The 69,076-nt window shown below is 55.6% G+C and overlaps 25 non-coding genes across 25 annotated transcripts; all 25 read right to left on the reverse strand.

The window, feature by feature from the left end:
- Positions 1–380: 380 nt before the first annotated feature.
- LOC137757892 (small nucleolar RNA SNORD116) lies at positions 381–473 on the reverse strand. The gene has a single exon (XR_011072573.1). It is a non-coding gene; the product is annotated as a small nucleolar RNA SNORD116 (small nucleolar RNA).
- A 2,633-nt stretch (positions 474–3,106) lies between these two features.
- LOC137757868 (small nucleolar RNA SNORD116) lies at positions 3,107–3,199 on the reverse strand. The gene has a single exon (XR_011072550.1). It is a non-coding gene; the product is annotated as a small nucleolar RNA SNORD116 (small nucleolar RNA).
- Positions 3,200–5,884: 2,685 nt separating this feature from the next.
- On the reverse strand, positions 5,885–5,977 carry LOC137757946 (small nucleolar RNA SNORD116). The gene has a single exon (XR_011072622.1). It is a non-coding gene; the product is annotated as a small nucleolar RNA SNORD116 (small nucleolar RNA).
- Positions 5,978–8,627: 2,650 nt separating this feature from the next.
- On the reverse strand, positions 8,628–8,720 carry LOC137757887 (small nucleolar RNA SNORD116). The gene has a single exon (XR_011072568.1). It is a non-coding gene; the product is annotated as a small nucleolar RNA SNORD116 (small nucleolar RNA).
- Positions 8,721–11,352: 2,632 nt separating this feature from the next.
- Positions 11,353–11,445, reverse strand: LOC137757880 (small nucleolar RNA SNORD116). The gene has a single exon (XR_011072561.1). It is a non-coding gene; the product is annotated as a small nucleolar RNA SNORD116 (small nucleolar RNA).
- A 2,682-nt stretch (positions 11,446–14,127) lies between these two features.
- On the reverse strand, positions 14,128–14,220 carry LOC137757897 (small nucleolar RNA SNORD116). Its single transcript, XR_011072576.1, has one exon. It is a non-coding gene; the product is annotated as a small nucleolar RNA SNORD116 (small nucleolar RNA).
- Positions 14,221–16,854: 2,634 nt separating this feature from the next.
- On the reverse strand, positions 16,855–16,947 carry LOC137757891 (small nucleolar RNA SNORD116). The gene has a single exon (XR_011072572.1). It is a non-coding gene; the product is annotated as a small nucleolar RNA SNORD116 (small nucleolar RNA).
- Positions 16,948–19,632: 2,685 nt separating this feature from the next.
- On the reverse strand, positions 19,633–19,725 carry LOC137757947 (small nucleolar RNA SNORD116). Its single transcript, XR_011072623.1, has one exon. It is a non-coding gene; the product is annotated as a small nucleolar RNA SNORD116 (small nucleolar RNA).
- A 2,632-nt stretch (positions 19,726–22,357) lies between these two features.
- LOC137757900 (small nucleolar RNA SNORD116) lies at positions 22,358–22,450 on the reverse strand. Its single transcript, XR_011072579.1, has one exon. It is a non-coding gene; the product is annotated as a small nucleolar RNA SNORD116 (small nucleolar RNA).
- Positions 22,451–25,134: 2,684 nt separating this feature from the next.
- Positions 25,135–25,227, reverse strand: LOC137757878 (small nucleolar RNA SNORD116). The gene has a single exon (XR_011072560.1). It is a non-coding gene; the product is annotated as a small nucleolar RNA SNORD116 (small nucleolar RNA).
- Positions 25,228–27,859: 2,632 nt separating this feature from the next.
- Positions 27,860–27,952, reverse strand: LOC137757901 (small nucleolar RNA SNORD116). Its single transcript, XR_011072580.1, has one exon. It is a non-coding gene; the product is annotated as a small nucleolar RNA SNORD116 (small nucleolar RNA).
- A 2,684-nt stretch (positions 27,953–30,636) lies between these two features.
- On the reverse strand, positions 30,637–30,729 carry LOC137757881 (small nucleolar RNA SNORD116). The gene has a single exon (XR_011072562.1). It is a non-coding gene; the product is annotated as a small nucleolar RNA SNORD116 (small nucleolar RNA).
- Positions 30,730–33,362: 2,633 nt separating this feature from the next.
- On the reverse strand, positions 33,363–33,455 carry LOC137757902 (small nucleolar RNA SNORD116). The gene has a single exon (XR_011072581.1). It is a non-coding gene; the product is annotated as a small nucleolar RNA SNORD116 (small nucleolar RNA).
- A 2,684-nt stretch (positions 33,456–36,139) lies between these two features.
- LOC137757882 (small nucleolar RNA SNORD116) lies at positions 36,140–36,232 on the reverse strand. Its single transcript, XR_011072563.1, has one exon. It is a non-coding gene; the product is annotated as a small nucleolar RNA SNORD116 (small nucleolar RNA).
- A 2,633-nt stretch (positions 36,233–38,865) lies between these two features.
- On the reverse strand, positions 38,866–38,958 carry LOC137757908 (small nucleolar RNA SNORD116). Its single transcript, XR_011072587.1, has one exon. It is a non-coding gene; the product is annotated as a small nucleolar RNA SNORD116 (small nucleolar RNA).
- A 2,684-nt stretch (positions 38,959–41,642) lies between these two features.
- Positions 41,643–41,735, reverse strand: LOC137757883 (small nucleolar RNA SNORD116). The gene has a single exon (XR_011072564.1). It is a non-coding gene; the product is annotated as a small nucleolar RNA SNORD116 (small nucleolar RNA).
- Positions 41,736–44,368: 2,633 nt separating this feature from the next.
- Positions 44,369–44,461, reverse strand: LOC137757938 (small nucleolar RNA SNORD116). The gene has a single exon (XR_011072615.1). It is a non-coding gene; the product is annotated as a small nucleolar RNA SNORD116 (small nucleolar RNA).
- A 2,684-nt stretch (positions 44,462–47,145) lies between these two features.
- LOC137757851 (small nucleolar RNA SNORD116) lies at positions 47,146–47,238 on the reverse strand. The gene has a single exon (XR_011072534.1). It is a non-coding gene; the product is annotated as a small nucleolar RNA SNORD116 (small nucleolar RNA).
- A 2,632-nt stretch (positions 47,239–49,870) lies between these two features.
- On the reverse strand, positions 49,871–49,963 carry LOC137757903 (small nucleolar RNA SNORD116). The gene has a single exon (XR_011072582.1). It is a non-coding gene; the product is annotated as a small nucleolar RNA SNORD116 (small nucleolar RNA).
- A 2,684-nt stretch (positions 49,964–52,647) lies between these two features.
- Positions 52,648–52,740, reverse strand: LOC137757884 (small nucleolar RNA SNORD116). The gene has a single exon (XR_011072565.1). It is a non-coding gene; the product is annotated as a small nucleolar RNA SNORD116 (small nucleolar RNA).
- A 2,632-nt stretch (positions 52,741–55,372) lies between these two features.
- LOC137757904 (small nucleolar RNA SNORD116) lies at positions 55,373–55,465 on the reverse strand. The gene has a single exon (XR_011072583.1). It is a non-coding gene; the product is annotated as a small nucleolar RNA SNORD116 (small nucleolar RNA).
- A 2,684-nt stretch (positions 55,466–58,149) lies between these two features.
- Positions 58,150–58,242, reverse strand: LOC137757852 (small nucleolar RNA SNORD116). The gene has a single exon (XR_011072535.1). It is a non-coding gene; the product is annotated as a small nucleolar RNA SNORD116 (small nucleolar RNA).
- Positions 58,243–60,874: 2,632 nt separating this feature from the next.
- Positions 60,875–60,967, reverse strand: LOC137757933 (small nucleolar RNA SNORD116). The gene has a single exon (XR_011072610.1). It is a non-coding gene; the product is annotated as a small nucleolar RNA SNORD116 (small nucleolar RNA).
- A 2,683-nt stretch (positions 60,968–63,650) lies between these two features.
- Positions 63,651–63,743, reverse strand: LOC137757853 (small nucleolar RNA SNORD116). Its single transcript, XR_011072536.1, has one exon. It is a non-coding gene; the product is annotated as a small nucleolar RNA SNORD116 (small nucleolar RNA).
- Positions 63,744–66,375: 2,632 nt separating this feature from the next.
- LOC137757925 (small nucleolar RNA SNORD116) lies at positions 66,376–66,468 on the reverse strand. Its single transcript, XR_011072603.1, has one exon. It is a non-coding gene; the product is annotated as a small nucleolar RNA SNORD116 (small nucleolar RNA).
- Between the last annotated feature and the right edge of the window lie 2,608 nt (positions 66,469–69,076).

Consider the following 69,076-nt stretch of genomic DNA (forward strand, 5'->3'; position numbering starts at 1 on the left):
CACAGACCTGGCCTCAGGCTCCAGCAACCAACCAGGGACGCTTGCTCCTTTTGGCTTCCAAAATCAACACACGAAACGGCATGCACGAAGCGTGATCCTGGCCAATACACACCTATCCAACTGCAAGCACACTGGGCCTAGACCGGCACACACCCCGACTCTTAAGACCAGCAAGAGAGCCTGCCCCCTTGCATTCCTTCCACCGCCTTTCAGCAGGGAACCGGGATACACAGATAAGCCAGCTTATGCGCAGACACGGTCGAACCTCAGACAGGAGCCCCTCCACTACTGGAGTCCTTGGTGGTGTTTGCGTGCATGTCGGCAGGGGACACTGGACTTCACTCCTAACAGTCCCCTATACCCGAGAGAGGAAACGTGCTGAACCTCAGTTTCGATAAGGAGACGATAGAGTGTTCTCACCCATTTTGTACAGAGTTTCCAAGGAATGCATACAAGAGTGTCATCCTCGATCCAAGCACATGCTGGGATGGTGCAGAACACAACCGGGCAGTGTGCGGGGCTCTGCAGGGGAGCCATGAGCCTGGGGTACCCCAAAAGCCTGGAGAATCCACAGCCCTCAGGCCACTCAACAAGACGAACAATCAAGCCACTCTTGCAGCCATTGGGCCCATCTGAGGGAAACCTAATATCTAATGGCATATCTTGCGGTGGTTGAATACCTACCGTCCTGAGTTATCAGCGACCGTGCTCGGGAACATGGCCCCGCCTCACTTTTTCCAGTTCTTCTTAGCACCTCCAGTCGTCAGAGCACACGATGATCTTCTTGTTTTTGCCGACCGCGAGGCTTGCCCAGCAACTGCACCTGGGAAGTGGACTGGTGTCCTCAGAGGACATGATCCATACAAACATTTACCTGGGCTTGAGCTCTGAAACTGCTTCCCAAGGACCTCTATCCCTTACCGAGAACTGACTGCATGTCTGATAGTACGACTGCAGGAAGTTAGGCACATACATTGGCCGGCTTGTGAGAGGCTGTATTTCTGTGTTCACGCGTGTGACTGTGACTGCGCACGCAGACGCTCTTGTGGGTTTCTCTGTGTACCGCTGACTACGCGTCTTGGTCTCTGTGTGTCCCTGTAGCCCTGTGAAGAGGCGTCCAACAATAAACGCCATAGTTTCTACACAACACCCTGTCTAGACCCACAACTGAAAGGAGAAAGCCCCCTGTCAGCTTCCAGAGGCCGCATGCAAACTTTAACCCCCAAGGGCTGTTGAAATGCTCCACGGGCTCCCGCTCTCCCACAGCCACAGCTTCTGACCAGAGCACAAACACTGGACGAGACCTGCTTCCGGGCCGTGGGTGTGACATCTACGTGCAACTCGAGAACCTGCCAGCTACCAGCACATCTGATGTGCACTTGGGGTCACTCCCAGCACTTTCGGAAGCAAGGGAACTCCCATGGGTGAGCCGACACCGACCTACAGCATTCTACTGGCAAGATGCAGCCTGAAACCCCTCAAGGGGCTAAAGAACATCGAACAAAGTGCAACTTCTTGCCAACTAGGCCTAATCACTTTCCTTTGACCCGTGGGAATGCCCACCACAGGAAGCAGTGGGCTTCAGCAGCCATGACCCATGTTGGAACCTCACAGCGGAAACTAGGCCACCTTCCCGGCCATGTCTCAGGCAGCTCCCATCCTGCAAGTTTCGCGGCCCTGATCCCTAAGGAACCGCTCAAACGCTCAACAGCCTCGTCCAACGTGCCTTACTCCAGCCAGCAGTGCGACGCGTCCGTAGTGGAAGCCACAGACATCTTCCGAACACGGGAACAAGGAACACCAGGGAAGACAGACCGCAAGCCTGTCTGCTTTGAAGATGCTGATCCCACCTGATGCATCCTGGAAATTCTCCACTGCCACAGTGACACCATTGAGGAACTCAGAGTGATCAGAGGCGTGGTCCCCGAGGACCACAGACAGACTTGCAACGGAAGACCTCTGCCATGTGAGGGGACTTGGAAGCCTGAAAGGGAAGAGTGGCTGGCCTTGGCAGCGCACCAGGGATGGCAACAGTGCCCCCTTCTCTGCCCCGCCAACGGACTGCTCTGGATAAAGCTCTGGCTATTCGAAAGGCCTGCATGCCACACGGGCCGGCCGCGTCATGCCCTCCGGCAGAAACACTATCGCGTTGCACATTCCCAAAAGTGGGAAAAGAGTGACCAAAGGGCTTGTTTGCATAACTCACCTACCCCCAAGAAGGCCGGCACAGATGCCTCAGCATGTCCGTCTTCTCTATGTCCCGCAAGACACCCGTGGGGAGTCACTCCTCTGGAAACGGGATTGCAACTCTTCACAGGTAACCTACCTCACTGCATCCTCATGAACTGCCAAAGCCATCCCCACCATAGGCAGCTGATGCCAGGCCATCACGAACAAGACACATCCTTGGGAAGCCGAGGCCAGCGCCTGAAACCCAATGATGACAGCCCATCCCACGACATCACACAGGACCTGTCCTCATCATACCTTAACTTTCTCTCCAGGGCAGCAGCCACTACGCAGGCTTAAATGCAGCACTCGATCCTCACCCCACTCCACGATGATCCACTTAGCGCCAACAGTGTGCTGGAAGCTTCAGGGGCAGCAGTGAGGCCTAATCCATCAGCCCCCTTCCGCCATCACCAAACTCCATCCCACCCCCTCCACCTGCTCCAGCCCCACCGGGCACTCAAGAACCTCACCGCACCAAACACAACAACAGAGAGGGCCACAGGCCTGGCCTGAGGCTCCAGGCTCCAACCAGGGAACCTTGCTCATTTTGGCTTCCAAAATCAACCACCGAAGCGGCATGCACAAAGCGTGATCCTGGTCAAAACACACTTCTCCAAGTGAAAGCTCACTGGGCCCACACCAGCACACACTCCGACTCTGAAGACTAGCAGGAGAGCCTGCCCCCTTGCATTCCCTCACGGCCTTTTAGCAGGGACCGCGGATTCATAGATGACCCAGCTTATTGGCAGACACGGTCGACCCTCAGACAGGAGCCCCTCCAATGCTAGAGCCCTTAGTGGTGTTGGCATGCATGTCAGCAGGGGATGTTGGCCCTCACTCCTAACTGTCCCCTACCCCCGAGAGGAAACCTGCTGGACCTCAGTTGCGATGAGGAGACCGTAGAGCTTTCTCACTCATTTTGTTCAGATTTTCCAAGGAATGCATACAAGGGTGTCATCATCGATCCAAGCACATGCTGGGACGCTGCAGAACACAAACGGGCAGGCCGTGGGGCTCTGCAGAGGAGCCATGAGCCAGAAGTACTCCAACAGCCTGGGGAATCCACAGTCCTCAGGCCACTCAGCAAGACCAACAATCAATCCACTCTTGCAGCCATTGGACCCACTTGAGGAAAACCTAATATCCAATGGCACATCTTAGTATGCGTGAATGCTACTGTCCTGAGTTATCCCCAGCCACGCTCAGCAACGTGCGCCTGCTCCACTTTTTCCAGTTCCCCTTAGCACATCCAGTCATCAGACAACACGAAGGTCTTCTTGTCTTTGCCGACGGCCAGACTTACCCTGCAACTGCACCTGAGAAGTGGACAGAAATCATGCAGGCTTCTGAATTGCACCACAGTCCTCAGAGCACGATTCTTGTGAAAACTTACCTGCGTGTGAGCCTGGAACCTGCTTCCCAAGTTCCACTATTCCTTACCGAAAACGGATTGCGTGTCTCACAGCACGACTGGAGGAAGTTAGGCATGTATGTTGGCCGGTGTGTGAGACGCTGTATGTGTGTACTCACGCGTGTGGGCGTGTGTGACTGTGACTGCGCACGAAGATGCACTCGTGGGTTCCGGTGTGTGCCGCTGAATACGCGTCTTGGTCTCTGGGTGTCCCTGTGGCCCTCTGCAGACGCCTCCAACAGTAAACGCCATAGTTTATACACACCATCCTGGATGGACCCCCAACTGAAAGGAGAAAGACCCCTGTCAGCTTCAAGAGGCCACATGCGAACTTTGACCCCCAGGGACTGTTGAAATAGCCCACAGACTCCCGCACTCTCACAGCCACGCCTTGTGAGCAAAGCACAAAGACTGGACGAGACCTGCCTCCCGGCCGTGTCTGTCACATCTATGTGGACCTGGAGACCCCGCCACCTACCAGCACATCTGATGTGCCCTTGGGGTCACTCCCAGCACTCCCGGAAGCAAGGGAACCTCCCATGGGCGGGCTGACTGCGACCTGCAGTTGCCTACAGGCAAGATGCAGCCCGGCACTTCTCAAGGGGCTAAGGAACAGCGGACCAAGTGCGTCTTCACACCAACTAGAACAAATCACTTTCCATGACCCCGTGGGAATGTCCACAATGGGAAGTGTTGGGCTTCAGCAACCATGACACAGGTTGGAACACCAGAGCAGAAATTAGGCCACCTCCTCGCCCACGTATCGGCAAGTTTCCAACTGGCAGGGTTGGTGGCCCTGACCACTGAGAAAACGCTCAAACGATACACAGCCTCTTCCTAAGTGCCCTCCTCCTGCATGCAGGGCGACTCGACCCTATTGGAATCCACAGACATTATGCGACACGGGGACACTGAACACCAGGGAAGACAGACGGCAAGCCTGTCTGCTTTGATGAGGCCCACACCACCCCATGCATCCTGGCAATTCTCCACTGCTACAGCGACACTACCGAGGAACTCACAGCGATCAAATGCACTGTTCCTGAGGACCACAGACAGACTTTCAACGGAAGACCTCTGCCACACGAGGGGACCTGGAAGCTTGAAAGGGCACAGTGGTTGTCCACGACAGCACACCTGGCTTTGCAACAGTGCCCCCATCTCTGCCCCGCCCACGGACTGCTGCAGATCAACCTCAGGCTGTTCGAAAGGCCTGCATGCAAAACTGGCTGGCGGTGTTATGCCCCCCCGGGAGAGACACTTTCGCTTTGCACATTCCCAAACAAGGGAAGAAAGCAGCCAATAGGGATGTTCCATAACTCAACTACCTCCAAGGAGGACGGGACAGACGCCTCACAATGTCAATCTTCTCTACGTCCCGCAAGACACCCTTTGGGTGTCATTCCTCCGGCAATGGGATCACAACTCTACACAGGTTACCTACCTCACCTCATGCACTTGAACTGCCAAAGCCAACACCTCCATAGGCAGCTGATGCCAGCCCATCACGAACATGACGCATCCTTGGGAAGCCGAGGCCAGCACCTGCAACCCAATTATGACAGCCTATTCCACGACCTCACAAAGGACATGTCCTCATCATCCCTCACCTTCCTGTCCAGGCCATCAGCCACCACGCAGGTTTAAATGCAGCACTCCATCCTCACCCCACTCCACGATGCCCCACTTGGCACCAACACTGTGCTGGGTGTTAAAGTAGAGGAGCAGCCATGGGCAGCAGTGTGGCCTAATCCATCAGCCCCTTCCGCCGACGCCCAACCCGAGCCCAACCCCGCCCACTTCTCCAGCCTCACTAGGGACTCAAAAACCTCACTGTGCAAAAAGAAAGGACAGGGAGGGCCACAGGCCTGGCCTCAGGCTCCAGCAACCAACCAGGGACGCTTGCTCATTTTGGCTTCCAAAATCAACACACGAAACGGCATGCATGAAGCGTGATCCTGGCCAAAACACACCTATCCAACTGCAAGCACACTGGGCCTAGAACGGCACACACCCCGACCCTTAAGACCAGCAAGAGAGCCTGCCCCCTTGCATTCCTTCAACCGCCTTTCAGCAGGGACCCGGGATACACAGATTAGCCAGCTTATGCGCCGACACGGTCGACACTCAGACAGGAGCCCCTCCACTACTGGAGTCCTTGGTGGTGTTTGCGTGCATGTCGGCAGGGGACACTGGCCTTCAGTCCTAACAGTCCCCTACACCCGAGAGAGGAAACGTGCTGAACCTCAGTTTCGATAAGGAGACGATAGAGTGTTCTCACCCATTTTGTTCAGAGTTTCCAAGGAATGCATACAAGGGTGTCATCATCGATCCAAGCACATGCTGGGATGGTGCAGAACACAACCGGTCAGTGTGCGGGGCTCTGCAGGGGAGCCATGAGCCTGGGGTACCCCAAAAGCCTGGAGAATCCACAGCCCTCAGGCCACTCAACAAGACGAACAATCAAGCCACTCTTGCAGCCATTGGGCCCATCTGAGGAAAACCTAATATCTAATGGCACATCTTGCGGTGGTTGAATACCTACCGTCCTGAGTTATCCGCGACCATGCTCGGGAACATGGCCCCGCCTCACTTTTTCCAGTTCTTCTTAGGACCTCCAGTCATCAGAGCACACGAAGATCTTCTTGTATTTGCCAACGGCGAGGCTTGCCCAGCAACTGCACCTGGGAAGTGGACTTGTTTCCTCAGAAGACATGATCCATACAAACATTTACCTGGGCTTGAGCTCTGAAACTGCTTCCCAAGGACCTCTATCCCTTACCGAGAACTGACTGCATGTCTGATAGTACGACTGCAGGAAGTTAGGCACATACATTGGCCGGCGTGTGAGAGGCTGTATTTCTGTGTTCACGCGTGTGACTGTGACTGCGCATGCAGACGCTCTTGTGGGTTTCTCTGTGTACCGCTGACTACGCGTCTTGGTCTCTGTGTGTCCCTGTTGCCCTGTGAAGAGGCGTCCAACAGCAAACGCCATAGTGTATACACAACACCCTGTCTAGACCCACAACTGAAAGGAGAAAGCCCCCTGTCAGCTTCCAGAGGCCGCATGCAAACTTTAACCCCCAGGGGCTGTTGAAATGCTCCACGGTCTCCCGCTCTCCCACAGCCACGACTTCTGACCAGAGCACAAAGACTGGACGAGACCTGCCTCCCGGCCGTGGGTGTGATATCTACGTGCAAATCGAGAACCTGCCAGCTACCAGCACATCTGATGTGCCCTTGGGGTCACTCCCAGCACTCCCGGAAGCAAGGGAACCTCTCATGGGCAGTCTGACAGCGACCTGCAGTTGCCTACAGGCAGGATGCAGCCCGGCACTTCTCAAGGGGCTAAGGAACTGCGGACCAAGTGCGTCTTCTCACCAACTAGACCAAATCACTTTCCATGACCCCGTGGGAATGTCCACAATGGGAAGTGTTGGGCTTCAGCAACCATGACACAGGTTGGAACGCCAGAGCAGAAATTAGGCCACCTCCTCGCCCACGTATCGGCAAGTTTCCAACTGGCAGGGTTGGTGGCCCTGACCACTGAGAAAACGCTCAAACGATACACAGCCTCTTCGTAAGTGCCCTCCTCCTGCATGCAGGGCGACTCGACCCTATTGGAAGCCACAGACATCATGAGACACGGGGACACTGAACACCAGGGAAGACAGACCGCAAGCCTGTCTGCTTTGATGAGTCCCACACCACCACATGCATCCTGGCAATTCTCCATTGCTACAGCGACACTACTGAGGAACTCACAGCGATCAAATGCACTGTTCCTGAGGACCACAGACAGACTTTCAACGGAAGACCTCTGCCACACGAGGGGACCTGGAAGCTTGAATGGGCACAGTGGTTGTCCACGACAGCACACCTGGCTTCGCAACAGTGCCCCCATCTCTGCCCTGCCCACGGACTGCTGCAGATCAACCTCAGGCTGTTCGAAAGGCCTGCATGCAAAACTGGCTGGCAGTGACATGCACCCCCGGGAGAGACACTTTCGCTTTGCACATTCCCAAACAAGGGAAGAAAGCAGCCAATAGGGATGTTCCATAACTCAACTACCTCCAAGGAGGACGGAACAGACGCCTCACAATGTCAATATTCTCTACGTCCCGCAAGACACCCTTTGGGTGTCATTCCTCCGGCAATGGGATCACAACTCTACACAGGTTACCTACCTCACCTTATGCACTTGAACTGCCAAAGACACCCCCTCCATAGGCAGCTGATGCCAGCCCATCACGAACATGACGCATCCTTGGGAAGCCGAGGCCAGCACCTGCAACCCAATTATGACAGCCTATTCCACGACCTCACAAAGGACATGTCCTCATCATCCCTCACCTTCCGGTCCAGGCCATCAGCGACCACGCAGGTTTAAATGCCCCACTCGATCCTCACCCCACTCCACGATGCCCCACTTGGCACCAACACTGTGCTGGGTGTTAAAGTAGAGGAGCAGACAAGGGCAGCAGTGTGGCCTAATCCATCAGCCCCTTTCTCCGACGCCCAACCCGAGCCCAACCCCGCCCACTTCTCCAGAATCGCTAGGGACTCAAAAACCTCTCTGTGCAAAACGCAAGGACAGGGAGTGCCACAGGCCTGGTCTCAGGCTCCAGCAACCAACCAGGGACGCTTGCTCATTTTGGCTTCCAAAATCAACACACGAAACGGCATGCACGAAGCGTGATCCTGGCCAAAACACACCTATCCAACTGCAAGCACACTGGGCCTAGACCGGCACACACCCCGACTCTTAAGACCAGCAAGATAGCCTGCCCCCTTGTATTCCTTCCACCGCCTTTCAGCAGGGACCCGGGATACACAGATAAGCCAGCTTATGCGCAGACACGGTCGATCCTCAGACAGGAGCCCCTCCACTACTGGAGTCCTTGGTGGTGTTTGCGTGCATGTCGGCAGGGGACACTGGACTTCACTCCTAACAGTCCCCTACACCCGAGAGAGGAAACGTGCTGAACCTCAGCTTCGATAAGGAGACGATAGAGTGTTCTCACCCATTTTGTTCAGAGTTTCCAAGGAATGCATACAAGGTTGTCATCCTCGATCCAAGCACATGCTGGGATGGTGCAGAACACAACCGGTCAGTGTGCGGGGCTCTGCAGGGGAGCCATGAGCCTGGGGTACCCCAAAAGCCTGGAGAATCCACAGCCCTCAGGCCACTCAACAAGACGAACAATCAAGCCACTCTTGCAGCCATTGGGCCCATCTGAGGGAAACCTAATATCTAATGGCATATCTTGCGGTGGTTGAATACCTACCGTCCTGAGTTATCAGCGACCATGCTCGGGAACATGGCGTCGCCTCACTTTTTCCAGTTCTTCTTAGCACCTCCAGTCATCAGAGCACACGAAGATCTTCTTGTTTTTGCCGACCGCGAGGCTTGCCCAGCAACTGCACCTGGGAAGTGGACTGGTGTCCTCAGAGGACATGATCCATACAAACATTTACCTGGGCTTGAGCTCTGAAACTGCTTCCCAAGGACCTCTATCCCTTACCGAGAACTGACTGCATGTCTGATAGTACGACTGCAGGAAGTTAGGCACATACATTGGCCGGCTTGTGAGAGGCTGTATTTCTGTGTTCACGCGTGTGACTGTGACTGCGCACGCAGTCGCTCTTGTGGGTTTCTCTGTGTACCGCTGACTACGCGTCTTGGTCTCTGTGTGTCCCTATTGCCCTGTGAAGAGGCGTCCAACAGCAAACGCCATAGTGTATACACAACACAATGTCTAGGCCCACAACTGAAAGGAGAAAGCCCCCTGTCAGCTTCCAGAGGCCGCATGCAAACTTTAACCCCCAGGGGCTGTAGAAATGCTCCACGGGCTCCCTCTCTCCCACAGCCACGCCTTCTGACCAGAGCACAAAGACTGGACGAGACCTGCCTCCCGGCCATGGATGTGACATCTACGTGCAACTCGAGAACCTGCCAGCTACCAGCACATCTGATGTGCACTTGGGGTCACTCCCAGCACTTTCGGAAGCAAGGGAACTCCCATGGGTGAGCCGACACCGACCTACAGCATTCTACTGGCAAGATGCAGCCTGAAACCCCTCAAGGGGCTAAAGAACATCGAACAAAGTGCAACTTCTTGCCAACTAGGCCTAATCACTTTCCTTTGACCGGTGGGAATGCCCACCACAGGAAGCAGTGGGCTTCAGAATCCATGACCCATGTTGGAACCCCACAGCGGAAACTAGGCCACCTTCCCGGCCATGTCTCAGGCAGCTCCCATCCTGCAAGGTTCGCGGCCCTGACCCCTAAGGAACCGTTCAAACGCTCAACAGCCTCGTCCAACGTGCCCTACTCCAGCCAGCAGGGCGACGCGTCCCTACTGGAAGCCACAGACATCTTCCGAACACGGGAACAAGGAACACCAGGGAAGACAGACCGCAAGCCTGTCTGCTTTGAAGATGCTGATCCCACCTGATGCATCCTGGAAATTCTCCACTGCCACAGTGACACCACTGAGGAACTCAGAGTGATCAAAGTCGTGGTCCCTTAGGACCACAGACAGACTTGCAACGGAAGACCTCTGCCATGTGAGGGGACTTGGAAGCCTGAAAGGGAAGAGTGGCTGGCCTTGGCAGCGCACCAGGGATGGCAACAGTGCCCCCTTCTCTGCCCCGCCAACGGACTGCTCTGGATAAAGCTCTGGCTATTCGAAAGGCCTGCATGCCACACGGGCCGGCCGCATCATGCCCTCCGGCAGAAACACTATCGCGTTGCACATTCCCAAAAGTGGGAAAAGAGCGACCAAAGGGCTTGTTTGCATAACTCACCTACCCCCAAGAAGGCCGGCACAGATGCCTCAGCATGTTCGTCTTCTCTATGTCCCGCAAGACACCCGTGGGGAGTCACTCCTCTGGAAACGGGATTGCAAATCTTCACAGGTAACCTACCTCACTGCATCCTCATGAACTGCCAAAGCCATCCCCACCATAGGCAGCTGATGCCAGGCCATCACGAACAAGACACATCCTTGGGAAGCCGAGGCCAGCGCCTGCAACCCAATGATGACAGCCCATCCCACGACATCACACAGGACCTGTCCTCATGATACCTTACCTTTCTCTCCAGGGCAGCAGCAACTACGCAGGCTTAAATGCAGCACTCGATCCTCACCCCACTCCACGATGATCCACTTAGCGCCAACAGTGTGCTGGCAGCTTCAGGGGCAGCAGCGAGGCCTAATCCATCAGCCCCCTTCCGCCATCACCAAACTCCATCCCACCCCCGCCCACTGCTCCAGCCCCACCGGGCACTCAAGAACCTCACCGCACCAAACACAACAACAGAGAGGGCCACAGGCCTGGCCTGAGGCTCCAGGCTCCAACCAGGGAACCTTGCTCATTTTGGCTTCCAAAATCAACAACCGAAGCGGCATGCACAAAGCGTGATCCTGGTCAAAACACACTTCTCCAAGTGAAAGCTCACTGGGCCCACACCAGCACACACTCCGACTCTGAAGACTAGCAGGAGAGCCTGCCCCCTTGCATTCCCTCACGGCCTTTTAGCAGGGACCGCGGATTCATAGATGACCCAGCTTATGGGCAGACACGGTCGACCCTCAGACAGGAGCCCCTCCAATGCTAGAGCCCTTAGTGGTGTTGGCATGCATGTCAGCAGGGGATGTTGGCCCTCACTCCTAACTGTCCCCGACCCCCGAGAGAAACGTGCTGGACCTCAGTTGCGATGAGGAGACCGTAGAGCTTTCTCACTCATTTTGTTCAGATTTTCCAAGGAATGCATACAAGGGTGTCATCATCGATCCAAGCACATGCTGGGACGCTGCAGAACACAAACGGGCAGGCCGTGGGGCTCTGCAGAGGAGCCATGAGCCAGAAGTACTCCAACAGCCTGGGGAATCCACAGTCCTCAGGCCACTCAGCAAGACCAACAATCAATCCACTCTTTCAGCCATTGGACCCATCTGAGGAAAACCTAATATCCAATGGCACATCTTAGTATGCGTGAATGCTACTGTCCTGAGTTATCCCCAGCCACGCTCAGCAACGTGCGCCTGCTCTACTTTTTCCAGTTCCCCTTAGCATATCCAGTCATCAGACAACACGAAGGTCTTCTTGTTTTTGCCGACGGCCAGCCTTACCCTGCAACTGCACCTGAGAAGTTGACAGAAATCATGCGGCTTCTGAATTGCACCACAGTCCTCAGAGAACGATTCTTGTGAAAACTTACCTGCGTGTGAGCCCGGAACCTGCTTCCCAAGTACCACTATTCCTTACCGAAAACGGATTGCGTGTCTCACAGCACGACTGGAGGAAGTTAGGCATGTATGTTGGCCGGTGTGTGAGACGCTGTATGTGTGTACTCACGCGTGTGGGCGTGTGTGACTGTGACTGCGCACGAAGATGCACTCGTGGGTTCCGGTGTGTGCCGCTGAATACGCGTCTTGGTCTCTGGGTGTCCCTGTGGCCCTCTGCAGGCGCCTCCAACAGTAAACGCCATAGTTTATACACACCATCCTGGATGGACCCCCAACTGAAAGGAGAAAGTCCCCTGTCAGCTTCAAGAGGCTACATGCGAACTTTGACCCCAGGGACTGTTGAAATAGCCCACAGACTCCCGCACTCTCACAGCCACGCCTTGTGAGCAAAGCACAAAGACTGGACGAGACCTGCCTCCCGGCCGTGTCTGTCACATCTATGTGGACCTGGAGACCCTGCCACCTACCAGCACATCTGATGTGCCCTTGGGGTCACTCCCAGCACTCCCGGAAGCAAGGGAACCTCCCGTGGGTGGGCTGACTGCGACCTGCAGTTGCCTACAGGCAAGATGCAGCCCGGCACTTCTCAAGGGGCTAAGGAACAGCGGACCAAGTGCGTCTTCACACCAACTAGAACAAATCACTTTCCATGACCCCGTGGGAATGTCCACAATGGGAAGTGTTGGGCTTCAGCAACCATGACACAGGTTGGAACACCAGAGCAGAAATTAGGCCACCTCCCCGCCCACGTATCGGCAAGTTTCCAACTGGCAGGGTTGGTGGCCCTGACCACTGAGAAAACGCTCAAACGATACACAGCCTCTTCCTAAGTGCCCTCCTCCTGCATGCAGGGCGACTCGACCCTATCGGAAGCCACAGACATCATGCGACACGGGGACACTGAACACCAGGGAAGACAGACCGGAAGCCTGTCTGCTTTGATGAGGCCCACACCACCCCATGCATCCTGGCAATTCTCCACTGCTACAGCGACACTACTGAGGAACTCACAGCAATCACATGCACTGTTCCTGAGGACCACAGACAGACTTTCAACGGAAGACCTCTGCCACACGAGGGGACCTGGAAGCTTGAAAGGGCACAGTGGTTGTCCACGACAGCACACCTGGCTTTGCAACAGTGCCCCCATCTCTGCCCCGCCCATGGACTGCTGCAGATCAACCTCAGGCTGTTCGAAAGGCCTGCATGCCAAACTCGCTGGCATGACATGCACCCCCGGGAGAGACACTTTCGCTTTGCACATTCCCAAACAAGGGAAGAAAGCAGCCAATAGGGATGTTCCATAACTCAACTACCTCCAAGGAGGACGGCACAGACGCCTCACAATGTCAATCTTCTCTACGTCCCGCAAGACACCCTTTGGGTGTCATTCCTCCGGCAATGGGATCACAACTCTACACAGGTTACCTACCTCACCTCATGCACTTGAACTGCCAAAGGCACCCCCTCGATAGGCTGCTGATGCCAGACCATCACGAACATGACGCAGACTTGGAAAGCCGAGGCCAGCACCTGCAACCAAATTATGACAGCCTATTCCACGACCTCACAAAGGACATGTCCTCATCATCCCTTACCTTCCTATCCAGGCCATCAGCGACCATGCAGTTTTAAATGCAGCACTCGATCCTCACCACACTCCACGATGCCCCACTTGGCAGCAACACTGTGCTGGGTGTTAAAGTAGAGGAGCAGACAAGGGCAGCAGTGTGGCCTAATCCATCAGCCCCTTCAGCTGACGCCCACTCCGAGCCCAACCCCGCCCACTTCTCCAGGCTCACTAGGGACTCAAAAACCTCACTGTGCAAAACGCAAGGACAGGGAGGGCCACAGACCTGGCCTCAGGCTCCAGCAACCAACCAGGGACGCTTGCTCCTTTTGGCTTCCAAAATCAACACACGAAACGGCATGCACGAAGCGTGATCCTGGCCAAAACACACCTATCCAACTGCAAGCACACTGGGCCTAGACCGGCACACACCCCGACTCTTAAGACCAGCAAGAGAGCCTGCCCCCTTGCATTCCTTCCACCGCCTTTCAGCAGGGACCCGGGATACACAGATAAGCCAGCTTATGCGCAGACACGGTCGAACCTCAGACAGGAGCCCCTCCACTACTGGAGTCCTTGGTGGTGTTTGCGTGCATGTCGGCAGGGGACACTGGACTTCACTCCTAACAGTCCCCTACACCCGAGAGAGGAAACGTGCTGAACCTCAGCTTCGATAAGGAGACGATAGAGTGTTCTCACCCATTTTGTACAGAGTTTCCAAGGAATGCATACAAGAGTGTCATCCTCGATCCAAGCACATGCTGGGATGGTGCAGAACACAACCGGGCAGTGTGCGGGGCTCTGCAGGGGAGCCATGAGCCTGGGGTACCCCAAAAGCCTGGAGAATCCACAGCCCTCAGGCCACTCAACAAGACGAACAATCAAGCCACTCTTGCAGCCATTGGGCCCATCTGAGGGAAACCTAATATCTAATGGCATATCTTGCGGTGGTTGAATACCTACCGTCCTGAGTTATCAGCGACCATGCTCGGGAACATGGCGTCGCCTCACTTTTTCCAGTTCTTCTTAGCACCTCCAGTCATCAGAGCACACGAAGATCTTCTTGTTTTTGCCGACCGCGAGGCTTGCCCAGCAACTGCACCTGGGAAGTGGACTGGTGTCCTCAGAGGACATGATCCATACAAACATTTACCTGGGCTTGAGCTCTGAAACTGCTTCCCAAGGACCTCTATCCCTTACCGAGAACTGACTGCATGTCTGATAGTACGACTGCAGGAAGTTAGGCACATACATTGGCCGGCTTGTGAGAGGCTGTATTTCTGTGTTCACGCGTGTGACTGTGACTGCGCACGCAGACGCTCTTGTGGGTTTCTCTGTGTACCGCTGACTACGCGTCTTGGTCTCTGTGTGTCCCTGTAGCCCTGTGAAGAGGCGTCCAACAATAAACGCCATAGTTTCTACACAACACCCTGTCTAGACCCACAACTGAAAGGAGAAAGCCCCCTGTCAGCTTCCAGAGGCCGCATGCAAACTTTAACCCCCAAGGGCTGTTGAAATGCTCCACGGGCTCCCGCTCTCCCACAGCCACAGCTTCTGACCAGAGCACAAACACAGGACGAGACCTGCTTCCGGGCCGTGGGTGTGACATCTACGTGCAACTCGAGAACCTGCCAGCTACCAGCACATCTGATGTGCACTTGGGGTCACTCCCAGCACTTTCGGAAGCAAGGGAACTCCCATGGGTGAGCCGACACCGACCTACAGCATTCTACTGGCAAGATGCAGCCTGAAACCCCTCAAGGGGCTAAAGAACATCGAACAAAGTGCAACTTCTTGCCAACTAGGCCTAATCACTTTCCTTTGACCCGTGGGAATGCCCACCACAGGAAGCAGTGGGCTTCAGCAGCCATGACCCATGTTGGAACCTCACAGCGGAAACTAGGCCACCTTCCCGGCCATGTCTCAGGCAGCTCCCATCCTGCAAGTTTTGCGGCCCTGATCCCTAAGGAACCGCTCAAACGCTCAACAGCCTCGTCCAACGTGCCTTACTCCAGCCAGCAGTGCGATGCGTCCGTACTGGAAGCCACAGACATCTTCCGAACACGGGAACAAGGAACACCAGGGAAGACAGACCGCAAGCCTGTCTGCTTTGAAGATGCTGATCCCACCTGATGCATCCTGGAAATTCTCCACTGCCACAGTGACACCATTGAGGAACTCAGAGTGATCAGAGGCGTGGTCCCCGAGGACCACAGACAGACTTGCAACGGAAGACCTCTGCCATGTGAGGGGACATGGAAGCCTGAAAGGGAAGAGTGGCTGGCCTTGGCAGCGCACCAGGGATGGCAACAGTGCCCCCTTCTCTGCCCCGCCAACGGACTGCTCTGGATAAAGCTCTGGCTATTCGAAAGGCCTGCATGCCACACGGGCCGGCCGCGTCATGCCCTCCGGCAGAAACACTATCGCGTTGCACATTCCCAAAAGTGGGAAAAGAGTGACCAAAGGGCTTGTTTGCATAACTCACCTACCCCCAAGAAGGCCGGCACAGATGCCTCAGCATGTCCGTCTTCTCTATGTCCCGCAAGACACCCGTGGGGAGTCACTCCTCTGGAAACGGGATTGCAACTCTTCACAGGTAACCTACCTCACTGCATCCTCATGAACTGCCAAAACCATCCCCACCATAGGCAGCTGATGCCAGGCCATCACGAACAAGACACATCCTTGGGAAGCCGAGGCCAGCGCCTGAAACCCAATGATGACAGCCCATCCCACGACATCACACAGGACCTGTCCTCATCATACCTTAACTTTCTCTCCAGGGCAGCAGCCACTACGCAGGCTTAAATGCAGCACTCGATCCTCACCCCACTCCACGATGATCCACTTAGCGCCAACAGTGTGCTGGCAGCTTCAGGGGCAGCAGCGAGGCCTAATCCATCAGCCCCCTTCCGCCATCACCAAACTCCATCCCACCCCCGCCCACTGCTCCAGCCCCACCGGGCACTCAAGAACCTCACCGCACCAAACACAACAACAGAGAGGGCCACAGGCCTGGCCTGAGGCTCCAGGCTCCAACCAGGGAACCTTGCTCATTTTGGCTTCCAAAATCAACCACCGAAACGGCATGCACAAAGCGTGATCCTGGTCAAAACACACTTCTCCAAGCTGAAAGCTCACTGGGCCCACACCAGCACACACTCCGACTCTGAAGACTAGCAGGAGAGCCTGCCCCCTTGCATTCCGTCACGGCCTTTTAGTAGGGACCGCGGATTCATAGATGACCCAGCTTATGGGCAGACATGGTCGACCCTCTGACAGGAGCCCCTCCAATGCTAGAGCCCTTAGTGGTGTTGGCATGCATGTCAGCAGGGGATGTTGGCCCTCACTCCTAACTGTCCCCTACCCCCGAGAGGAAACCTGCTGGACCTCAGTTGCGATGAGGAGACCGTAGAGCTTTCTCACTCATTTTGTTCAGATTTTCCAAGGAATGCATACAAGGGTGTCATCATCGATCCAAGCACATGCTGGGACGCTGCAGAACACAAACGGGCAGGCCGTGGGGCTCTGCAGAGGAGCCATGAGCCAGAAGTACTCCAACAGCCTGGGGAATCCACAGTCCTCAGGCCACTCAGCAAGACCAAAAATCAATCCACTTTTGCAGCCATTGGACCCACTTGAGGAAAACCTAATATCCAATGGCACATCTTAGTATGCGTGAATGCTACTGTCCTGAGTTATCCCCAGCCACGCTCAGCAACGTGCGCCTGCTCCACTTTTTCCAGTTCCCCTTAGCACATCCAGTCATCAGACAACACGAAGGTCTTCTTGTTGTTGCCGACGGCCAGACTTACCCTGCAACTGCACCTGAGAAGTGGACAGAAATCATGCAGGCTTCTGAATTGCACCACAGTCCTCAGAGAACGATTCTTGTGAAAACTTACTTGCGTGTGAGCCCAGAACCTGCTTCCCAAGTACCACTATTCCTTACCGAAAACGGATTGCGTGTCTCACAGCACGACTGGAGGAAGTTAGGCATGTATGTTGGCCGGTGTGTGAGACGCTGTATGTGTGTACTCACGCGTGTGGGCGTGTGTGACTGTGACTGCGCACGAAGATGCACTCGTGGGTTCCGGTGTGTGCCGCTGAATACGCGTCTTGGTCTCTGGGTGTCCCTGTGGCCCTCTGCAGGCGCCTCCAACAGTAAACGCCATAGTTTATACACACCATCCTGGATGGACCCCCAACTGAAAGGAGAAAGACCCCTGTCAGCTTCAAGAGGCCACATGCGAACTTTGACCCCCAGGGACTGTTGAAATAGCCCACAGACTCCCGCACTCTCACAGCCACGCCTTGTGAGCAAAGCACAAAGACTGGACGAGACCTGCCTCCCGGCCGTGTCTGTCACATCTATGTGGACCTGGAGACCCTGCCACCTACCAGCACATCTGATGTGCCCTTGGGGTCACTCCCAGCACTCCCGGAAGCAAGGGAACCTCCCATGGGCGGGCTGACTGCGACCTGCAGTTGCCTACAGGCAAGATGCAGCCCGGCACTTCTCAAGGGGCTAAGGAACAGCGGACCAAGTGCGTCTTCACACCAACTAGAACAAATCACTTTCCATGACCCCGTGGGAATGTCCACAATGGGAAGTGTTGGGCTTCAGCAACCATGACACAGGTTGGAACACCAGAGCAGAAATTAGGCCACCTCCTCGCCCACGTATCGGCAAGTTTCCAACTGGCAGGGTTGGTGGCCCTGACCACTGAGAAAACGCTCAAACGATACACAGCCTCTTCCTAAGTGCCCTCCTCCTGCATGCAGGGCGACTCGACCCTATTGGAAGCCACAGACATTATGCGACACGGGGACACTGAACACCAGGGAAGACAGACCGCAAGCCTGTCTGCTTTGATGAGGCCCACACCACCCCATGCATCCTGGCAATTCTCCACTGCTACAGCGACACTACCGAGGAACTCACAGCGATCAAATGCACTGTTCCTGAGGACCACAGACAGACTTTCAACGGAAGACCTCTGCCACACGAGGGGACCTGGAAGCTTGAAAGGGCACAGTGGTTGTCCACGACAGCACACCTGGCTTCGCAACAGTGCCCCCATCTCTGCCCCGTCCACGGACTGCTGCAGATCAACCTCAGGCTGTTCGAAAGGCCTGCATGCAAAACTGGCTGGCGGTGTCATGCCCCCCCGGGAGAGACACTTTCGCTTTGCACATTCCCAAACAAGGGAAGAAAGCAGCCAATAGGGATGTTCCATAACTCAACTACCTCCAAGGAGGACGGGACAGACGCCTCACAATGTCAATCTTCTCTACGTCCCGCAAGACACCCTTTGGGTGTCATTCCTCCGGCAATGGGATCACAACTCTACACAGGTTACCTACCTCACCTCATGCACTTGAACTGCCAAAGCCACCCCCTCCATAGGCAGCTGATGCCAGCCCATCACGAACATGACGCATCCTTGGGAAGCCGAGGCCAGCACCTGCAACCCAATTATGACAGCCTATTCCACGACCTCACAAAGGACATGTCCTCATCATCCCTCACCTTCCTGTCCAGGCCATCAGCCACCACGCAGGTTTAAATGCAGCACTCCATCCTCACCCCACTCCACGATGCCCCACTTGGCACCAACACTGTGCTGGGTGTTAAAGTAGAGGAGCAGCCATGGGCAGCAGTGTGGCCTAATCCATCAGCCCCTTCCGCCGACGCCCAACCCGAGCCCAACCCCGCCCACTTCTCCAGCCTCACTAGGGACTCAAAAACCTCACTGTGCAAAAAGAAAGGACAGGGAGGGCCACAGGCCTGGCCTCAGGCTCCAGCAACCAACCAGGGACGCTTGCTCATTTTGGCTTCCAAAATCAACACAAGAAATGGCATGCACGAAGCGTGATCCTGGCCAAAACACACCTATCCAACTGCAAGCACACTGGGCCTAGACCGGCACACACCCCGACTCTTAAGACCAGCAAGAGAGCCTGCCCCCTTGCATTCCTTCAACCGCCTTTCAGCAGGGACCCGGGATACACAGATAAGCCAGCTTATGCGCAGACACGGTCGACACTCAGACAGGAGCCCCTCCACTACTGGAGTCCTTGGTGGTGTTTGCGTGCATGTCGGCAGGGGACACTGGACTTCACTCCTAACAGTCCCCTACACCTGAGAGAGGAAACGTGCTGAACCTCAGTTTCGATAAGGAGACGATAGAGTGTTCTCACCCATTTTGTTCAGAGTTTCCAAGGAATGCATACAAGGGTGTCATCATCGATCCAAGCACATGCTGGGATGGTGCAGAACACAACCGGGCAGTGTGCGGGGCTCTGCAGGGGAGCCATGAGCCTGGGGTGCCCCAAAAGCCTGGAGAATCCACAGCCCTCAGGCCACTCAACAAGACGAACAATCAAGCCACTCTTGCAGCCATTGGGCCCATCTGAGGAAAACCTAATATCTAATGGCACATCTTGCGGTGGTTGAATACCTACCGTCCTGAGTTATCCGCGACCATGCTCGGGAACATGGCCCCGCCTCACTTTTTCCAGTTCTTCTTAGCACCTCCAGTCGTCAGAGCACACGAAGATCTTCTTGTATTTGCCAACGGCGAGGCTTGCCCAGCAACTGCACCTGGGAAGTGGACTTGTTTCCTCAGAGGACATGATCCATACAAACATTTACCTGGGCTTGAGCTCTGAAACTGCTTCCCAAGGACCTCTATCCCTTACCGAGAACTGACTGCATGTCTGATAGTATGACTGCAGGAAGTTAGGCACATAAATTGGCCGGCGTTTGAGAGGCTGTATTTCTGTGTTCACGCGTGTGACCGTGACTGCGCACGCTGTCGCTCTTGTGGGTTTCTCTGTGTACCGCTGACTACGCGTCTTGGTCTCTGTGTGTCCCTGTTGCCCTCTGAAGAGGCGTCCAACAGCAAACGCCATAGTGTATACACAACACAATGTCTAGGCCCACAACTGAAAGGAGAAAGCCCCCTGTCAGCTTCCAGAGGCCGCATGCAAACTTTAACCCCCAGGGGCTGTAGAAATGCTCCAGGGGCTCCCTCTCTCCCACAGCCACGCCTTCTGACCAGAGCACAAAGACTGGACGAGACCTGCCTCCTGGCCGTGGGTGTGACATCTACGTGCAACTCGAGAACCTGCCAGCTACCAGCACATCTGATGTGCACTTGGGGTCACTCCCAGCACTTTTGGAAGCAAGGGAACTCCCATGGGTGAGCCGACACCGACCTACAGCATTCTACTGGCAAGATGCAGCCTGAAACCACTCAAGGGGCTAAAGAACATCGAACAAAGTGCAACTTCTTGCCAACTAGGCCTAATCACTTTCCTTTGACCCGTGGGAATGCCCACCACAGGAAGCAGAGGGCTTCAGCAGCCATGACCCATGTTGGAACCCCACAGCGGAAACTAGGCCACCTTCCCGGCCATGTCTCAGGCAGCTCCCATCCTGCAAGGTTCGCGGCCCTGACCCCTAAGGAACCGCTCAAACGCTCAACAGCCTCGTCCAACGTGCCCTACTCCAGCCAGCAGGGCGACGCGTCCCTACTGGAAGACACAGACATTTTCCGAACACGGGAACAAGGAACACCAGGGAAGACAGACCGCAAGCCTGTCTGCTTTGAAGATGCTGATCCCACCTGATGCATCCTGGAAATTCTCCACTGCCACAGTGACACCACTGAGGAACTCAGAGTGATCAAAGGCGTGGTCCCCGAGGACCACAGACAGACTTGCAGCGGAAGACCTCTGCCATGTGAGGGGACTTGGAAGCCTGAAAGGGAAGAGTGGCTGGCCTTGGCAGCGCACCAGGGATGGCAACAGTGCCCCCTTCTCTGCCCCGCCAACGGACTGCTCTGGATAAAGCTCTGGCTATTCGAAAGGCCTGCATGCCACACGGGCCGGCCGCATCATGCCCTCCGGCAGAAACACTATCGCGTTGCACATTCCCAAAAGTGGGAAAAGAGCGACCAAAGGGCTTGTTTGCATAACTCACCTACCCCCAAGAAGGCCGGCACAGATGCCTCAGCATGTCCGTCTTCTCTATGTCCCACAAGACACCCGTGGGGAGTCACTCCTCTGGAAACGGGATTGCAAATCTTCACAGGTAACCTACCTCATTGCATCCTCATGAACTGCCAAAGCCATCCCCACCATAGGCAGCTGATGCCAGGCCATCACGAACAAGACACATCCTTGGGAAGCCGAGGCCAGCGCCTGCAACCCAATGATGACAGCCCATCCCACGACATCACACAGGACCTGTCCTCATCATACCTTACCTTTCTCTCCAGGGCAGCAGCCACTACGCAGGCTTAAATGCAGCACTCGATCCTCACCCCACTCCACGATGATCCACTTAGCGCCAACAGTGTGCTGGCAGCTTCAGGGGCAGCAGCGAGGCCTAATCCATCAGCCCCCTTCCGCCATCACCAAACTCCATCCCACCCCCGCCCACTGCTCCAGCCCCACCGGGCACTCAAGAACCTCACCGCACCAAACACAACAACAGAGAGGGCCACAGGCCTGGCCTGAGGCTCCAGGCTCCAACCAGGGAACCTTGCTCATTTTGGCTTCCAAAATCAACCACTGAAGCGGCATGCACAAAGCGTGATCCTGGTCAAAACACACTTCTCCAAGTGAAAGCTCACTGGGCCCACACCAGCACACACTCCGACTCTGAAGACTAGCAGGAGAGCCTGCCCCCTTGCATTCCCTCACGGCCTTTTAGCAGGGATCGCGGATTCATAGATGACCCAGCTTATGGGCAGACACGGTCGACCCTCAGACAGGAGCCCCTCCAATGCTAGAGCCCTTAGTGGTGTTGGCATGCATGTCAGCAGGGGATGTTGGCCCTCACTCCTAACTGTCCCCTACCCCCGAGAGAAACGTGCTGGACCTCAGTTGCGATGAGGAGACCGTAGAGCTTTCTCACTCATTTTGTTCAGATTTTCCAAGGAATGCATACAAGGGTGTCATCATCGATCCAAGCACATGCTGGGACGCTGCAGAACACAAACGGGCAGGCCGTGGGGCTCTGCAGAGGAGCCATGAGCCAGAAGTACTCCAACAGCCTGGGGAATCCACAGTCCTCAGGCCACTCAGCAAGACCAACAATCAATCCACTCTTGCAGCCATTGGACCCATCTGAGGAAAACCTAATATCCAATGGCACATCTTAGTATGCGTGAATGCTACTGTCCTGAGTTATCCCCAGCCACGCTCAGCAACGTGCGCCTGCTCCACTTTTTCCAGTTCCCCTTAGCACATCCAGTCATCAGACAACACGAAGGTCTTCTTGTTTTTGCCGACAGCCAGCCTTACCCTGCAACTGCACCTGAGAAGTGGACAGAAATCATGCGGCTTCTGAATTGCACCACAGTCCTCAGAGAACGATTCTTGTGAAAACTTACCTGCGTGTGAGCCCGGAACCTGCTTCCCAAGTACCACTATTCCTTACCGAAAACGGATTGCGTGTCTCACAGCACGACTGGAGGAAGTTAGGCATGTATGTTGGCCGGTGTGTGAGACGCTGTATGTGTGTACTCACGCGTGTGGGCGTGTGTGACTGTGACTGCGCACGAAGATGCACTCGTGGGTTCCGGTGTGTGCCGCTGAATACGTGTCTTGGTCTCTGGGTGTCCCTGTGGCCCTCTGCAGGCGCCTCCAACAGTAAACGCCATAGTTTATACACACCATCCTGGATGGACCCCCAACTGAAAGGAGAAAGACCCCTGTCAGCTTCAAGAGGCCACATGCGAACTTTGACCCCCAGGGACTGTTGAAATAGCCCACAGACTCCCGCACTCTCACAGCCACGCCTTGTGAGCAAAGCACAAAGACTGGACGAGACCTGCCTCCCGGCCGTGTCTGTCACATCTATGTGGACCTGGAGACCCTGCCACCTACCAGCACATCTGATGTGCCCTTGGGGTCACTCCCAGCACTCCCGGAAGCAAGGGAACCTCCCATGGGCGGGCTGACTGCGACCTGCAGTTGCCTACAGGCAAGATGCAGCCCGGCACTTCTCAAGGGGCTAAGGAACAGCGGACCAAGTGCGTCTTCACACCAACTAGAACAAATCACTTTCCATGACCCCGTGGGAATGTCCACAATGGGAAGTGTTGGGCTTCAGCAACCATGACACAGGTTGGAACACCAGAGCAGAAATTAGGCCACCTCCTCGCCCACGTATCGGCAAGTTTCCAACTGGCAGGGTTGGTGGCCCTGACCACTGAGAAAACGCTCAAACGATACACAGCCTCTTCCTAAGTGCCCTCCTCCTGCATGCAGGGCGACTCGACCCTATTGGAAGCCACAGACATTATGCGACACGGGGACACTGAACACCAGGGAAGACAGACCGCAAGCCTGTCTGCTTTGATGAGGCCCACACCACCCCATGCATCCTGGCAATTCTCCACTGCTACAGCGACACTACCGAGGAACTCACAGCGATCAAATGCACTGTTCCTGAGGACCACAGACAGACTTTCAACGGAAGACCTCTGCCACACGAGGGGACCTGGAAGCTTGAAAGGGCACAGTGGTTGTCCACGACAGCACACCTGGCTTCGCAACAGTGCCCCCATCTCTGCCCCGTCCACGGACTGCTGCAGATCAACCTCAGGCTGTTCGAAAGGCCTGCATGCAAAACTGGCTGGCGGTGTCATGCCCCCCCGGGAGAGACACTTTCGCTTTGCACATTCCCAAACAAGGGAAGAAAGCAGCCAATAGGGATGTTCCATAACTCAACTACCTCCAAGGAGGACGGGACAGACGCCTCACAATGTCAATCTTCTCTACGTCCCGCAAGACACCCTTTGGGTGTCATTCCTCCGGCAATGGGATCACAACTCTACACAGGTTACCTACCTCACCTCATGCACTTGAACTGCCAAAGCCACCCCCTCCATAGGCAGCTGATGCCAGCCCATCACGAACATGACGCATCCTTGGGAAGCCGAGGCCAGCACCTGCAACCCAATTATGACAGCCTATTCCACGACCTCACAAAGGACATGTCCTCATCATCCCTCACCTTCCTGTCCAGGCCATCAGCCACCACGCAGGTTTAAATGCAGCACTCGATCCTCACCCCACTCCACGATGCCCCACTTGGCACCAACACTGTGCTGGGTGTTAAAGTAGAGGAGCAGCCATGGGCAGCAGTGTGGCCTAATCCATCAGCCCCTTCCGCCGACGCCCAACCCGAGCCCAACCCCGCCCACTTCTCCAGCCTCACTAGGGACTCAAAAACCTCACTGTGCAAAAAGAAAGGACAGGGAGGGCCACAGGCCTGGCCTCAGGCTCCAGCAACCAACCAGGGACGCTTGCTCATTTTGGCTTCCAAAATCAACACAAGAAATGGCATGCACGAAGCGTGATCCTGGCCAAAACACACCTATCCAACTGCAAGCACACTGGGCCTAGACCGGCACACACCCCGACTCTTAAGACCAGCAAGAGAGCCTGCCCCCTTGCATTCCTTCAACCGCCTTTCAGCAGGGACCCGGGATACACAGATAAGCCAGCTTATGGGCAGACACGGTCGACACTCAGACAGGAGCCCCTCCACTACTGGAGTCCTTGGTGGTGTTTGCGTGCATGTCGGCAGGGGACACTGGACTTCACTCCTAACAGTCCCCTACACCCGAGAGAGGAAACGTGCTGAACCTCAGTTTCGATAAGGAGACGATAGAGTGTTCTCACCCATTTTGTTCAGAGTTTCCAAGGAATGCATACAAGGGTGTCATCCTCGATCCAAGCACATGCTGGGATGGTGCAGAACACAACCGGGCAGTGTGCGGGGCTCTGCAGGGGAGCCATGAGCCTGGGGTGCCCCAAAAGCCTGGAGAATCCACAGCCCTCAGGCCACTCAACAAGACGAACAATCAAGCCACTCTTGCAGCCATTGGGCCCATCTGAGGAAAACCTAATATCTAATGGCACATCTTGCGGTGGTTGAATACCTACCGTCCTGAGTTATCCGCGACCATGCTCGGGAACATGGCCCCGCCTCACTTTTTCCAGTTCTTCTTAGCACCTCCAGTCGTCAGAGCACACGAAGATCTTCTTGTATTTGCCAACGGCGAGGCTTGCCCAGCAACTGCACCTGGGAAGTGGACTTGTTTCCTCAGAGGACATGATCCATACAAACATTTACCTGGGCTTGAGCTCTGAAACTGCTTCCCAAGGACCTCTATCCCTTACCGAGAACTGACTGCATGTCTGATAGTATGACTGCAGGAAGTTAGGCACATAAATTGGCCGGCGTTTGAGAGGCTGTATTTCTGTGTTCACGCGTGTGACCGTGACTGCGCACGCTGTCGCTCTTGTGGGTTTCTCTGTGTACCGCTGACTACGCGTCTTGGTCTCTGTGTGTCCCTGTTGCCCTCTGAAGAGGCGTCCAACAGCAAACGCCATAGTGTATACACAACACAATGTCTAGGCCCACAACTGAAAGGAGAAAGCCCCCTGTCAGCTTCCAGAGGCCGCATGCAAACTTTAACCCCCAGGGGCTGTAGAAATGCTCCAGGGGCTCCCTCTCTCCCACAGCCACGCCTTCTGACCAGAGCACAAAGACTGGACGAGACCTGCCTCCTGGCCGTGGGTGTGACATCTACGTGCAACTCGAGAACCTGCCAGCTACCAGCACATCTGATGTGCACTTGGGGTCACTCCCAGCACTTTTGGAAGCAAGGGAACTCCCATGGGTGAGCCGACACCGACCTACAGCATTCTACTGGCAAGATGCAGCCTGAAACCACTCAAGGGGCTAAAGAACATCGAACAAAGTGCAACTTCTTGCCAACTAGGCCTAATCACTTTCCTTTGACCCGTGGGAATGCCCACCACAGGAAGCAGAGGGCTTCAGCAGCCATGACCCATGTTGGAACCCCACAGCGGAAACTAGGCCACCTTCCCGGCCATGTCTCAGGCAGCTCCCATCCTGCAAGGTTCGCGGCCCTGACCCCTAAGGAACCGCTCAAACGCTCAACAGCCTCGTCCAACGTGCCCTACTCCAGCCAGCAGGGCGACGCGTCCCTACTGGAAGACACAGACATTTTCCGAACACGGGAACAAGGAACACCAGGGAAGACAGACCGCAAGCCTGTCTGCTTTGAAGATGCTGATCCCACCTGATGCATCCTGGAAATTCTCCACTGCCACAGTGACACCACTGAGGAACTCAGAGTGATCAAAGGCGTGGTCCCCGAGGACCACAGACAGACTTGCAGCGGAAGACCTCTGCCATGTGAGGGGACTTGGAAGCCTGAAAGGGAAGAGTGGCTGGCCTTGGCAGCGCACCAGGGATGGCAACAGTGCCCCCTTCTCTGCCCCGCCAACGGACTGCTCTGGATAAAGCTCTGGCTATTCGAAAGGCCTGCATGCCACACGGGCCGGCCGCATCATGCCCTCCGGCAGAAACACTATCGCGTTGCACATTCCCAAAAGTGGGAAAAGAGCGACCAAAGGGCTTGTTTGCATAACTCACCTACCCCCAAGAAGGCCGGCACAGATGCCTCAGCATGTCCGTCTTCTCTATGTCCCACAAGACACCCGTGGGGAGTCACTCCTCTGGAAACGGGATTGCAAATCTTCACAGGTAACCTACCTCATTGCATCCTCATGAACTGCCAAAGCCATCCCCACCATAGGCAGCTGATGCCAGGCCATCACGAACAAGACACATCCTTGGGAAGCCGAGGCCAGCGCCTGCAACCCAATGATGACAGCCCATCCCACGACATCACACAGGACCTGTCCTCATCATACCTTACCTTTCTCTCCAGGGCAGCAGCCACTACGCAGGCTTAAATGCAGCACTCGATCCTCACCCCACTCCACGATGATCCACTTAGCGCCAACAGTGTGCTGGCAGCTTCAGGGGCAGCAGCGAGGCCTAATCCATCAGCCCCCTTCCGCCATCACCAAACTCCATCCCACCCCCGCCCACTGCTCCAGCCCCACCGGGCACTCAAGAACCTCACCGCACCAAACACAACAACAGAGAGGGCCACAGGCCTGGCCTGAGGCTCCAGGCTCCAACCAGGGAACCTTGCTCATTTTGGCTTCCAAAATCAACCACTGAAGCGGCATGCACAAAGCGTGATCCTGGTCAAAACACACTTCTCCAAGTGAAAGCTCACTGGGCCCACACCAGCACACACTCCGACTCTGAAGACTAGCAGGAGAGCCTGCCCCCTTGCATTCCCTCACGGCCTTTTAGCAGGGACCGCGGATTCATAGATGACCCAGCTTATGGGCAGACACGGTCGACCCTCAGACAGGAGCCCCTCCAATGCTAGAGCCCTTAGTGGTGTTGGCATGCATGTCAGCAGGGGATGTTGGCCCTCACTCCTAACTGTCCCCTACCCCCGAGAGAAACGTGCTGGACCTCAGTTGCGATGAGGAGACCGTAGAGCTTTCTCACTCATTTTGTTCAGATTTTCCAAGGAATGCATACAAGGGTGTCATCATCGATCCAAGCACATGCTGGGACGCTGCAGAACACAAACGGGCAGGCCGTGGGGCTCTGCAGAGGAGCCATGAGCCAGAAGTACTCCAACAGCCTGGGGAATCCACAGTCCTCAGGCCACTCAGCAAGACCAACAATCAATCCACTCTTGCAGCCATTGGACCCATCTGAGGAAAACCTAATATCCAATGGCACATCTTAGTATGCGTGAATGCTACTGTCCTGAGTTATCCCCAGCCACGCTCAGCAACGTGCGCCTGCTCCACTTTTTCCAGTTCCCCTTAGCACATCCAGTCATCAGACAACACGAAGGTCTTCTTGTTTTTGCCGACAGCCAGCCTTACCCTGCAACTGCACCTGAGAAGTGGACAGAAATCATGCGGCTTCTGAATTGCACCACAGTCCTCAGAGAACGATTCTTGTGAAAACTTACCTGCGTGTGAGCCCGGAACCTGCTTCCCAAGTACCACTATTCCTTACCGAAAACGGATTGCGTGTCTCACAGCACGACTGGAGGAAGTTAGGCATGTATGTTGGCCGGTGTGTGAGACGCTGTATGTGTGTACTCACGCGTGTGGGCGTGTGTGACTGTGACTGCGCACGAAGATGCACTCGTGGGTTCCGGTGTGTGCCGCTGAATACGTGTCTTGGTCTCTGGGTGTCCCTGTGGCCCTCTGCAGGCGCCTCCAACAGTAAACGCCATAGTTTATACACACCATCCTGGATGGACCCCCAACTGAAAGGAGAAAGACCCCTGTCAGCTTCAAGAGGCCACATGCGAACTTTGACCCCCAGGGACTGTTGAAATAGCCCACAGACTCCCGCACTCTCACAGCCACGCCTTGTGAGCAAAGCACAAAGACTGGACGAGACCTGCCTCCCGGCCGTGTCTGTCACATCTATGTGGACCTGGAGACCCTGCCACCTACCAGCACATCTGATGTGCCCTTGGGGTCACTCCCAGCACTCCCGGAAGCAAGGGAACCTCCCATGGGCGGGCTGACTGCGACCTGCAGTTGCCTACAGGCAAGATGCAGCCCGGCACTTCTCAAGGGGCTAAGGAACAGCGGACCAAGTGCGTCTTCACACCAACTAGATCAAATCACTTTCCATGACCCCGTGGGAATGTCCACAATGGGAAGTGTTGGGCTTCAGCAACCATGACACAGGTTGGAACACCAGAGCAGAAATTAGGCCACCTCCTCGCCCACGTATCGGCAAGTTTCCAACTGGCAGGGTTGGTGGCCCTGACCACTGAGAAAACGCTCAAACGATACACAGCCTCTTCCTAAGTGCCCTCCTCCTGCATGCAGGGCGACTCGACCCTATTGGAAGCCACAGACATTATGCGACACGGGGACACTGAACACCAGGGAAGACAGACCGCAAGCCTGTCTGCTTTGATGAGGCCCACACCACCCCATGCATCCTGGCAATTCTCCACTGCTACAGCGACACTACCGAGGAACTCACAGCGATCAAATGCACTGTTCCTGAGGACCACAGACAGACTTTCAACGGAAGACCTCTGCCACACGAGGGGACCTGGAAGCTTGAAAGGGCACAGTGGTTGTCCACGACAGCACACCTGGCTTCGCAACAGTGCCCCCATCTCTGCCCCGCCCACGGACTGCTGCAGATCAACCTCAGGCTGTTCGAAAGGCCTGCATGCAAAACTGGCTGGCGGTGTCATGCCCCCCCGGGAGAGACACTTTCGCTTTGCACATTCCCAAACAAGGGAAGAAAGCAGCCAATAGGGATGTTCCATAACTCAACTACCTCCAAGGAGGACGGGACAGACGCCTCACAATGTCAATCTTCTCTACGTCCCGCAAGACACCCTTTGGGTGTCATTCCTCCGGCAATGGGATCACAACTCTACACAGGTTACCTACCTCACCTCATGCACTTGAACTGCCAAAGCCACCCCCTCCATAGGCAGCTGATGCCAGCCCATCACGAACATGACGCATCCTTGGGAAGCCGAGGCCAGCACCTGCAACCCAATTATGACAGCCTATTCCACGACCTCACAAAGGACATGTCCTCATCATCCCTCACCTTCCTGTCCAGGCCATCAGCGACCACGCAGGTTTAAATGCAGCACTCGATCCTCACCCCACTCCACGATGCCCCACTTGGCACCAACACTGTGCTGGGTGTTAAAGTAGAGGAGCAGCCATGGGCAGCAGTGTGGCCTAATCCATCAGCCCCTTCCGCCGACGCCCAACCCGAGCCCAACCCCGCCCACTTCTCCAGCCTCACTAGGGACTCAAAAACCTCACTGTGCAAAAAGAAAGGACAGGGAGGGCCACAGGCCTGGCCTCAGGCTCCAGCAACCAACCAGGGACGCTTGCTCATTTTGGCTTCCAAAATCAACACAAGAAATGGCATGCACGAAGCGTGATCCTGGCCAAAACACACCTATCCAACTGCAAGCACACTGGGCCTAGACCGGCACACACCCCGACTCTTAAGACCAGCAAGAGAGCCTGCCCCCTTGCATTCCTTCAACCGCCTTTCAGCAGGGACCCGGGATACACAGATAAGCCAGCTTATGGGCAGACACGGTCGACACTCAGACAGGAGCCCCTCCACTACTGGAGTCCTTGGTGGTGTTTGCGTGCATGTCGGCAGGGGACACTGGACTTCACTCCTAACAGTCCCCTATACCCGAGAGAGGAAACGTGCTGAACCTCAGTTTCGATAAGGAGACGATAGAGTGTTCTCACCCATTTTGTTCAGAGTTTCCAAGGAATGCATACAAGGGTGTCATCCTCGATCCAAGCACATGCTGGGATGGTGCAGAACACAACCGGGCAGTGTGCGGGGCTCTGCAGGGGAGCCATGAGCCTGGGGTGCCCCAAAAGCCTGGAGAATCCACAGCCCTCAGGCCACTCAACAAGACGAACAATCAAGCCACTCTTGCAGCCATTGGGCCCATCTGAGGAAAACCTAATATCTAATGGCACATCTTGCGGTGGTTGAATACCTACCGTCCTGAGTTATCCGCGACCATGCTCGGGAACATGGCCCCGCCTCACTTTTTCCAGTTCTTCTTAGCACCTCCAGTCGTCAGAGCACACGAAGATCTTCTTGTATTTGCCAACGGCGAGGCTTGCCCAGCAACTGCACCTGGGAAGTGGACTTGTTTCCTCAGAGGACATGATCCATACAAACATTTACCTGGGCTTGAGCTCTGAAACTGCTTCCCAAGGACCTCTATCCCTTACCGAGAACTGACTGCATGTCTGATAGTATGACTGCAGGAAGTTAGGCACATAAATTGGCCGGCGTGTGAGAGGCTGTATTTCTGTGTTCACGCGTGTGACTGTGACTGCGCACGCAGTCGCTCTTGTGGGTTTCTCTGTGTACCGCTGACTACGCGTCTTGGTCTCTGTGTGTCCCTGTTGCCCTGTGAAGAGGCGTCCAACAGCAAACGCCATAGTGTATACACAACACAATGTCTAGGCCCACAACTGAAAGGAGAAAGCCCCCTGTCAGCTTCCAGAGGCCGCATGCAAACTGTAACCCCCAGGGGCTGTAGAAATGCTCCACGGGCTCCCTCTCTCCCACAGCCACGCCTTCTGACCAGAGCACAAAGACTGGACGAGACCTGCCTCCCAGCCGTGGGTGTGACATCTACGTGCAACTCGAGAACCTGCCAGCTACCAGCACATCTGATGTGCACTTGGGGTCACTCCCAGCACTTTCGGAAGCAAGGGAACTCCCATGGGTGAGCCGACACCGACCTACAGCATTCTACTGGCAAGATGCAGCCTGAAACCACTCAAGGGGCTAAAGAACATCGAACAAAGTGCAACTTCTTGCCAACTAGGCCTAATCACTTTCCTTTGACCCGTGGGAATGCCCACCACAGAAAGCAGAGGGCTTCAGCAGCCATGACCCATGTTGGAACCCCACAGCGGAAACTAGGCCACCTTCCCGGCCATGTCTCAGGCAGCTCCCATCCTGCAAGGTTCGCGGCCCTGACCCCTAAGGAACCGCTCAAACGCTCAACAGCCTCGTCCAACGTGCCCTACTCCAGCCAGCAGGGCGACGCGTCCCTACTGGAAGCCACAGACATCTTCCGAACACGGGAACAAGGAACACCAGGGAAGACAGACCGCAAGCCTGTCTGCTTTGAAGATGCTGATCCCACCTGATGCATCCTGGAAATTCTCCACTGCCACAGTGACACCACTGAGGAACTCAGAGTGATCAAAGGCGTGGTCCCCGAGGACCACAGACAGACTTGCAACGGAAGACCTCTGCCATGTGAGGGGACTTGGAAGCCTGAAAGGGAAGAGTGGCTGGCCTTGGCAGCGCACCAGGGATGGCAACAGTGCCCCCTTCTATGCCCCGCCAACGGACTGCTCTGGATAAAGCTCTGGCTATTCGAAAGGCCTGCATGCCACACGGGCCGGCCGCATCATGCCCTCCGGCAGAAACACTATCGCGTTGCACATTCCCAAAAGTGGGAAAAGAGCGACCAAAGGGCTTGTTTGCATAACTCACCTACCCCCAAGAAGGCCGGCACAGATGCCTCAGCATGTCCGTCTTCTCTATGTCCCGCAAGACACCCGTGGGGAGTCACTCCTCTGGAAACGGGATTGCAAATCTTCACAGGTAACCTACCTCACTGCATCCTCATGAACTGCCAAAGCCATCCCCACCATAGGCAGCTGATGCCAGGCCATCACGAACAAGACACATCCTTGGGAAGCCGAGGCCAGCGCCTGCAACCCAATGATGACAGCCCATCCCACGACATCACACAGGACCTGTCCTCATGATACCTTACCTTTCTCTCCAGGGCAGCAGCCACTACGCAGGCTTAAATGCAGCACTCGATCCTCACCCCACTCCACGATGATCCACTTAGCGCCAACAGTGTGCTGGCAGCTTCAGGGGCAGCAGCGAGGCCTAATCCATCAGCCCCCTTCCGCCATCACCAAACTCCATCCCACCCCCGCCCACTGCTCCAGCCCCACCGGGCACTCAAGAACCTCACCGCACCAAACACAACAACAGAGAGGGCCACAGGCCTGGCCTGAGGCTCCAGGCTCCAACCAGGGAACCTTGCTCATTTTGGCTTCCAAAATCAACCACCGAAGCGGCATGCACAAAGCGTGATCCTGGTCAAAACACACTTCTCCAAGTGAAAGCTCACTGGGCCCACACCAGCACACACTCCGACTCTGAAGACTAGCAGGAGAGCCTGCCCCCTTGCATTCCCTCACGGCCTTTTAGCAGGGACCGCGGATTCATAGATGACCCAGCTTATGGGCAGACACGGTCGACCCTCAGACAGGAGCCCCTCCAATGCTAGAGCCCTTAGTGGTGTTGGCATGCATGTCAGCAGGGGATGTTGGCCCTCACTCCTAACTGTCCCCTACCCCCGAGAGGAAACCTGCTGGACCTCAGTTGCGATGAGGAGACCGTAGAGCTTTCTCACTCATTTTGTTCAGATTTTCCAAGGAATGCATACAAGGGTGTCATCATCGATCCAAGCACATGCTGGGACGCTGCAGAACACAAACGGGCAGGCCGTGGGGCTCTGCAGAGGAGCCCTGAGCCAGAAGTACTCCAACAGCCTGGGGAATCCACAGTCCTCAGGCCACTCAGCAAGACCAACAATCAATCCACTCTTGCAGCCATTGGACCCATCTGAGGAAAACCTAATATCCAATGGCACATCTTAGTATGCGTGAATGCTACTGTCCTGAGTTATCCCCAGCCACGCTCAGCAACGTGCGCCTGCTCCACTTTTTCCAGTTCCCCTTAGCACATCCAGTCATCAGACAACACGAAGGTCTTCTTGTTTTTGCCGACGGCCAGCCTTACCCTGCAACTGCACCTGAGAAGTGGACAGAAATCATGCGGCTTCTGAATTGCACCACAGTCCTCAGAGAACGATTCTTGTGAAAACTTACCTGCGTGTGAGCCCAGAACCTGCTTCCCAAGTACCACTATTCCTTACCGAAAACGGATTGCGTGTCTCACAGCACGACTGGAGGAAGTTAGGCATGTATGTCGGCCGGTGTGTGAGACGCTGTATGTGTGTACTCACGCGTGTGGGCGTGTGTGACTGTGACTGCGCACGAAGATGCACTCGTGGGTTCCGGTGTGTGCCGCTGAATACGCGTCTTGGTCTCTGGGTGTCCCTGTGGCCCTCTGCAGGCGCCTCCAACAGTAAACGCCATAGTTTAAACACACCATCCTGGATGGACCCCCAACTGAAAGGAGAAAGACCCCTGTCAGCTTCAAGAGGCCACATGCGAACTTTGACCCCCAGGGACTGTTGAAATAGCCCACACACTCCCGCACTCTCACAGCCACGCCTTGTGAGCAAAGCACAAAGACTGGACGAGACCTGCCTCCCGGCCGTGTCTGTCACATCTATGTGGACCTGGAGACCCTGCCACCTACCAGCACATCTGATGTGCCCTTGGGGTCACTCCCAGCACTCCCGGAAGCAAGGGAACCTCCCATGGGCGGGCTGACTGCGACCTGCAGTTGCCTACAGGCAAGATGCAGCCCGGCACTTCTCAAGGGGCTAAGGAACAGCGGACCAAGTGCGTCTTCACACCAACTAGAACAAATCACTTTCCATGACCCCGTGGGAATGTCCACAATGGGAAGTGTTGGGCTTCAGCAACCATGACACAGGTTGGAACACCAGAGCAGAAATTAGGCCACCTCCTCGCCCACGTATCGGCAAGTTCCCAACTGGCAGGGTTGGTGGCCCTGACCACTGAGAAAACGCTCAAACGATACACAGCCTCTTCCTAAGTGCCCTCCTCCTGCATGCAGGGCGACTCGACCCTATTGGAAGCCACAGACCTTATGCGACACGGGGACACTGAACACCAGGGAAGACAGACCGCAAGCCTGTCTGCTTTGATGAGGCCCACACCACCCCATGCATCCTGGCAATTCTCCACTGCTACAGCGACACTACCGAGGAACTCACAGCGATCAAATGCACTGTTCCTGAGGACCACAGACAGACTTTCAACGGAAGACCTCTGCCACACGAGGGGACCTGGAAGCTTGAAAGGGCACAGTGGTTGTCCACGACAGCACACCTGGCTTTGCAACAGTGCCCCCATCTCTGCCCCGCCCACGGACTGCTGCAGATCAACCTCAGGCTGTTCGAAAGGCCTGCATGGAAAACTGGCTGGCGGTGTCATGCCCCCCCGGGAGAGACACTTTCGCTTTGCACATTCCCAAACAAGGGAAGAAAGCAGCCAATAGGGATGTTCCATAACTCAACTACCTCCAAGGAGGACGGGACAGACGCCTCACAATGTCAATCTTCTCTACGTCCCGCAAGACACCCTTTGGGTGTCATTCCTCCGGCAATGGGATCACAACTCTACACAGGTTACCTACCTCACCTCATGCACTTGAACTGCCAAAGCCACCCCCTCCATAGGCAGCTGATGCCAGCCCATCACGAACATGACGCATCCTTGGGAAGCCGAGGCCAGCACCTGCAACCCAATTATGACAGCCTATTCCACGACCTCACAAAGGACATGTCCTCATCATCCCTCACCTTCCTGTCCAGGCCATCAGCGACCACGCAGGTTTAAATGCAGCACTCGATCCTCACCCCACTCCACGATGCCGCACTTGGCACCAACACTGTGCTGGGTGTTAAAGTAGAGGAGCAGCCATGGGCAGCAGTGTGGCCTAATCCATCAGCCCCTTCCGCCGACGCCCAACCCGAGCCCAACCCCGCCCACTTCTCCAGCCTCACTAGGGACTCAAAAACCTCACTGTGCAAAAAGAAAGGACAGGGAGGGCCACAGGCCTGGCCTCAGGCTCCAGCAACCAACCAGGGACGCTTGCTCATTTTGGCTTCCAAAATCAACACAAGAAATGGCATGCACGAAGCGTGATCCTGGCCAAAACACACCTATCCAACTGCAAGCACACTGGGCCTAGACCGGCACACACCCCGACTCTTAAGACCAGCAAGAGAGCCTGCCCCCTTGCATTCCTTCAACCGCCTTTCAGCAGGGACCCGGGATACACAGATAAGCCAGCTTATGCGCAGACACGGTCGACACTCAGACAGGAGCCCCTCCACTACTTGAGTCCTTGGTGGTGTTTGCGTGTATGTCGGCAGGGGACACTGGACTTCACTCCTAACAGTCCCCTACACCCGAGAGAGGAAACGTGCTGAACCTCAGTTTCGATAAGGAGACGATAGAGTGTTCTCACCCATTTTGTTCAGAGTTTCCAAGGAATGCATACAAGGGTGTCATCCTCGATCCAAGCACATGCTGGGATGGTGCAGAACACAACCGGGCAGTGTGCGGGGCTCTGCAGGGGAGCCATGAGCCTGGGGTGCCCCAAAAGCCTGGAGAATCCACAGCCCTCAGGCCACTCAACAAGACGAACAATCAAGCCACTCTTGCAGCCATTGGGCCCATCTGAGGAAAACCTAATATCTAATGGCACATCTTGCGGTGGTTGAATACCTACCGTCCTGAGTTATCCGCGACCATGCTCGGGAACATGGCCCCGCCTCACTTTTTCCAGTTCTTCTTAGCACCCCCAGTCGTCAGAGCACACGAAGATCTTCTTGTATTTGCCAACGGCGAGGCTTGCCCAGCAACTGCACCTGGGAAGTGGACTTGTTTCCTCAGAGGACATGATCCATACAAACATTTACCTGGGCTTGAGCTCTGAAACTGCTTCCCAAGGACCTCTATCCCTTACCGAGAACTGACTGCATGTCTGATAGTATGACTGCAGGAAGTTAGGCACATAAATTGGCCGGCGTGTGAGAGGCTGTATTTCTGTGTTCACGCGTGTGACTGTGACTGCGCACGCAGTCGCTCTTGTGGGTTTCTCTGTGTACCGCTGACTACGCGTCTTGGTCTCTGTGTGTCCCTGTTGCCCTGTGAAGAGGCGTCCAACAGCAAACGCCATAGTGTATACACAACACAATGTCTAGGCCCACAACTGAAAGGAGAAAGCCCCCTGTCAGCTTCCAGAGGCCGCATGCAAACTTTAACCCCCAGGGGCTGTAGAAATGCTCCACGGGCTCCCTCTCTCCCACAGCCACGCCTTCTGACCAGAGCACAAAGACTGGACGAGACCTGCCTCCCGGCCATGGATGTGACATCTACGTGCAACTCGAGAACCTGCCAGCTACCAGCACATCTGATGTGCACTTGGGGTCACTCCCAGCACTTTCGGAAGCAAGGGAACTCCCATGGGTGAGCCGACACTGACCTACAGCATTCTACTGGCAAGATGCAGCCTGAAACCACTCAAGGGGCTAAAGAACATCGAACAAAGTGCAACTTCTTGCCAACTAGGCCTAATCACTTTCCTTTGACCCGTGGGAATGCCCACCACAGGAAGCAGAGGGCTTCAGCAGCCATGACCCATGTTGGAACCCCACAGCGGAAACTAGGCCACCTTCCCGGCCATGTCTCAGGCAGCTCCCATCCTGCAAGGTTCGCGGCCCTGACCCCTAAGGAACCGCTCAAACGCTCAACAGCCTCGTCCAACGTGCCCTACTCCAGCCAGCAGGGCGACGCGTCCCTACTGGAAGCCACAGACATCTTCCGAACACGGGAACAAGGAACACCAGGGAAGACAGACCGCAAGCCTGTCTGCTTTGAAGATGCTGATCCCACCTGATGCATCCTGGAAATTCTCCACTGCCACAGTGACACCACTGAGGAACTCAGAGTGATCAAAGGCGTGGTCCCCGAGGACCACAGACAGACTTGCAACGGAAGACCTCTGCCATGTGAGGGGACTTGGAAGCCTGAAAGTGAAGAGTGGCTGGCCTTGGCAGCGCACCAGGGATGGCAACAGTGCCCCCTTCTCTGCCCCGCCAACGGACTGCTCTGGATAAAGCTCTGGCTATTCGAAAGGCCTGCATGCCACACGGGCCGGCCGCATCATGCCCTCCGGCAGAAACACTATCGCGTTGCACATTCCCAAAAGTGGGAAAAGAGCGACCAAAGGGCTTGTTTGCATAACTCACCTACCCCCAAGAAGGCCGTCACAGATGCCTCAGCATGTCCGTCTTCTCTATGTTCCGCAAGACACCCGTGGGGAGTCACTCCTCTGGAAACGGGATTGCAAATCTTCACAGGTAACCTACCTCACTGCATCCTCATGAACTGCCAAAGCCATCCCCACCATAGGCAGCTGATGCCAGGCCATCACGAACAAGACACATCCTTGGGAAGCCGAGGCCAGCGCCTGCAACCCAATGATGACAGCCCATCCCACGACATCACACAGGACCTGTCCTCATGATACCTTACCTTTCTCTCCAGGGCAGCAGCCACTACGCAGGCTTAAATGCAGCACTCGATCCTCACCCCACTCCACGATGATCCACTTAGCGCCAACAGTGTGCTGGCAGCTTCAGGGGCAGCAGCGAGGCCTAATCCATCAGCCCCCTTCCGCCATCACCAAACTCCATCCCACCCCCGCCCACTGCTCCAGCCCCACCGGGCACTCAAGAACCTCACCGCACCAGACACAACAACAGAGAGGGCCACAGGCCTGGCCTGAGGCTCCAGGCTCCAACCAGGGAACCTTGCTCATTTTGGCTTCCAAAATCAACCACCGAAGCGGCATGCACAAAGCGTGATCCTGGTCAAAACACACTTCTCCAAGTGAAAGCTCACTGGGCCCACACCAGCACACACTCCGACTCTGAAGACTAGCAGGAGAGCCTGCCCCCTTGCATTCCCTCACGGCCTTTTAGCAGGGACCGCGGATTCATAGATGACCCAGCTTATGGGCAGACACGGTCGACCCTCAGACAGGAGCCCCTCCAATGCTAGAGCCCTTAGTGGTGTTGGCATGCATGTCAGCAGGGGATGTTGGCCCTCACTCCTAACTGTCCCCTACCCCCGAGAGGAAACCTGCTGGACCTCAGTTGCGATGAGGAGACCGTAGAGCTTTCTCACTCATTTTGTTCAGATTTTCCAAGGAATGCATACAAGGGTTTCATCATCGATCCAAGCACATGCTGGGACGCTGCAGAACACAAACGGGCAGGCCGTGGGGCTCTGCAGAGGAGCCCTGAGCCAGAAGTACTCCAACAGCCTGGGGAATCCACAGTCCTCAGGCCACTCAGCAAGACCAACAATCAATCCACTCTTGCAGCCATTGGACCCATCTGAGGAAAACCTAATATCCAATGGCACATCTTAGTATGCGTGAATGCTACTGTCCTGAGTTATCCCCAGCCACGCTCAGCAACGTGCGCCTGCTCCACTTTTTCCAGTTCCCCTTAGCACATCCAGTCATCAGACAACACGAAGGTCTTCTTGTTTTTGCCGACGGCCAGCCTTACCCTGCAACTGCACCTGAGAAGTGGACAGAAATCATGCGGCTTCTGAATTGCACCACAGTCCTCAGAGAACGATTCTTGTGAAAACTTACCTGCGTGTGAGCCCAGAACCTGCTTCCCAAGTACCACTATTCCTTACCGAAAACGGATTGCGTGTCTCACAGCACGACTGGAGGAAGTTAGGCATGTATGTCGGCCGGTGTGTGAGACGCTGTATGTGTGTACTCACGCGTGTGGGCGTGTGTGACTGTGACTGCGCACGAAGATGCACTCGTGGGTTCCGGTGTGTGCCGCTGAATACGCGTCTTGGTCTCTGGGTGTCCCTGTGGCCCTCTGCAGGCGCCTCCAACAGTAAACGCCATAGTTTAAACACACCATCCTGGATGGACCCCCAACTGAAAGGAGAAAGACCCCTGTCAGCTTCAAGAGGCCACATGCGAACTTTGACCCCCAGGGACTGTTGAAATAGCCCACACACTCCCGCACTCTCACAGCCACGCCTTGTGAGCAAAGCACAAAGACTGGACGAGACCTGCCTCCCGGCCGTGTCTGTCACATCTATGTGGACCTGGAGACCCTGCCACCTACCAGCACATCTGATGTGCCCTTGGGGTCACTCCCAGCACTCCCGGAAGCAAGGGAACCTCCCATGGGCGGGCTGACTGCGACCTGCAGTTGCCTACAGGCAAGATGCAGCCCGGCACTTCTCAAGGGGCTAAGGAACAGCGGACCAAGTGCGTCTTCACACCAACTAGAACAAATCACTTTCCATGACCCCGTGGGAATGTCCACAATGGGAAGTGTTGGGCTTCAGCAACCATGACACAGGTTGGAACACCAGAGCAGAAATTAGGCCACCTCCTCGCCCACGTATCGGCAAGTTCCCAACTGGCAGGGTTGGTGGCCCTGACCACTGAGAAAACGCTCAAACGATACACAGCCTCTTCCTAAGTGCCCTCCTCCTGCATGCAGGGCGACTCGACCCTATTGGAAGCCACAGACCTTATGCGACACGGGGACACTGAACACCAGGGAAGACAGACCGCAAGCCTGTCTGCTTTGATGAGGCCCACACCACCCCATGCATCCTGGCAATTCTCCACTGCTACAGCGACACTACCGAGGAACTCACAGCGATCAAATGCACTGTTCCTGAGGACCACAGACAGACTTTCAACGGAAGACCTCTGCCACACGAGGGGACCTGGAAGCTTGAAAGGGCACAGTGGTTGTCCACGACAGCACACCTGGCTTTGCAACAGTGCCCCCATCTCTGCCCCGCCCACGGACTGCTGCAGATCAACCTCAGGCTGTTCGAAAGGCCTGCATGGAAAACTGGCTGGCGGTGTCATGCCCCCCCGGGAGAGACACTTTCGCTTTGCACATTCCCAAACAAGGGAAGAAAGCAGCCAATAGGGATGTTCCATAACTCAACTACCTCCAAGGAGGACGGGACAGACGCCTCACAATGTCAATCTTCTCTACGTCCCGCAAGACACCCTTTGGGTGTCATTCCTCCGGCAATGGGATCACAACTCTACACAGGTTACCTACCTCACCTCATGCACTTGAACTGCCAAAGCCACCCCCTCCATAGGCAGCTGATGCCAGCCCATCACGAACATGACGCATCCTTGGGAAGCCGAGGCCAGCACCTGCAACCCAATTATGACAGCCTATTCCACGACCTCACAAAGGACATGTCCTCATCATCCCTCACCTTCCTGTCCAGGCCATCAGCGACCACGCAGGTTTAAATGCAGCACTCGATCCTCACCCCACTCCACGATGCCGCACTTGGCACCAACACTGTGCTGGGTGTTAAAGTAGAGGAGCAGCCATGGGCAGCAGTGTGGCCTAATCCATCAGCCCCTTCCGCCGACGCCCAACCCGAGCCCAACCCCGCCCACTTCTCCAGCCTCACTAGGGACTCAAAAACCTCACTGTGCAAAAAGAAAGGACAGGGAGGGCCACAGGCCTGGCCTCAGGCTCCAGCAACCAACCAGGGACGCTTGCTCATTTTGGCTTCCAAAATCAACACAAGAAATGGCATGCACGAAGCGTGATCCTGGCCAAAACACACCTATCCAACTGCAAGCACACTGGGCCTAGACCGGCACACACCCCGACTCTTAAGACCAGCAAGAGAGCCTGCCCCCTTGCATTCCTTCAACCGCCTTTCAGCAGGGACCCGGGATACACAGATAAGCCAGCTTATGCGCAGACACGGTCGACACTCAGACAGGAGCCCCTCCACTACTTGAGTCCTTGGTGGTGTTTGCGTGTATGTCGGCAGGGGACACTGGACTTCACTCCTAACAGTCCCCTACACCCGAGAGAGGAAACGTGCTGAACCTCAGTTTCGATAAGGAGACGATAGAGTGTTCTCACCCATTTTGTTCAGAGTTTCCAAGGAATGCATACAAGGGTGTCATCCTCGATCCAAGCACATGCTGGGATGGTGCAGAACACAACCGGGCAGTGTGCGGGGCTCTGCAGGGGAGCCATGAGCCTGGGGTGCCCCAAAAGCCTGGAGAATCCACAGCCCTCAGGCCACTCAACAAGACGAACAATCAAGCCACTCTTGCAGCCATTGGGCCCATCTGAGGAAAACCTAATATCTAATGGCACATCTTGCGGTGGTTGAATACCTACCGTCCTGAGTTATCCGCGACCATGCTCGGGAACATGGCCCCGCCTCACTTTTTCCAGTTCTTCTTAGCACCCCCAGTCGTCAGAGCACACGAAGATCTTCTTGTATTTGCCAACGGCGAGGCTTGCCCAGCAACTGCACCTGGGAAGTGGACTTGTTTCCTCAGAGGACATGATCCATACAAACATTTACCTGGGCTTGAGCTCTGAAACTGCTTCCCAAGGACCTCTATCCCTTACCGAGAACTGACTGCATGTCTGATAGTATGACTGCAGGAAGTTAGGCACATAAATTGGCCGGCGTGTGAGAGGCTGTATTTCTGTGTTCACGCGTGTGACTGTGACTGCGCACGCAGTCGCTCTTGTGGGTTTCTCTGTGTACCGCTGACTACGCGTCTTGGTCTCTGTGTGTCCCTGTTGCCCTGTGAAGAGGCGTCCAACAGCAAACGCCAAAGTGTATACACAACACAATGTCTAGGCCCACAACTGAAAGGAGAAAGCCCCCTGTCAGCTTCCAGAGGCCGCATGCAAACTTTAACCCCCAGGGGCTGTAGAAATGCTCCACGGGCTCCCTCTCTCCCACAGCCACGCCTTCTGACCAGAGCACAAAGACTGGACGAGACCTGCCTCCCGGCCATGGATGTGACATCTACGTGCAACTCGAGAACCTGCCAGCTACCAGCACATCTGATGTGCACTTGGGGTCACTCCCAGCACTTTCGGAAGCAAGGGAACTCCCATGGGTGAGCCGACACTGACCTACAGCATTCTACTGGCAAGATGCAGCCTGAAACCACTCAAGGGGCTAAAGAACATCGAACAAAGTGCAACTTCTTGCCAACTAGGCCTAATCACTTTCCTTTGACCCGTGGGAATGCCCACCACAGGAAGCAGAGGGCTTCAGCAGCCATGACCCATGTTGGAACCCCACAGCGGAAACTAGGCCACCTTCCCGGCCATGTCTCAGGCAGCTCCCATCCTGCAAGGTTCGCGGCCCTGACCCCTAAGGAACCGCTCAAACGCTCAACAGCCTCGTCCAACGTGCCCTACTCCAGCCAGCAGGGCGACGCGTCCCTACTGGAAGCCACAGACATCTTCCGAACACGGGAACAAGGAACACCAGGGAACACAGACCGCAAGCCTGTCTGCTTTGAAGATGCTGATCCCACCTGATGCATCCTGGAAATTCTCCACTGCCACAGTGACACCACTGAGGAACTCAGAGTGATCAAAGGCGTGGTCCCCGAGGACCACAGACAGACTTGCAACGGAAGACCTCTGCCATGTGAGGGGACTTGGAAGCCTGAAAGTGAAGAGTGGCTGGCCTTGGCAGCGCACCAGGGATGGCAACAGTGCCCCCTTCTCTGCCCCGCCAACGGACTGCTCTGGATAAAGCTCTGGCTATTCGAAAGGCCTGCATGCCACACGGGCCGGCCGCATCATGCCCTCCGGCAGAAACACTATCGCGTTGCACATTCCCAAAAGTGGGAAAAGAGCGACCAAAGGGCTTGTTTGCATAACTCACCTACCCCCAAGAAGGCCGTCACAGATGCCTCAGCATGTCCGTCTTCTCTATGTCCCGCAAGACACCCGTGGGGAGTCACTCCTCTGGAAACGGGATTGCAAATCTTCACAGGTAACCTACCTCACTGCATCCTCATGAACTGCCAAAGCCATCCCCACCATAGGCAGCTGATGCCAGGCCATCACGAACAAGACACATCCTTGGGAAGCCGAGGCCAGCGCCTGCAACCCAATGATGACAGCCCATCCCACGACATCACACAGGACCTGTCCTCATCATACCTTACCTTTCTCTCCAGGGCAGCAGCCACTACGCAGGCTTAAATGCAGCACTCGATCCTCACCCCACTCCACGATGATCCACTTAGCGCCAACAGTGTGCTGGCAGCTTCAGGGGCAGCAGCGAGGCCTAATCCATCAGCCCCCTTCCGCCATCACCAAACTCCATCCCACCCCCGCCCACTGCTCCAGCCCCACCGGGCACTCAAGAACCTCACCGCACCAGACACAACAACAGAGAGGGCCACAGGCCTGGCCTGAGGCTCCAGGCTCCAACCAGGGAACCTTGCTCATTTTGGCTTCCAAAATCAACCACCGAAGCGGCATGCACAAAGCGTGATCCTGGTCAAAACACACTTCTCCAAGTGAAAGCTCACTGGGCCCACACCAGCACAAACTCCGACTCTGAAGACTAGCAGGAGAGCCTGCCCCCTTGCATTCCCTCACGGCCTTTTAGCAGGGACCGCGGATTCATAGATGACCCAGCTTATGGGCAGACACGGTCGACCCTCAGACAGGAGCCCCTCCAATGCTAGAGCCCTTAGTGGTGTTGGCATGCATGTCAGCAGGGGATGTTGGCCCTCACTCCTAACTGTCCCCTACCCCCGAGAGGAAACGTGCTGGACCTCAGTTGCGATGAGGAGACCGTAGAGCTTTCTCAATCATTTTGTTCAGATTTTCCAAGGAATGCATACAAGGGTGTCATCATCGATCCAAGCACATGCTGGGACGCTGCAGAACACAAACGGGCAGGCCGTGGGGCTCTGCAGAGGAGCCCTGAGCCAGAAGTACTCCAACAGCCTGGGGAATCCACAGTCCTCAGGCCACTCAGCAAGACCAACAATTAATCCACTCTTGCAGCCATTGGACCCATCTGAGCAAAACCTAATATCCAATGGCACATCTTAGTATGCGTGAATGCTACTTTCCTGAGTTATCCCCAGCCACGCTCAGCAACGTGCGCCTGCTCCACTTTTTCCAGTTCCCCTTAGCACATCCAGTCATCAGACAACACGAAGGTCTTCTTGTTTTTGCCGACGGCCAGCCTTACCCTGCAACTGCACCTGAGAAGTGGACAGAAATCATGCGGCTTCTGAATTGCACCACAGTCCTCAGAGAACGATTCTTGTGAAAACTTACCTGCGTGTGAGCCCGGAACCTGCTTCCCAAGTACCACTATTCCTTACCGAAAACGGATTGCGTGTCTCACAGCACGACTGGAGGAAGTTAGGCATGTATGTTGGCCGGTGTGTGAGACGCTGTATGTGTGTACTCACGCGTGTGGGCGTGTGTGACTGTGACTGCGCACGAAGATGCACTCGTGGGTTCCGGTGTGTGCCGCTGAATACGCGTCTTGGTCTCTGGGTGTCCCTGTGGCCCTCTGCAGGCGCCTCCAACAGTAAACGCCATAGTTTAAACACACCATCCTGGATGGACCCCCAACTGAAAGGAGAAAGACCCCTGTCAGCTTCAAGAGGCCACATGCGAACTTTGACCCCCAGGGACTGTTGAAATAGCCCACACACTCCCGCACTCTCACAGCCACGCCTTGTGAGCAAAGCACAAAGACTGGACGAGACCTGCCTCCCGGCCGTGTCTGTCACATCTATGTGGACCTGGAGACCCTGCCACCTACCAGCACATCTGATGTGCCCTTGGGGTCACTCCCAGCACTCCCGGAAGCAAGGGAACCTCCCATGGGCGGGCTGACTGCGACCTGCAGTTGCCTACAGGCAAGATGCAGCCCGGCACTTCTCAAGGGGCTAAGGAACAGCGGACCAAGTGCGTCTTCACACCAACTAGAACAAATCACTTTCCATGACCCCGTGGGAATGTCCACAATGGGAAGTGTTGGGCTTCAGCAACCATGACACAGGTTGGAACACCAGAGCAGAAATTAGGCCACCTCCTCGCCCACGTATCGGCAAGTTCCCAACTGGCAGGGTTGGTGGCCCTGACCACTGAGAAAACGCTCAAACGATACACAGCCTCTTCCTAAGTGCCCTCCTCCTGCAGGCAGGGCGACTCGACCCTATTGGAAGCCACAGACATTATGCGACACGGGGACACTGAACACCAGGGAAGACAGACCGCAAGCCTGTCTGCTTTGATGAGGCCCACACCACCCCATGCATCCTGGCAATTCTCCACTGCTACAGCGACACTACCGAGGAACTCACAGCGATCAAATGCACTGTTCCTGAGGACCACAGACAGACTTTCAACGGAAGACCTCTGCCACACGAGGGGACCTGGAAGCTTGAAAGGGCACAGTGGTTGTCCACGACAGCACACCTGGCTTCGCAATAGTGCCCCCATCTCTGCCCCGCCCACGGACTGCTGCAGATCAACCTCAGGCTGTTCGAAAGGCCTGCATGCAAAACTGGCTGGCGGTGTCATGCCCCCCCGGGAGAGACACTTTCGCTTTGCACATTCCCAAACAAGGGAAGAAAGCAGCCAATAGGGATGTTCCATAACTCAACTACCTCCAAGGAGGACGGGACAGACGCCTCACAATGTCAATCTTCTCTACGTCCCGCAAGACACCCTTTGGGTGTCATTCCTCCGGCAATGGGATCACAACTCTACGCAGGTTACCTACCTCACCTCATGCACTTGAACTGCCAAAGCCACACCCTCCATAGGCAGCTGATGCCAGCCCATCACGAACATGACGCATCCTTGGGAAGCCGAGGCCAGCACCTGCAACCCAATTATGACAGCCTATTCCACGACCTCACAAAGGACATGTCCTCATCATCCCTCACCTTCCTGTCCAGGCCATCAGCGACCACGCAGGTTTAAATGCAGCACTCGATCCTCACCCCACTCCACGATGCCCCACTTGGCACCAACACTGTGCTGGGTGTTAAAGTAGAGGAGCAGCCATGGGCAGCAGTGTGGCCTAATCCATCAGCCCCTTCCGCCGACGCCCAACCCGAGCCCAACCCCGCCCACTTCTCCAGCCTCACTAGGGACTCAAAAACCTCACTGTGCAAAAAGAAAGGACAGGGAGGGCCACAGGCCTGGCCTCAGGCTCCAGCAACCAACCAGGGACGCTTGCTCATTTTGGCTTCCAAAATCAACACAAGAAATGGCATGCACGAAGCGTGATCCTGGCCAAAACACACCTATCCAACTGCAAGCACACTGGGCCTAGACCGGCACACACCCCGACTCTTAAGACCAGCAAGAGAGCCTGCCCCCTTGCATTCCTTCAACCGCCTTTCAGCAGGGACCCGGGATACACAGATAAGCCAGCTTATGCGCAGACACGGTCGACACTCAGACAGGAGCCCCTCCACTACTGGAGTCCTTGGTGGTGTTTGCGTGCATGTCGGCAGGGGACACTGGACTTCACTCCTAACAGTCCCCTACACCCGAGAGAGGAAACGTGCTGAACCTCAGTTTCGATAAGGAGACGATAGAGTGTTCTCACCCATTTTGTTCAGAGTTTCCAAGGAATGCATACAAGGGTGTCATCATCGATCCAAGCACATGCTGGGATGGTGCAGAACACAACCGGGCAGTGTGCGGGGCTCTGCAGGGGAGCCATGAGCCTGGGGTGCCCCAAAAGCCTGGAGAATCCACAGCCCTCAGGTCACTCAACAAGAAGAACAATCAAGCCACTCTTGCAGCCATTGGGCCCATCTGAGGAAAACCTAATATCTAATGGCACATCTTGCGGTGGTTGAATACCTACCGTCCTGAGTTATCCGCGACCATGCTCGGGAACATGGCCCCGCCTCACTTTTTCCAGTTCTTCTTAGCACCTCCAGTCGTCAGAGCACACGAAGATCTTCTTGTATTTGCCAACGGCGAGGCTTGCCCAGCAACTGCACCTGGGAAGTGGACTTGTTTCCTCAGAGGACATGATCCATACAAACATTTACCTGGGCTTGAGCTCTGAAACTGCTTCCCAAGGACCTCTATCCCTTACCGAGAACTGACTGCATGTCTGATAGTATGACTGCAGGTAGTTAGGCACATAAATTGGCCGGCGTGTGAGAGGCTGTATTTCTGTGTTCACGCGTGTGACTGTGACTGCGCACGCAGTCGCTCTTGTGGGTTTCTCTGTGTACCGCTGACTACGCGTCTTGGTCTCTGTGTGTCCCTGTTGCCCTGTGAAGAGGCGTCCAACAGCAAACGCCATAGTGTATACACAACACAATGTCTAGGCCCACAACTGAAAGGAGAAAGCCCCCTGTCAGCTTCCAGAGGCCGCATGCAAACTTTAACCCCCAGGGGCTGTAGAAATGCTCCACGGGCTCCCTCTCTCCCACAGCCACGCCTTCTGACCAGAGCACAAAGACTGGACGAGACCTGCCTCCCGGCCGTGGGTGTGAAATCTACGTGCAACTCGAGAACCTGCCAGCTACCAGCACATCTGATGTGCACTTGGGGTCACTCCCAGCATTTTCGGAAGCAAGGGAACTCTCATGGGTGAGCCGACACCGACCTACAGCATTCTACTGGCAAGATGCAGCCTGAAACCACTCAAGGGGCTAAAGAACATCGAACAAAGTGCAACTTCTTGCCAACTAGGCCTAATCACTTTCCTTTGACCCGTGGGAATGCCCACCACAGGAAGCAGAGGGCTTCAGCAGCCATGACCCATGTTGGAACCCCACAGCGGAAACTAGGCCACCTTCCCGGCCATGTCTCAGGCAGCTCCCATCCTGCAAGGTTCGCGGCCCTGACCCCTAAGGAACCGCTCAAACGCTCAACAGCCTCGTCCAACGTGCCCTACTCCAGCCAGCAGGGCGACGCGTCCCTACTGGAAGACACAGACATCTTCCGAACACGGGAACAAGGAACACCAGGGAAGACAGACCACAAGCCTGTCTGCTTTGAAGATGCTGATCCCACCTGATGCATCCTGGAAATTCTCCACTGCCACAGTGACACCACTGAGGAACTCAGAGTGATCAAAGGCGTGGTCCCCGAGGACCACAGACAGACTTGCAACGGAAGACCTCTGCCATGTGAGGGCACTTGGAAGCCTGAAAGTGAAGAGTGGCTGGCCTTGGCAGCGCACCAGGGATGGCAACAGTGCCCCCTTCTCTGCCCCGCCAACGGACTGCTCTGGATAAAGCTCTGGCTATTCGAAAGGCCTGCATGCCACACGGGCCGGCCGCATCATGCCCTCCGGCAGAAACACTATCGCGTTGCACATTCCCAAAAGTGGGAAAAGAGCGACCAAAGGGCTTGTTTGCATAACTCACCTACCCCCAAGAAGGCCGGCACAGATGCCTCAGCATGTCCGTCTTCTCTATGTCCCGCAAGACACCCGTGGGGAGTCACTCCTCTGGAAACGGGATTGCAACTCTTCACAGGTAACCTACCTCACTGCATCTTCATGAACTGCCAAATACATCCCCACCATAGGCAGCTGATGCCAGACCATCACGAACAAGACACATCCTTGGGAAGCCGAGGCCAGCGCCTGCAACCCAATGATGACAGCCCATCCCACGACATCACACAGGACCTGTCCTCATCATACCTTACCTTTCTCTCCAGGGCAGCAGCCACTACACAGGCTTAAATGCAGCACTCGATCCTCACCCCACTCCACGATGATCCACTTAGCGCCAACAGTGTGCTGGCAGCTTCAGGGGCAGCAGCGAGGCCTAATCCATCAGCCCCCTTCCGCCATCACCAAACTCCATCCCACCCCCGCCCACTGCTCCAGCCCCACCGGGCACTCAAGAACCTCACCGCACCAAACACAACAACAGAGAGGGCCACAGGCCTGGCCTGAGGCTCCAGGCTCCAACCAGGGAACCTTGCTCATTTTGGCTTCCAAAATCAACCACCGAAGCGGCATGCACAAAGCGTGATCCTGGTCAAAACACACTTCTCCAAGTGAAAGCTCACTGGGCCCACACCAGCACACACTCCGACTCTGAAGACTAGCAGGAGAGCCTGCCCCCTTGCATTCCCTCACGGCCTTTTAGCAGGGATCGCGGATTCATAGATGACCCAGCTTATGGGCAGACACGGTCGACCCTCAGACAGGAGCCCCTCCAATGCTAGAGCCCTTAGTGGTGTTGGCATGCATGTCAGCAGGGGATGTTGGCCCTCACTCCTAACTGTCCCCTACCCCCGAGAGAAACGTGCTGGACCTCAGTTGCGATGAGGAGACCGTAGAGCTTTCTCACTCATTTTGTTCAGATTTTCCAAGGAATGCATACAAGGGTGTCATCATCGATCCAAGCACATGCTGGGACGCTGCAGAACACAAACGGGCAGGCCGTGGGGCTCTGCAGAGGAGCCATGAGCCAGAAGTACTCCAACTGCCTGGGGAATCCACAGTCCTCAGGCCACTCAGCAAGACCAACAATCAATCCACTCTTGCAGCCATTGGACCCATCTGAGGAAAACCTAATATCCAATGGCACATCTTAGTATGCGTGAATGCTACTGTCCTGAGTTATCCCCAGGCACGCTCAGCAACGTGCGCCTGCTCCACTTTTTCCAGTTCCCCTTAGCACATCCAGTCATCAGACAACACGAAGGTCTTCTTGTTTTTGCCGACGGCCAGCCTTACCCTGCAACTGCACCTGAGAAGTGGACAGAAATCATGCGGCTTCTGAATTGCACCACAGTCCTCAGAGAACGATTCTTGTGAAAACTTACCTGCGTGTGAGCCCGGAACCTGCTTCCCAAGTACCACTATTCCTTACCGAAAACGGATTGCGTGTCTCACAGCACGACTGGAGGAAGTTAGGCATGTATTTTGGCCGGTGTGTGAGACGCTGTATGTGTGTACTCACGCGTGTGGGCGTGTGTGACTGTGACTGTGCACGAAGATGCACTCGTGGGTTCCGGTGTGTGCCGCTGAATACGCGTCTTGGTCTCTGGGTGTCCCTGTGGCCCTCTGCAGGCGCCTCCAACAGTAAACGCCATAGTTTATACACACCATCCTGGATGGACCCCCAACTGAAAGGAGAAAGACCCCTGTCAGCTTCAAGAGGCCACATGCGAACTTTGACCCCCAGGGACTGTTGAAATAGCCCACAGACTCCCGCACTCTCACAGCCACGCCTTGTGAGCAAAGCACAAAGACTGGACGAGACCTGCCTCCCGGCCGTGTCTGTCACATCTATGTGGACCTGGAGACCCTGCCACCTACCAGCACATCTGATGTGCCCTTGGGGTCACTCCCAGCACTCCCGGAAGCAAGGGAACCTCCCATGGGCGGGCTGACTGCGACCTGCAGTTGCCTACAGGCAAGATGCAGCCCGGCACTTCTCAAGGGGCTAAGGAACAGCGGACCAAGTGCGTCTTCACACCAACTAGAACAAATCACTTTCCATGACCCCGTGGGAATGTCCACAATGGGAAGTGTTGGGCTTCAGCAACCATGACACAGGTTGGAACACCAGAGCAGAAATTAGGCCACCTCCCCGCCCACGTATCGGCAAGTTTCCAACTGGCAGAGTTGGTGGCCCTGACCACTGAGAAAACGCTCAAATGATACACAGCCTCTTCCTAAGTGCCCTCCTCCTGCATGCAGGGCGACTCGACCCTATTGGAAGCCACAAACATTATGCGACATGGGGACACTGAACACCAGGGAAGACAGACCGCAAGCCTGTCTGCTTTAATGAGGCCCACACCACCCCATGCATCCTGGCAATTCTCCACTGCTACAGCGACACTACCGAGGAACTCACAGCGATCAAATGCACTGTTCCTGAGGACCACAGACAGACTTTCAACAGAAGACCTCTGCCACACGAGGGGACCTGGAAGCTTGAAAGGGCACAGTGGTTGTCCACGACAGCACACCTGGCTTCGCAACAGTGCCCCCATCTCTGCCCCGCCCACGGACTGCTGCAGATCAACCTCAGGCTGTTCGAAAGGCCTGCATGCAAAACTGGCTGGCGGTGTCATGCCCCCCCGGGAGAGACACTTTCGCTTTGCACATTCCCAAACAAGGGAAGAAAGCAGCCAATAGGGATGTTCCATAACTCAACTACCTCCAAGGAGGACGGGACAGACGCCTCACAATGTCAATTTTCTCTACGTCCCGCAAGACACCCTTTGGGTGTCATTCCTCCGGCAATGGGATCACAACTCTACGCAGGTTACCTACCTCACCTCATGCACTTGAACTGCCAAAGCCACCCCCTCCATAGGCAGCTGATGCCAGCCCATCACGAACATGACGCATCCTTGGGAAGCCGAGGCCAGCACCTGCAACCCAATTATGACAGCCTATTCCACGACCTCACAAAGGACATGTCCTCATCATCCCTCACCTTCCTGTCCAGGCCATCAGCCACCACGCAGGTTTAAATGCAGCACTCCATCCTCACCCCACTCCACGATGCCCCACTTGGCACCAACACTGTGCTGGGTGTTAAAGTAGAGGAGCAGCCATGGGCAGCAGTGTGGCCTAATCCATCAGCCCCTTCCGCCGACGCCCAACCCGAGCCCAACCCCGCCCACTTCTCCAGCCTCACTAGGGACTCAAAAACCTCACTGTGCAAATAGAAAGGACAGGGAGGGCCACAGGCCTGGCCTCAGGCTCCAGCAACCAACCAGGGACGCTTGCTCATTTTGGCTTCCAAAATCAACACAAGAAATGGCATGCACGAAGCGTGATCCTGGCCAAAACACACCTATCCAACTGCAAGCACACTGGGCCTAGACCGGCACACACCCCGACTCTTAAGACCAGCAAGAGAGCCTGCCCCCTTGCATTCCTTCAACCGCCTTTCAGCAGGGACCCGGGATACACAGATAAGCCAGCTTATGCGCAGACACGGTCGACACTCAGACAGGAGCCCCTCCACTACTGGAGTCCTTGGTGGTGTTTGCGTGCATGTCGGCAGGGGACACTGGACTTCACTCCTAACAGTCCCCTATACCCGAGAGAGGAAACGTGCTGAACCTCAGTTTCGATAAGGAGACGATAGAGTGTTCTCACCCATTTTGTTCAGAGTTTCCAAGGAATGCATACAAGGGTGTCATCCTCGATCCAAGCACATGCTGGGATGGTGCAGAACACAACCGGGCAGTGTGCGGGGCTCTGCAGGGGAGCCATGAGCCTGGGGTGCCCCAAAAGCCTGGAGAATCCACAGCCCTCAGGCCACTCAACAAGACGAACAATCAAGCCACTCTTGCAGCCATTGGGCCCATCTGAGGAAAACCTAATATCTAATGGCACATCTTGCGGTGGTTGAATACCTACCGTCCTGAGTTATCTGCGACCATGCTCGGGAACATGGCCCCGCCTCACTTTTTCCAGTTCTTCTTAGCACCTCCAGTCGTCAGAGCACACGAAGATCTTCTTGTATTTGCCAACGGCGAGGCTTGCCCAGCAACTGCACCTGGGAAGTGGACTTGTTTCCTCAGAGGACATGATCCATACAAACATTTACCTGGGCTTGAGCTCTGAAACTGCTTCCCAAGGACCTCTATCCCTTACCGAGAACTGACTGCATGTCTGATAGTATGACTGCAGGAAGTTAGGCACATAAATTGGCCGGCGTGTGAGAGGCTGTATTTCTGTGTTCACGCGTGTGACTGTGACTGCGCACGCAGTCGCTCTTGTGGGTTTCTCTGTGTACCGCTGACTACGCGTCTTGGTCTCTGTGTGTCCCTGTTGCCCTGTGAAGAGGCGTCCAACAGCAAACGCCATAGTGTATACACAACACAATGTCTAGGCCCACAACTGAAAGGAGAAAGCCCCCTGTCAGCTTCCAGAGGCCGCATGCAAACTTTAACCCCCAGGGGCTGTAGAAATGCTCCACGGGCTCCCTCTCTCCCACAGCCACGCCTTCTGACCAGAGCACAAAGACTGGACGAGACCTGCCTCCCGGCCGTGGGTGTGACATCTACGTGCAACTCGAGAACCTGCCAGCTACCAGCACATCTGATGTGCACTTGCGGTCACTCCCAGCACTTTCGGAAGCAAGGGAACTCCCATGGGTGAGCCGACACCGACCTACAGCATTCTACTGGCAAGATGCAGCCTGAAACCACTCAAGGGGCTAAAGAACATCGAACAAAGTGCAACTTCTTGCCAACTAGGCCTAATCACTTTCCTTTGACCCGTGGGAATGCCCACCACAGGAAGCAGAGGGCTTCAGCAGCCATGACCCATGTTGGAACCCCACAGCGGAAACTAGGCCACCTTCCCGGCCATGTCTCAGGCAGCTCCCATCCTGCAAGGTTCGCGGCCCTGACCGCTAAGGAACCGCTCAAACGCTCAACAGCCTCGTCCAACGTGCCCTACTCCAGCCAGCAGGGCGACACGTCCCTACTGGAAGACACAGACATCTTCCGAACACGGGAACAAGGAACACCAGGGAAGACAGACCGCAAGCCTGTCTGCTTTGAAGATGCTGATCCCACCTGATGCATCCTGGAAATTCTCCACTGCCACAGTGACACCACTGAGGAACTCAGAGTGATCAAAGGCGTGGTCCCCGAGGACCACAGACAGACTTGCAACGGAAGACCTCTGCCATGTGAGGGGACTTGGAAGCCTGAAAGGGAAGAGTGGCTGGCCTTGGCAGCGCACCAGGGATGGCAACAGTGCCCCCTTCTCTGCCCCGCCAACGGACTGCTCTGGATAAAGTTCTGGCTATTCGAAAGGCCTGCATGCCACACGGGCCGGCCGCATCATGCCCTCCGGCAGAAACACTATCGCGTTGCACATTCCCAAAAGTGGGAAAAGAGCGACCAAAGGGCTTGTTTGCATAACTCACCTACCCCCAAGAAGGCCGGCACAGATGCCTCAGCATGTCCGTCTTCTCTATGTCCCGCAAGACACCCGTGGGGAGTCAATCCTCTGGAAACGGGATTGCAACTCTTCACAGGTAACCTACCTCACTGCATCCTCATGAACTGCCAAAGCCATCCCCACCATAGGCAGCTGATGCCAGACCATCACGAACAAGACACATCCTTGGGAAGCCGAGGCCAGCGCCTGCAACCCAATGATGACAGCCCATCCCACGACATCACACAGGACCTGTCCTCATGATACCTTACCTTTCTCTCCAGGGCAGCAGCCACTACGCAGGCTTAAATGCAGCACTCGATCCTCACCCCACTCCACGATGATCCACTTAGCGCCAACAGTGTGCTGGCAGCTTCAGGGGCAGCAGCGAGGCCTAATCCATCAGCCCCCTTCCGCCATCACCAAACTCCATCCCACCCCCGCCCACTGCTCCAGCCCCACCGGGCACTCAAGAACCTCACCGCACCAAACACAACAACAGAGAGGGCCACAGGCCTGGCCTGAGGCTCCAGGCTCCAACCAGGGAACCTTGCTCATTTTGGCTTCCAAAATCAACCACCGAAGCGGCATGCACAAAGCGTGATCCTGGTCAAAACACACTTCTCCAAGTGAAAGCTCACTGGGCCCACACCAGCACACACTCCGACTCTGAAGACTAGCAGGAGAGCCTGCCCCCTTGCATTCCCTCACGGCCTTTTAGCAGGGACCGCGGATTCATAGATGACCCAGCTTATGGGCAGACACGGTCGACCCTCAGACAGGAGCCCCTCCAATGCTAGAGCCCTTAGTGGTGTTGGCATGCATGTCAGCAGGGGATGTTGGCCCTCACTCCTAACTGTCCCCTACCCCCGAGAGAAACGTGCTGGACCTCAGTTGCGATGAGGAGACCGTAGAGCTTTCTCACTCATTTTGTTCAGATTTTCCAAGGAATGCATACAAGGGTGTCATCATCGATCCAAGCACATGCTGGGATGCTGCAGAACACAAACGGGCAGGCCGTGGGGCTCTGCAGAGGAGCCATGAGCCAGAAGTACTCCAACAGCCTGGGGAATCCACAGTCCTCAGGCCACTCAGCAAGACCAACAATCAATCCACTCTTGCAGCCATTGGACCCATCTGAGGAAAACCTAATATCCAATGGCACATCTTGGTATGCGTGAATGCTACTGTCCTGAGTTATCCCCAGCCACGCTCAGCAACGTGCGCCTGCTCCACTTTTTCCAGTTCCCCTTAGCACATCCAGTCATCAGACAACACGAAGGTCTTCTTGTTTTTGCCGACGGCCAGCCTTACCCTGCAACTGCACCTGAGAAGTGGACAGAAATCATGCGGCTTCTGAATTGCACCACAGTCCTCAGAGAACGATTCTTGTGAAAACTTACCTGCGTGTGAGCCCGGAACCTGCTTCCCAAGTACCACTATTCCTTACCGAAAATGGATTGCGTGTCTCACAGCACGACTGGAGGAAGTTAGGCATGTATGTTGGCCGGTGTGTGAGACGCTGTATGTGTGTACTCACGCGTGTGGGCGTGTGTGACTGTGACTACGCACGAAGATGCACTCGTGGGTTCCGGTGTGTGCCGCTGAATACGCCTCTTGGTCTCTGGGTGTCCCGGTGGCCCTCTGCAGGCGCCTCCAACACTAAACGCCATAGTTTATACACACCATCCTGGATGGACCCCCAACTGAAAGGAGAAAGACCCCTGTCAGCTTCAAGAGGCCACATGCGAACTTTGACCCCCAGGGACTGTTGAAATAGCCCACTGACTCCCGCACTCTCACAGCCACGCCTTGTGAGCAAAGCACAAAGACTGGACGAGACCTGCCTCCCGGCCGTGGCTGTCACATCTATGTGGACCTGGAGACCCTGCCACCTACCAGCACATCTGATGTGCCCTTGGGGTCACTCGCAGCACTCCCGGAAGCAAGGGAACCTCCCATGGGCGGGCTGACTGCGACCTGCAGTTGCCTACAGGCAAGATGCAGCCCGGCACTTCTCAAGGGGCTAAGGAACAGCGGACCAAGTGCGTCTTCACACCAACTAGAACAAATCACTTTCCATGACCCCGTGGGAATGTCCACAATGGGAAGTGTTGGGCTTCAGCAACCATGACACAGGTTGGAACACCAGAGCAGAAATTAGGCCACCTCCCCGCCCACGTATCGGCAAGTTTCCAACTGGCAGGGTTGGTGGCCCTGACCACTGAGAAAACGCTCAAACGATACACAGCCTCTTCCTAAGTGCCCTCCTCCTGCATGCAGGGCGACTCGACCCTATTGGAAGCCACAGACATTATGCGACACGGGGACACTGAACACCAGGGAAGACAGACCGCTAGCCTGTCTGCTTTGATGAGGCCCACACCACCCCATGCATCCTGGCAATTCTCCACTGCTACAGCGACACTACCGAGGAACTCACAGCGATCAAATGCACTGTTCCTGAGGACCACAGACAGACTTTCAACGGAAGACCTCTGCCACACGAGGGGACCTGGAAGCTTGAAAGGGCACAGTGGTTGTCCACGACAGCACACCTGGCTTCGCAACAGTGCCCCCATCTCTGCCCCGCCCACGGACTGCTGCAGATCAACCTCAGGCTGTTCGAAAGGCCTGCATGCAAAACTGGCTGGCGGTGTCATGCCCCCCCGGGAGAGACACTTTCGCTTTGCACATTCCCAAACAAGGGAAGAAAGCAGCCAATAGGGATGTTCCATAACTCAACTACCTCCAAGGAGGACGGGACAGACGCCTCACAATGTCAATCTTCTCTACGTCCCGCAAGACACCCTTTGGGTGTCATTCCTCCGGCAATGGGATCACAACTCTACACAGGTTACCTACCTCACCTCATGCACTTGAACTGCCAAAGCCACCCCCTCCATAGGCAGCTGATGCCAGCCCATCACGAACATGACGCATCCTTGGGAAGCCGAGGCCAGCACCTGCAACCCAATTATGACAGCCTATTCCACGACCTCACAAAGGACATGTCCTCATCATCCCTCACCTTCCTGTCCAGGCCATCAGCGACCACGCAGGTTTAAATGCAGCACTCGATCCTCACCCCACTCCACGATGCCCCACTTGGCACCAACACTGTGCTGGGTGTTAAAGTAGAGGAGCAGCCATGGGCAGCAGTGTGGCCTAATCCATCAGCCCCTTCCGCCGACGCCCAACCCGAGCCCAACCCCGCCCACTTCTCCAGCCTCACTAGGGACTCAAAAACCTCACTGTGCAAAAAGAAAGGACAGGGAGGGCCACAGGCCTGGCCTCAGGCTCCAGCAACCAACCAGGGACGCTTGCTCATTTTGGCTTCCAAAATCAACACAAGAAATGGCATGCACGAAGCGTGATCCTGGCCAAAACACACCTATCCAACTGCAAGCACACTGGGCCTAGACCGGCACACACCCCGACTCTTAAGACCAGCAAGAGAGCCTGCCCCCTTGCATTCCTTCAACTGCCTTTCAGCAGGGACCCGGGATACACAGATAAGCCAGCTTATGCGCACACACGGTCGACACTCAGACAGGAGCCCCTCCACTACTGGAGTCCTTGGTGGTGTTTGCGTGCATGTCGGCAGGGGACACTGGACTTCACTCCTAACAGTCCCCTACACCCGAGAGAGGAAACGTGCTGAACCTCAGTTTCGATAAGGAGACGATAGAGTGTTCTCACCCATTTTGTTCAGAGTTTCCAAGGAATGCATACAAGGGTGTCATCATCGATCCAAGCACATGCTGGGATGGTGCAGAACACAACCGGGCAGTGTGCGGGGCTCTGCAGGGGAGCCATGAGCCTGGGGTGCCCCAAAAGCCTGGAGAATCCACAGGCCTCAGGCCACTCAACAAGACGAACAATCAAGCCACTCGTGCAGCCATTGGGCCCATCTGAGGAAAACCTAATATCTAATGGCACATCTTGCGGTGGTTGAATACCTACCGTCCTGAGTTATCCGCGACCATGCTCGGGAACATGGCCCCGCCTCACTTTTTCCAGTTCTTCTTAGCACCTCCAGTCGTCAGAGCACACGAAGATCTTCTTGTATTTGCCAACGGCGAGGCTTGCCCAGCAACTGCACCTGGGAAGTGGACTTGTTTCCTCAGAGGACATGATCCATACAAACATTTACCTGGGCTTGAGCTCTGAAACTGCTTCCCAAGGACCTCTATCCCTTACCGAGAACTGACTGCATGTCTGATAGTATGACTGCAGGAAGTTAGGCACATAAATTGGCCGGCGTGTGAGAGGCTGTATTTCTGTGTTCACGCGTGTGACTGTGACTGCGCACGCAGTCGCTCTTGTGGGTTTCTCTGTGTACCGCTGACTACGCGTCTTGGTCTCTGTGTGTCCCTGTTGCCCTGTGAAGAGGCGTCCAACAGCAAACGCCATAGTGTATACACAACACAATGTCTAGGCCCACAACTGAAAGGAGAAAGCCCCCTGTCAGCTTCCAGAGGCCGCATGCAAACTTTAACCCCCAGGGGCTGTAGAAATGCTCCACGGGCTCCCTCTCTCCCACAGCCACGCCTTCTGACCAGAGCACAAAGACTGGACGAGACCTGCCTCCCGGCCATGGGTGTGACATCTACGTGCAACTCGAGAACCTGCCAGCTACCAGCACATCTGATGTGCACTTGGGGTCACTCCCAGCACTTTCGGAAGCAAGGGAACTCCCATGGGTGAGCCGACACCGACCTACAGCATTCTACTGGCAAGATGCAGCCTGAAACCACTCAAGGGGCTAAAGAACATCGAACAAAGTGCAACTTCTTGCCAACTAGGCCTAATCACTTTCCTTTGACCCGTGGGAATGCCCACCACAGGAAGCAGAGGGCTTCAGCAGCCATGACCCATGTTGGAACCCCACAGCGGAAACTAGGCCACCTTCCCGGCCATGTCTCAGGCAGCTCCCATCCTGCAAGGTTCGCGGCCCTGACCCCTAAGGAACCGCTCAAACGCTCAACAGCCTCGTCCAACGTGCCCTACTCCAGCCAGCAGGGCGACGCGTCCCTACTGGAAGACACAGACATCTTCCGAACACGGGAACAAGGAACACCAGGGAAGACAGACCGCAAGCCTGTCTGCTTTGAAGATGCTGATCCCACCTGATGCATCCTGGAAATTCTTCACTGCCACAGTGACACCACTGAGGAACTCAGAGTGATCAAAGGCGTGGTCCCCGAGGACCACAGACAGACTTGCAACGGAAGACCTCTGCCATGTGAGGGCACTTGGAAGCCTGAAAGGGAAGAGTGGCTGGCCTTGGCAGCGCACCAGGGATGGCAACAGTGCCCCCTTCTCTGCCCCGCCAACGGACTGCTCTGGATAAAGCTCTGGCTATTCGAAAGGCCTGCATGCCACACGGGCCGGCCGCATCATGCCCTCCGGCAGAAACACTATTGCGTTGCACATTCCCAAATGTGGGAAAAGAGCGACCAAAGGGCTTGTTTGCATAACTCACCTACCCCCAAGAAGGCCGGCACAGATGCCTCAGCATGTCCGTCTTCTCTATGTCCCGCAAGACACCCGTGGGGAGTCACTCCTCTGGAAACGGGATTGCAAATCTTCACAGGTAACCTACCTCACTGCATCCTCATGAACTGCCAAAGCCATCCCCACCATAGGCAGCTGATGCCAGGCCATCACGAACAAGACACATCCTTGGGAAGCCGAGGCCAGCGCCTGCAACCCAATGATGACAGCCCATCCCACGACATCAAACAGGACCTGTCCTCATGATACCTTACCTTTCTCTCCAGGGCAGCAGCCACTACGCAGGCTTAAATGCAGCACTCGATCCTCACCCCACTCCACGATGATCCACTTAGCGCCAACAGTGTGCTGGCAGCTTCAGGGGCAGCAGCGAGGCCTAATCCATCAGCCCCCTTCCGCCATCACCAAACTCCATCCCACGCCCGCCCACTGCTCCAGCCCCACCGGGCACTCAAGAACCTCACCGCACCAAACACAACAACAGAGAGGGCCACAGGCCTGGCCTGAGGCTCCAGGCTCCAACCAGGGAACCTTGCTCATTTTGGCTTCCAAAATCAACCACCGAAGCGGCATGCACAAAGCGTGATCCTGGTCAAAACACACTTCTCCAAGTGAAAGCTCACTGGGCCCACACCAGCACACACTCCGACTCTGAAGACTAGCAGGAGAGCCTGCCCCCTTGCATTCCCTCACGGCCTTTTAGCAGGGACCGCGGATTCATAGATGACCCAGCTTATGGGCAGACACGGTCGACCCTCAGACAGGAGCCCCTCCAATGCTAGAGCCCTTAGTGGTGTTGGCATGCATGTCAGCAGGGGATGTTGGCCCTCACTCCTAACTCTCCCCTACCCCCGAGAGAAACGTGCTGGACCTCAGTTGCGATGAGGAGACCGTAGAGCTTTCTCACTCATTTTGTTCAGATTTTTCAAGGAATGCATACAAGGGTGTCATCATCGATCCAAGCACATGCTGGGACGCTGCAGAACACAAACGGGTAGGCCGTGGGGCTCTGCAGAGGAGCCATGAGCCAGAAGTACTCCAACAGCCTGGGGAATCCACAGTCCTCAGGCCACTCAGCAAGACCAACAATCAATCCACTCTTGCAGCCATTGGACCCATCTGAGCAAAACCTAATATCCAATGGCACATCTTAGTATGCGTGAATGCTACTGTCCTGAGTTATCCCCAGCCACGCTCAGCAACGTGCGCCTGCTCCACTTTTTCCAGTTCCCCTTAGCACATCCAGTCATCAGACAACACGAAGGTCTTCTTGTTTTTGCCGACGGCCAGCCTTACCCTGCAACTGCACCTGAGAAGTGGACAGAAATCATGCGGCTTCTGAATTGCACCACAGTCCTCAGAGAACGATTCTTGTGAAAACTTACCTGCGTGTGAGCCCGGAACCTGCTTCCCAAGTACCACTATTCCTTACCGAAAACGGATTGCGTGTCTCACAGCACGACTGGAGGAAGTTAGGCATGTATGTTGGCCGGTGTGTGAGACGCTGTATGTGTGTACTCACGCGTGTGGGCGTGTGTGACTGTGACTGCGCACGAAGATGCACTCATGGGTTCCGGTGTGTGCCGCTGAATACGCGTCTTGGTCTCTGGGTGTCCCTGTGGCCCTCTGCAGGCGCCTCCAACAGTAAACGCCATAGTTTATACACACCATCCTGGATGGACCCCCAACTGAAAGGAGAAAGACCCTGTCAGCTTCAAGAGGCCACATGCGAACTTTGACCCCCAGGGACTGTTGAAATAGCCCACAGACTCCCGCACTCTCACAGCCACGCCTTGTGAGCAAAGCACAAAGACTGGACGAGACCTGCCTCCCGGCCGTGTCTGTCACATCTATGTGGACCTGGAGACCCTGCCACCTACCAGCACATCTGATGTGCCCTTGGGGTCACTCCCAGCACTCCCGGAAGCAAGGGAACCTCCCATGGGCGGGCTGACTGCGACCTGCAGTTGCCTACAGGCAAGATGCAGCCCGGCACTTCTCAAGGGGCTAAGGAACAGCGGACCAAGTGCGTCTTCACACCAACTAGAACAAATCACTTTCCATGACCCCGTGGGAATGTCCACAATGGGAAGTGTTGGGCTTCAGCAACCATGACACAGGTTGGAACACCAGAGCAGAAATTAGGCCACCTCCCCGCCCACGTATCGGCAAGTTTCCAACTGGCAGGGTTGGTGGCCCTGACCACTGAGAAAACGCTCAAACGATACACAGGCTCTTCCTAAGTGCCCTCCTCCTGCATGCAGGGCGACTCGACCCTATTGGAAGCCACAGACATTATGCGACATGGGGACACTGAACACCAGGGAAGACAGACCGCAAGCCTGTCTGCTTTGATGAGGCCCACACCACCCCATGCATCCTGGCAATTCTCCACTGCTACAGCGACACTACCGAGGAACTCACAGCGATCAAATGCACTGTTCCTGAGGACCACAGACAGACTTTCAACGGAAGACCTCTGCCACACGAGGGGACCTGGAAGCTTGAAAGGGCACAGTGGTTGTCCACGACAGCACACCTGGCTTCGCAACAGTGCCCCCATCTCTGCCCCGCCCACGGACTGCTGCAGATCAACCTCAGGCTGTTCGAAAGGCCTGCATGCAAAACTGGCTGGCGGTGTCATGCACCCCCGGGAGAGACACTTTCGCTTTGCACATTCCCAAACAAGGGAAGAAAGCGGCCAATAGGGATGTTCCATAACTCAACTACCTCCAAGGAGGACGGGACAGACGCCTCACAATGTCAATCTTCTCTACGTCCCGCAAGACACCCTTTGGGTGTCATTCCTCCGGCAATGGGATCACAACTCTACACAGGTTACCTACCTCACCTCATGCACTTGAACTGCCAAAGCCACCCCCTCCATAGGCAGCTGATGCCAGCCCATCACGAACATGACGCATCCTTGGGAAGCCGAGGCCAGCACCTGCAACCCAATTATGACAGCCTATTCCACGACCTCACAAAGGACATGTCCTCATCATCCCCCACCTTCCTGTCCAGGCCATCAGCGACCACGCAGGTTTAAATGCAGCACTCGATCCTCACCCCACTCCACGATGCCCCACTTGGCACCAACACTGTGCTGGGTGTTAAAGTAGAGGAGCAGCCATGGGCAGCAGTGTGGCCTAATCCATCAGCCCCTTCCGCCGACGCCCAACCCGAGCCCAACCCCGCCCACTTCTCCAGCCTCACTAGGGACTCAAAAACCTCACTGTGCAAAAAGAAAGGACAGGGAGGGCCACAGGCCTGGCCTCAGGCTCCAGCAACCAACCAGGGACGCTTGCTCATTTTGGCTTCCAAAATCAACACAAGAAATGGCATGCACGAAGCGTGATCCTGGCCAAAACACACCTATCCAACTGCAAGCACACTGGGCCTAGACCGGCACACACCCCGACTCTTAAGACCAGCAAGAGAGCCTGCCCCCTTGCATTCCTTCAACTGCCTTTCAGCAGGGACCCGGGATACACAGATAAGCCAGCTTATGCGCACACACGGTCGACACTCAGACAGGAGCCCCTCCACTACTGGAGTCCTTGGTGGTGTTTGCGTGCATGTCGGCAGGGGACACTGGACTTCACTCCTAACAGTCCCCTACACCCGAGAGAGGAAACGTGCTGAACCTCAGTTTCGATAAGGAGACGATAGAGTGTTCTCACCCATTTTGTTCAGAGTTTCCAAGGAATGCATACAAGGGTGTCATCATCGATCCAAGCACATGCTGGGATGGTGCAGAACACAACCGGGCAGTGTGCGGGGCTCTGCAGGGGAGCCATGAGCCTGGGGTGCCCCAAAAGCCTGGAGAATCCACAGGCCTCAGGCCACTCAACAAGACGAACAATCAAGCCACTCTTGCAGCCATTGGGCCCATCTGAGGAAAACCTAATATCTAATGGCACATCTTGCGGTGGTTGAATACCTACCGTCCTGAGTTATCCGCGACCATGCTCGGGAACATGGCCCCGCCTCACTTTTTCCAGTTCTTCTTAGCACCTCCAGTCGTCAGAGCACACGAAGATCTTCTTGTATTTGCCAACGGCGAGGCTTGCCCAGCAACTGCACCTGGGAAGTGGACTTGTTTCCTCAGAGGACATGATCCATACCAACATTTACCTGGGCATGAGCTCTGAAACTGCTTCCCAAGGACTTCTATCCCTTACCGAGAACTGACTGCATGTCTGATAGTATGACTGCAGGAAGTTAGGCACATAAATTGGCCGGCGTGTGAGAGGCTGTATTTCTGTGTTCACGCGTGTGACTGTGACTGCGCACGCAGTCGCTCTTGTGGGTTTCTCTGTGTACCGCTGACTACGCGTCTTGGTCTCTGTGTGTCCCTGTTGCCCTGTGAAGAGGCGTCCAACAGCAAACGCCATAGTGTATACACAACACAATGTCTATGCCCACAACTGAAAGGAGAAAGCCCCCTGTCAGCTTCCAGAGGCCGCATGCAAACTTTAACCCACAGGGGCTGTAGAAATGCTCCACGGGCTCCCTCTCTCCCACAGCCACGCCTTCTGACCAGAGCACAAAGACTGGACGAGACCTGCCTCCCGGCCATGGGTGTGACATCTACGTGCAACTCGAGAACCTGCCAGCTACCAGCACATCTGATGTGCACTTGGGGTCACTCCCAGCACTTTCGGAAGCAAGGGAACTCCCATGGGTGAGCCGACACCGACCTACAGCATTCTACTGGCAAGATGCAGCCTGAAACCACTCAAGGGGCTAAAGAACATCGAACAAAGTGCAACTTCTTGCCAACTAGGCCTAATCACTTTCCTTTGACCCGTGGGAATGCCCACCACAGGAAGCAGAGGGCTTCAGCAGCCATGACCCATGTTGGAACCCCACAGCGGAAACTAGGCCACCTTCCCGGCCATGTCTCAGGCAGCTCCCATCCTGCAAGGTTCGCGGCCCTGACCCCTAAGGAACCGCTCAAACGCTCAACAGCCTCGTCCAACGTGCCCTACTCCAGCCAGCAGGGCGACGCGTCCCTACTGGAAGACACAGACATTTTCCGAACACGGGAACAAGGAACACCAGGGAAGACAGACCACAAGCCTGTCTGCTTTGAAGATGCTGATCCCACCTGATGCATCCTGGAAATTCTCCACTGCCACAGTGACACCACTGAGGAACTCAGAGTGATCAAAGGCGTGGTCCCCGAGGACCACAGACAGACTTGCAACGGAAGACCTCTGCCATGTGAGGGCACTTGGAAGCCCGAAAGGGAAGAGTGGCTGGCCTTGGCAGCGCACCAGGGATGGCAACAGTGCCCCCTTCTCTGCCCCGCCAACGGACTGCTCTGGATAAAGCTCTGGCTATTCGAAAGGCCTGCATGCCACACGGGCCGGCCGCATCATGCCCTCCGGCAGAAACACTATCGCGTTGCACATTCCCAAAAGTGGGAAAAGAGCGACCAAAGGGCTTGTTTGCATAACTCACCTACCCCCAAGAAGGCCGGCACAGATGCCTCAGCATGTCCGTCTTCTCTATGTCCCGCAAGACACCCGTGGGGAGTCACTCCTCTGGAAACGGGATTGCAACTCTTCACAGGTAACCTACCTCACTGCATCCTCATGAACTGCCAAAGCCATCCCCACCATAGGCAGCTGATGCCAGACCATCACGAACAAGACACATCCTTGGGAAGCCGAGGCCAGCGCCTGCAACCCAATGATGACAGCCCATCCCACGACATCACACAGGACCTGTCCTCATGATACCTTACCTTTCTCTCCAGGGCAGCAGCCACTACGCAGGCTTAAATGCAGCACTCGATCCTCACCCCACTCCACGATGATCCACTTAGCGCCAACAGTGTGCTGGCAGCTTCAGGGGCAGCAGCGAGGCCTAATCCATCAGCCCCCTTCCGCCATCACCAAACTCCATCCCACCCCCGCCCACTGCTCCAGCCCCACCGGGCACTCAAGAACCTCACCGCACCAAACACAACAACAGAGAGGGCCACAGGCCTGGCCTGAGGCTCCAGGCTCCAACCAGGGAACCTTGCTCATTTTGGCTTCCAAAATCAACCACCGAAGCGGCATGCACAAAGCGTGATCCTGGTCAAAACACACTTCTCCAAGTGAAAGCTCACTGGGCCCACACCAGCACACACTCCGACTCTGAAGACTAGCAGGAGAGCCTGCCCCCTTGCATTCCCTCACGGCCTTTTAGCAGGGACCGCGGATTCATAGATGACCCAGCTTATGGGCAGACACGGTCGACCCTCAGACAGGAGCCCCTCCAATGCTAGAGCCCTTAGTGGTGTTGGCATGCATGTCAGCAGGGGATGTTGGCCCTCACTCCTAACTGTCCCCTACCCCCGAGAGAAACGTGCTGGACCTCAGTTGCGATGAGGAGACCGTAGAGCTTTCTCACTCATTTTGTTCAGATTTTCCAAGGAATGCATACAAGGGTGCCATCATCGATCCAAGCACATGCTGGGACGCTGCAGAACACAAACGGGCAGGCCGTGGGGCTCTGCAGAGGAGCCATGAGCCAGAAGTACTCCAACAGCCTGGGGAATCCACAGTCCTCAGGCCACTCAGCAAGACCAACAATCAATCCACTCTTGCAGCCATTGGACCCATCTGAGGAAAACCTAATATCCAATGGCACATCTTAGTATGCGTGAATGCTACTGTCCTGAGTTATCCCCAGCCACGCTCAGCAACGTGCGCCTGCTCCACTTTTTCCAGTTCCCCTTAGCACATCCAGTCATCAGACAACACGAAGGTCTTCTTGTTTTTGCCGACGGCCAGCCTTACCCTGCAACTGCACCTGAGAAGTGGACAGAAATCATGCGGCTTCTGAATTGCACCACAGTCCTCAGAGAACGATTCTTGTGAAAACTTACCTGCGTGTGAGCCCGGAACCTGCTTCCCAAGTACCACTATTCCTTACCGAAAACGGATTGCGTGTCTCACAGCACGACTGGAGGAAGTTAGGCATGTATGTTGGCCGGTGTGTGAGACGCTGTATGTGTGTACTCACGCGTGTGGGCGTGTGTGACTGTGACTGCGCACGAAGATGCACTCATGGGTTCCGGTGTGTGCCGCTGAATACGCGTCTTGGTCTCTGGGTGTCCCTGTGGCCCTCTGCAGGCGCCTCCAACAGTAAACGCCATAGTTTATACACACCATCCTGGATGGACCCCCAACTGAAAGGAGAAAGACCCCTGTCAGCTTCAAGAGGCCACATGCGAACTTTGACCCCCAGGGACTGTTGAAATAGCCCACAGACTCCCGCACTCTCACAGCCACGCCTTGTGAACAAAGCACAAAGACTGGACGAGACCTGCCTCCCGGCCGTGTCTGTCACATCTATGTGGACCTGGAGAGCCTGCCACCTACCAGCACATCTGATGTGCCCTTGGGGTCACTCCCAGCACTCCCGGAAGCAAGGGAACCTCCCATGGGCGGGCTGACTGCGACCTGCAGTTGCCTACAGGCAAGATGCAGCCCGGCACTTCTCAAGGGGCTAAGGAACAGCGGACCAAGTGCGTCTTCACAAAAACTAGAACAAATCACTTTCCATGACCCCGTGGGAATGTCCACAATGGGAAGTGTTGGGCTTCAGCAACCATGACACAGGTTGGAACACCAGAGCAGAAATTAGGCCACCTCCCCGCCCACGTATCGGCAAGTTTCCAACTAGCAGGGTTGGTGGCCCTGACCACTGAGAAAACGCTCAAACGATACACAGCCTCTTCCTAAGTGCCCTCCTCCTGCATGCAGGGCGACTCGACCCTATTGGAAGCCACAGACATTATGCGACATGGGGACACTGAACACCAGGGAAGACAGACCGCAAGCCTGTCTGCTTTGATGAGGCCCACACCACCCCATGCATCCTGGCAATTCTCCACTGCTACAGCGACACTACCGAGGAACTCACAGCGATCAAATGCACTGTTCCTGAGGACCACAGACAGACGTTCAACGGAAGACCTCTGCCACACGAGGGGACCTGGAAGCTTGAAAGGGCACAGTGGTTGTCCACGACAGCACACCTGGCTTCGCAACAGTGCCCCCATCTCTGCCCCGCCCACGGACTGCTGCAGATCAACCTCAGGCTGTTCGAAAGGCCTGCATGCAAAACTGGCTGGCGGTGTCATGCCCCCCCGGGAGAGACACTTTCGCTTTGCACATTCCCAAACAAGGGAAGAAAGCAGCCAATAGGGATGTTCCATAACTCAACTACCTCCAAGGAGGACGGGACAGACGCCTCACAATGTCAATCTTCTCTACGTCCCGCAAGACACCCTTTGGGTGTCATTCCTCCGGCAATGGGATCACAACTCTACACAGGTTACCTACCTCACCTCATGCACTTGAACTGCCAAAGCCACCCCCTCCATAGGCAGCTGATGCCAGCCCATCACGAACATGACGCATCCTTGGGAAGCCGAGGCCAGCACCTGCAACCCAATTATGACAGCCTATTCCACGACCTCACAAAGGACATGTCCTCATCATCCCTCACCTTCCTGTCCAGGCCATCAGCGACCACGCAGGTTTAAATGCAGCACTCGATCCTCACCCCACTCCACGATGCCCCACTTGGCACCAACACTGTGCTGGGTGTTAAAGTAGAGGAGCAGCCATGGGCAGCAGTGTGGCCTAATCCATCAGCCCCTTCCGCCGACGCCCAACCCGAGCCCAACCCCGCCCACTTCTCCAGCCTCACTAGGGACTCAAAAACCTCACTGTGCAAAAAGAAAGGACAGGGAGGGCCACAGGCCTGGCCTCAGGCTCCAGCAACCAACCAGGGACGCTTGCTCATTTTGGCTTCCAAAATCAACACAAGAAATGGCATGCACGAAGCGTGATCCTGGCCAAAACACACCTATCCAACTGCAAGCACACTGGGCCTAGACCGGCACACACCCCGACTCTTAAGACCAGCAAGAGAGCCTGCCCCCTTGCATTCCTTCAACTGCCTTTCAGCAGGGACCCGGGATACACAGATAAGCCAGCTTATGCGCAGACACGGTCGACACTCAGACAGGAGCCCCTCCACTACTGGAGTCCTTGGTGG

This window comes from Eschrichtius robustus, unplaced genomic scaffold, assembly GCF_028021215.1.
Source record: "Eschrichtius robustus isolate mEscRob2 unplaced genomic scaffold, mEscRob2.pri scaffold_538, whole genome shotgun sequence".
NCBI lineage: Eukaryota > Metazoa > Chordata > Mammalia > Artiodactyla > Eschrichtiidae > Eschrichtius > Eschrichtius robustus.